This window comes from Rattus norvegicus, chromosome 13 (assembly GCF_036323735.1).
Source record: "Rattus norvegicus strain BN/NHsdMcwi chromosome 13, GRCr8, whole genome shotgun sequence".
In the NCBI taxonomy this organism is placed as follows: Eukaryota; Metazoa; Chordata; class Mammalia; order Rodentia; family Muridae; genus Rattus; species Rattus norvegicus.
Genome location: NC_086031.1, coordinates 38,860,643 through 38,932,731, shown reverse-complemented (window position 1 = coordinate 38,932,731; position 72,089 = coordinate 38,860,643).

Sequence of the window (72,089 nt, the reverse complement as noted above, 5' to 3'; positions counted from 1 at the left end):
ATATTCCAAATGAATTTGCAAATTACTCTTTCTAACTTTGTCAAGAATTGAGTTGGAATTTTGATGGGGATGGCATTGAGTCTGTAGATTGCTTTTGGCAAGATGGCCATTTTTACTATATTAATCCTGCCAATCCGTGAGCATAAGAGGTCTTTCCATCTTCTGAGATCTTCTTCAATTTCTTTCTTCAGATACTTGAAGTTCTTGACACACAGAACTTTCACTTGCTAGGTTAGAGTCACTCAAAGGTATTTTATATTATCTGTCACTATCGTGAAGTGTGTCATTTCCCCAATTTTTTTCTCAGCCTGTTTTTCCTTTGAGTAGAGGAAAGCTACTGATTTTTTCAGTTAATTTTATATCTAACCACTTTGCTGAAGTTGTTTATCAAGGTTAGGAGTTCTTTAGTGGAATTTTTGGGGTCACTTAACTATCATATCACCTGCAAATAGTGATATTTTGACTTCTTTTTTTCCAGTTTGTATCCCTTTGGCCTCCTTTTGTTATCTGATTGCTCTGTCTAGGACTTCGAGTACTATATTGCATAGGTAGGGAGAGAGTGGGCAGCCTTGTCTAGTTCCTGATTTTAATGGGATCGCTTCAAGTTTCTCTGCATTTCGTTTGATGTTGGCTACTGGTTTGTTGTATATTGCTTTATTTGTTTGTTGTATGTAGTTTAGGTATGGGCCTTGAATTGTTGATTTTTCCAAGACTTTTAACATGAAGGGGTGTTGAATTTTGTCAAATGCTTTCTCAGCATCTACTGAAATGATCATGTGTTTTTTTTTTGTTTGTTTTTTGAGTTTGTTTATATATTGGATTACATTGATAGATTTTTTTCCCTACCAAACCATCCCGGCATCCCTGGGATAAAGTCTACTAGATCATGATAGATGATCATTTTGATATGTTCTTGGATTTGATTTATGAGAATTTTATTGAGTATTTTTGTATCAATATTCATAAGGAACATTGGTCTGAAGTTCTCTTTCTTTGTAGGGTCTTTGTGTGGGTTAGGTAAGAGCATCATTGTGGCTTCATAGAATGAATTGGGAAGTGTTCCTTCTGTTTCTATTTTGTGGAATAGTTTGTAGAGTATTGTTATTAGGTCTTCAATAATGATCTGATAGAATTCTGCACTAAGCCCATCATATCCTGGGCATTTTTTGGTTGGGAGACTTTTTAATATGCCTTTCTATATTTTAGGTGTTATGTGACTTTTTAGATAGTTTATCTGATTCTGATTTAACTTTGGTACCTGGTATCTGTCTAGAAAATTGTCCATTTCTTCCAGATTTTCTAGTTTTGTTGAATATAGCCATTTGTAGTAGGATCTGATGATATTTTGAATATTCTCCATTTCTGTTGTTATGTTTCCCTTTTCGTTTCTGATTTTATTAATTTGGATACTGTCTCTGTACCCTCTGGTTAGTCTGGCTAAGGGTTTATCTATGTTGTTGATTTTTTTCACAGAACAAGTTCTTGGTTTTGTTGATTTTTTGTATAGTTCTTTTAGTTTCTACTTGGTTGATTTCAGCCCCGAGTTTGATTTTTCCCCACCCTCTACTCCTCTTGGATGTATTTGCTTCTTTTTGTTCTGGAGCTTTCAGGTGTGCTGTTTAAGCTGCTAGTGTATGCTCTCTCCAGTTTCTTTTTGGAGGTACTCAGAGATATGAGTTTTCCTCTTAGCACTGCTTTTGTTGTCCTATAAATCTGGGTATGTTGTGCCTTTATTTTCATTAAATTCTAAAAAGTCTTTAATTTCTTTCTTTATTTCTTTCTTGATCAAGTTATTGAGTAGAGCATTGTTCAGCTTTCATGTATATATGTACTTTCTGTCGTTTTTGTTCTTATTGAAGATCAGCCTTAGTCTGTGGTGATCTGATAGGATGCATTGGATTATTTCTATTTTCTTTTGTCTGTTGAGGAGGCCTGTTTTGTGACTGATTATATGGTCAGTTTTGAAGAAGGTACCATGAGGTGCTGAGGAGAGGGTATATTCTTTTGATTTAGAATGAAATATTCTATAGACATCTGTTAAATCCTTTAGTGTCAAAACTTCTGTTAGTTTCACTCTGTATCTGTTTAATTTCTGTTACCATGATCAGTCTATTGAGGAGATTGCCTTATTGAAGTCTCCCACTATTATTGTGTAGGTGGCAATGTGTGCTTTGAGCATTAGTAAGGTTTCTTTTATGAATGTAAGTGCCCTTGCATTTGGAGCATAGATATTTAGGATTGAGAGTTCATCTTGGTAGATTTTTCCTTTGGTGAATATGAAGTGTCCTTCCTTATCTTTTTTGATTACTTTTGGTTGAAAGTCGATTTTATTCAATATTAGAATGACTAATCCAGCTTGTTTCTTTGGACCATTTCCTTGGAAAGTTGTTTCCCAAACTTTTACTCTGAGGTAGTGTCTGTCTTTGTCTCTGAGTTGTGTTTCCTCTATGCAGCAAAACGCTGGGTCCTGTTTACTTATCCAGTCTGTTAGTTTATGTCTTTTTACTGGGGAATTGAGTCTATTAATGTTGAGAGATATTAGGGATCAGTGATTGTTCTTTCCTATTACTTTTGTTGTTAAAGGTGGGATTATGCTTGTGCCTATTTTTCGGGGGGGGGGTAGTTGAAAAATTACTTTCCTGCCTTTCCTAGGATGTGGTTTCCAGCCTTTTGTTGGAGTTTTTCATTGTTTGTCTGGAATTGTATAAATATATTTGTGTAATATACTGTTTAAATTTTATTTTGTCATGGAATATTTTGGTTGCTCCATCTGTGGTAATTGATAGTTTTGCCAGATATAGTAGCCTGGGCTGGCATTTGTAGGGTCTGTATGACATCTGTCCAGGATCTTCTAGCTTTCCTAATCTCTGTTGCAAAGTCTGGTGTAATTTTCATTGGTCTGCCTTTGTATGTTACTTGACCTTTTTCCCTTACTGGTTTTAATATTTTTTCTTTGTTTTGTGCATTTGGTGTTTTGACTATTATGTGACAGGAGGAATTTCTTATGTTTGTAGACATCTCTTTCTTTAGGTTAGAGAAGTTTTCTTCTATAATTTTGTTGCAGATATTTACTGGCCCTTTAAGATGGGAATATTTGCTCCTTTTATACCTATTATCCTGAGGTTTGAACTTCTAATTGTGTACTGGATTTCCTGGATGTTTTTGGCTAAGAGCTTTTTGCGTTTTTACATTATCTTTGATGGTTTTCTCAAGGTTTTCTATGGTATCTTCTGCCTGAAAGATTCTCTTTTCTATCTCTTGTATTCTGTTAGTGATGCTTGAATTTATAACTGCTGATCTCTTCCCTAGGTTTTCTATCTCCAGAGTTGTCTCCATTTGTGATTTCTTTATTGTTTCTATTTCCATTTTAATACCCCAAATGGTTTTGTTCAATTCTTTCACCTGTTTGGTTGTGTTTTCCTGTATTTCATTAAGGGATTTTTGTGTTTTCTCTTTAAGAGATTCTACCGGTTTACCTGTGTTGTCCTGTATTTCTTTAAGGGACTTATTTAAATCCTTCTTAAAGTCTTCTATCATCATCATGAGATACGATTTTAAATCTGATTCTTGCTTTTCCGATGTGTTGGTGTATCTAGGACTTGCTGTGGTGGGAGAACTGGGTTCTGATGATGCCAAGTGGACTTGGTTTCTGTTGCTTAGGTTCTTGCACTTGCCTCTTGGCATCTGGTTATCTCAGGTGTTAGCTGGTCTTGCTGTCTCTGACCAGTGGTCAAACCAAACAGTGGTTTAACCCTCCTGTAAGCCTCTTTGTCAGCACTCCTTGGAGATCAGCTCTCTCCCGGTGGAATCTGAGTTCAGAGAGCTGTGGCACAGGGTCAGTTCCAGGCACACAGAGAAACTGAAAGGATCCTGCCCAGACTGTTCCTCAGTTGCTGTGTCCTGAGTGCTCTGAGCAGTTCTCTCTGAGCAGAAGTGGTGTTCTTACCTGTGCTCTCAGGTGTGTCAGCACTCCTGGGAGACCATCTCTCTCTGGGTGGGATCTGGGTACAGAGAAATATGGCACAGGGTCAGCTCTGGCCTCAGACCATGATTACTATTATTATTCGCCATATCCATCCAGACTCTCTGGCCCCAGTCATCATCATCTGCAGAGAGAATTCCCCACCTCAATCTCTGATGACCATCTCTTTCCTAACATTGATGTTCTTTGTTTAGGAGCCAGTGTGAGCTTTAATATATATGTAAGTATTACTAAATGGCTTTCCATGCCAGTCAAAAAAATTTTACCACAGAAAATCTTTCATCTTCCATAACCATGACCAATTTTACCTAATTTCTCTGCTCTTAGATTTTTGTGTTTGTAATGTGGCTGGAGGAATGGTGACCACACTTGAGGACTTCACTATATTAAGCTTACATATTTTAAGTGAGTCTCTGGATTAAAGTCTCCTAGCAATAAAAGGCATTTGTATAGTATCTGTTAGATTTCTCATCACAGTGTGAAAATATATGCCTTAATGCACTTCAGAGACAAAGGATTTATTTTGGTTTATGAGTTTAGAAATTCAGTCTGTAGTTGGTCTCGTATGCTTTGGATGAGCATCATTGAAATCAACATGTGTGGACAAGAAGAGCTTATCTCCTCATAAGGAAAAGAAGCATATGCACAAACAAACCAAGCACCTAACTCCTGGGACCTACACCCTTTATCTAGATCCCAGCTCCTGCAGTTTCATAATTTTCTCAAAATAGAATCATTTGCTTGGAGCCCAGGTTAGAATAGTCATACAAACCAACTATTGTTTAAAAATGTATAGCTTGTTTACTTATCCATTTTCCTATAGCCAAAGAGGGCAAGAGTTCAGGTAGTCACAGTCCCTATTTTCCCTCAATACTAAAACATTGGTGTTGTTTGTCCAGGACATGTCTGGGTTAATTTGCTCATCCTCTCATCCATTCATTGCACATGTGCAGGGTGAATGTCTGTGGTGGGTCAGTCATTGCACTTGCTCCTAGGACTACAAACCTAGATGAATCTCCATCTTTGATCTAGTGGGGCTAAATCTCTCACAGAAAGACAATTACCAAAGGTGTTATTATGGTACAAGGAGATAAATTCTGGATTAGGAGGATTCCCTAAGAATTCATAGTCAGATGTTAGAGAACCTTTGAACGGGAATCTTCTACACAATGTCGACTTGTGGGACAGGTCCAATATTTTGGCTTCTAAAAGTGACCTTGGGTAGGTGAGAATGAGAAGTAGGAACTTGGTCATTTGCTTTCAAAGATACTCTTTAAAAGTACATGTGTGTGTCTGTGTGTATTTATACATAAAACATATTGAATACAGTAAGCCTTTACCAGCATTATTAATTGTTACTCTCATTGTGCAACAAACAGGCCAAATGAATATGTAAATTGCATGCAAAAGCATCGTTTGATGCACTTGCTCCCCCCCCCAGTCTGCCTTGCTCTATTCTTCCCTTCCTCTGTCCTCCCTCCCTCCTTTTCTCCTTCCCTCCTTCCCTCTTTCCTTATTTCTCTATCTCCATCTAGTCCACTTCTTTTTCCTTGCCATCCCTTCCTATCTTCTCTCTTTGTTTCCTCCTGTTGTTCTTTCTGACATTGTCTCATTCTACAGCTCATTCTGACTCAAATACTAACTGCACAGTAGACTGGCTTCACACTTGAGATCCCTCTGTCTTGGCTTCTGTTGATATTAGAACTACACGCTGGCTGCGTCTGACCTGGTTTTCCTTACTGTTGTTTCTAGTGCTGAGAATGTGTGCTTCAGGTAATTGGAACTCTGGTTTTCTTTTTCTCTCAGCAGCTAAGGTATGCTCAACTGTCTACTTTGCCTTAATTATGTTGGTTTAGTACTTTGCTGCCTATGTGAGTCTCTGTGATTGGATTTCACAGTGTTGTCCATAACAGCAAATCCTAATCTGGCTTCTGACACACTTTAACAAGGACATGGGTTACTATATCTTTACTCAGCCTATCAGTAGTAAGGCTTAGATACTAGATCCTTCCTGTGGCTCTTCGTCAGCTTTGTTCCCTTTTCCACATTCTGCCATCTCCCTGCACATCTCCCAGGCAAGATGGACCTCTTTTCTCTCCCACACTGGTTATCTTTACAATAACTTTTGGAAAGAAAATGCTATTTATTGTAAGATTCATGCAGGTATTATATATGTTAGAATTAGGGCAGAGGAAAACCATCAAATTGTTAAAATTCCAAGTAAGTCACATGGTATTTGAAGTATTCAGAGAACCTTGCAAAACTGCAGATGACTGGACACACCTAACCATCTTGAGACTTTTTACTGTGCCAGGTGTAGATTTCTGGCATTGGAAGGTGCTAGAAACCTCATGAGGACATTTGATTTGATGTGGTTCCCGTCTACTGGGAAAGAAGGGAAGAGAACACTCAACAAGGAAGGGAGAAAGTCAGCATGGAAGGGAAATGTCACCAATTGCACCCTTAATTTGAACCTCTGTGACCAAGTGCAACATTCACAGCTTTTACCTTGCAGCATCTCTATGAAATATGATTACTTTTATACCACAACTTGTTGGGATCTTATACATATAAAAATGTGGTTTTAAATGGAGGAACACCAATACACTTAAGAACCAATGCAAGAAAACACAGGATAATACCAACAAATTCATTTTGTAAATACATGCTTAGTGAGAGTTATAAGTAATTATAAAGTAATTATGCAAATTGCCAAGTGACAGTGAGTTAATATAGCAGATATTTAAGGAGCAAATTATTGTTCAGCTTTTTGCAATACTAATGCTAATTACCAAAGGCTGTGCTACAGCTTGGCAAGAAACTGAGTACTCACGGATGCCTGAGGATAGCAGGGGCAAGAGAGAGACAGCAGCCTACCTGAAAATTGTATTAAATACCTGGGCCTTTTGATTTTTAACAATTTAAGTTTATTCTTTGATGATTTGTGTTTTGATCATATTCACCCCTGTTATTTTTTATTCACCTCTCACTTCCCATGAACCCTTTCTTTTTTCCAAGCCTCTCTCCTAGTTTCAGGTCTCTTAAAATATTTTGTTTTTATGTTTTGTACTTATTTATGTTTACATGCATGCCTGGGTATGCAGGCGACTGCAGGGAAGAAGTGGACATTGGATCCCTTGGAGTTAGAGTTACAGGCCATTGTGATCCAACTGCTCTAGGATCTTGGAGCCCGGACTCCAGTCTTCTCCCAAAGTAGCAAGTGCTCTTAACCCTTAAACAGGCTCTATTTGGTGAGTCACCGAGTTTAATTAGAGTTACTTCCACGGCGACAGGTGTAGAAGCCATTTACTAGACATACCAGTTGCTATAATTCTGAAGAATAAAAGACACCTTGTCTCCAACAGCCATGAATTTTCAATTTTCTTGATGTATGAACCTTAAAAACCAAGTTAGTTCAGTGTTCATAAGCTGGTGCTGGTAGGCAGTGATAACATTTCTTCTGGAAGACATCAATCAAGACAAAATTCACTGAGGAGCAAAGAGCATTCTGGGTAAGTTTGGAAAAAATCAATGTACTACTTAATGTAACAATAAAGGGAAGAAACCACAGGAATAACACCAAGCATAGTGTGTCCCATAAACAGTTCTGTTTGTGTAATATTTTAATTTTATCATTGATCTTAGGGCTTCCATTGCTGGGAGAAAGAACATGACCAAAATGACTTGGGGAGGAAAGTTGAGTTCAACTTTCAGTCTATAAGTCCATCACTGAGGAAACCCAAGGCAAAAAACTCAGGGCAGTAGCCTGGAGCCAGAAACTGACATAGAGGCCATGGATGAGAGCTGCTCTCTGGCTGGTTCCTAAGGGCTTGTTCAGCCTGCTTTCTTACAGCATTCAGGACTACCAATTCATGGGTAGCACTGCTCTCAGTGACCTGTGTCCTCCCACATCAATCATCAATCAAGAAAATGAACCATAGGCTTGTCCACAGGACTACCTCCTTGCTGCATTTCTCAATTGAAGTTTCCTCTTCCAAAAGGAAGCTTGTGACAAATTGACACACCACCTACTATAATACCAGAAAACATACCATCCACAGTGTAGGCTATCTGAGTTCTTATTCGTATGTTGGACGTTCACAGTGTATATATGGAAAACAGAGAGCAATGGTGAGTTCTGTTAATTAGGCACCTTCTGTCTTTTGTCTGGGAAAAGGTCTCTTATTACCTTAGAATGTCACCAGGATAGCCGACTCACAAGCTTCCAGGGATCTGGTGGTAACCCCCTCCCATCTTATAGCCCTGTGATTACAAGTGTTCTGTAGCTATTGTACGTGGATTTTTACAAGAGTTCGGGAGTCCAAACTCACGTTCTGTTGCTTGAGAGGCACTTAGCGCTTTACCAGTTATATCCTGCACATTTACCTTGAGGGTGATGTCTAGCTTGCACTGCGGCTTCACGTTCAAGGAGAGAGCTCTTTAGGATATACTTATACTACTGAAAAGTACTTTTATAATCACTGGAGAAATAAAATGAGACCCAATGACAATGCACAGGTAAGTAAGCTCAGAAACCACCTAGCAATAAATCAGTTGACTCTCAGATCACTGCATAAGGGATTTCTGTGTTGGGCTCTACTGAAGTAGAGAGTACTGTTAAGTGGCTAAAGCAGTGAGACTATTAGAAGACAGAATTCGGTCTTTGATGACTGGTCTACTTATTCTTCACAAAGGGAGGTCAGTGCCTTTTCAGTTAGAAGAGAACCCTTCTTTTAATATTTTGATGTGAAGACAGATTTAACTGTTGATCTTCATGTGACATCTCTTCCCACCCCCCTCTTTTTGTGGTAGTGTCTCTCACTGTACTGGAACTTGCTGATGACACCAGACTGGCTGGCAGTGAGTGTGAGGCATCTTGTATCTGCCTCCCTACCTCAGAGATAACTAGCCTATGCCATGTGGCTCAGCTTTTTACAGGGGTTCTATGGTGGAAGTAAAATTCTCATGCTTACAAAGCAAGAGCTATACTGAATGAACCATATCCCCAGTACTGAGAGATCCCACAACCTGGCGCATCAAGTGTCCATGAGGTTAGGTGCATACTCCCTCACTGAGGCCAGACAAGGAAGCCCAGCTTTCCTGTACATATCCCCTGTACAGACAACAGTTTTTGGGATAGTACACCCTGCTCCAGTTGTTCAGGAACCACATAAAGACTAAATTGCACATTTGCTACATATGTGCTCCAAGGCCTAGGCCCAGCCTGTGTATGCTTTTAGGTTGGTGGATCATCCCCTGAGAGCCCCAAAGATCCAGGTTAGTTGACTCTGTTGGTTTTCCTGTGGAGTTCCTATCCCCTTAGGGGCTCCAATCCTTCCTCCTATTCTTTCGTAAGAGTCGCTACGCTCCATCCACTGTTTGGCTGTGGGCATCTGTATCTGTCTGAGTCAGCTGCTGGGTGGAGCCTCTCCGAGAACAGCCTTGCTAGACTCTTGTCTGCAAGCATAACAGTATCATTAATAGTGTCAGGGATCGGTGCTTGCTGATGTGTTGGCTTTTCCTTCAGTCTCTGCTCCATCCACAATCCCTGCATTTCTTGTAGCCAGAATACATTTTGGGTCAAAAGTTTTGTGGGTGGGTTGTTATCCCTATCACTCCACAGGAGGCTGCCCTCCAGGCTCCATATACCTAATGCTGTGAGTCTCAGCTAGGACACTCTGAATTGATTCTTGGGCACCTCCCCTATCCAGGTCTCCATGTCTTCCTGGAGATGCCTCCTACCTCCTCTTCTCCATCAGTTGCAGCGTTCCACTCATTCTCATGGCCATCCATCCAGCCATCCCCCATCCCTCCTACTACTCACACCTGACTTCAACTCCCGTCCCACTCTTCTCCATAACCCCTCTCCTACCCATCTACACCGCTCCTGGGCATATACACAATAGATGCTCGACCATCCCACAAAGGCACTTGCTCAACTATGTTCCTAGCAGCTTTATTCGTAATAGCCAGAAACTGGAAATAACCTAGATGTCCATCAATTGAAGAATGGATAAAGAAAACATGGTACATTTACACAATGAAATACTATTCAGCTATGAAAAACAAAGATATCATGTAGTTTATAGGCAAATGGCAATATCATCCTGAATGAGGTAACCCAGTCTGAAAAGGCTTAGCATGGTATGTATTCACTTATAAGTGGATATTAGCCATTAAATACAGGATACCTATGCTATCCCAAGGAGGCTGGACAGGAAGGAGGGTAGAAGTAAGGATGCTGGAGTCTCATTTGGAATAGGGAATGGAATAGTCATGGAAGAGAAATTCTTTTTTTTTTTTATTAACTTGAGTATTTCTTATATACATTTTGAGTGTTATTCCCTTTCCCGGTTTCCGGGCAAACATCCCCCCTAATCCCTCCCCCTCCCCTTCTTTATGGGTGTTCCCCTCCCCACCCTCCCCCCTTTGCCGCCCTCCCCTCATGTCTCATTAACGAAGAGCCAAAACAGTACATTTGCTTGGGAACAAATGAATCAAAACTAGGATAGCAACTCAGAAGCCATATAGTCTTGAAGAAAAATACTCAGTCATCAGAGACAAGGAGCTTTGTAGTGACCATAAACAAGTCAAATCTACTTTTAAAAACTCATTTATTCACAAAATATAAACAGTTCAAACTCTTTATATGATCATTTTAATTTTACCAATTAAGTGTGTGTGTGTGTGTGTGTGTGTGTGTGTGTGTGTGTGTTCACATGTGCGTGCAAGCATGCATGATAAGGCTATATGAAGACAACTCTCCCCTTCTACCATCTTGGCTGTGGGCATTGGATTCAGCTCTTCAGATGTATCAATAAGTTCCTTTACCTATTGAGCCATCTTGGTGACCCTTAGATTATCTTTATCATTTATGTATGTTTGAAGTTTGCTACATTTTCCTATCTTTTTTGTTGTAAATAAATTTTCTTTTTCTTTCACCTTTATTAACTTGGGTATTTCTTATTTACATTTCAGTTGTTTTTTTTTTACCATTTGCATCTTTTTTTTCTTTATTTTATTTCATTTTTTATTAACTTGAGTATTTCTTATTTACATTTCGAATGTTATTCCCTTTCCCGGTTTCTGGGCAAACATACCTCTAATCCCTCCCCCTCCCCTTCTTTATGGGTGTTCCCCTCCCCACCCTCCCCCCATTTCCGCCCTCCCCCCAAAAGTCTAGTTCACTGGGGGTTCAGTCTTAGCAGGACCCAGGGCTTCCCCTTCCACTGGTGCTCTTACTAGGATATTCATTGCTACCTATGAGGTCAGAGTCCAGGGTCAGTCCATGTATAGTCTTTGGGTAGTGGCTTAGTCCCTGGAAGCTCTGGTTGCTTGGCATTGTTGTTCATATGGAGTCTCAAGCCCCTTCAAGCTCTTCCAGTTCTTTCTCTGATTCCTTCAACGGGGGTCCTATTCTCAGTTCAGTGGTTTGCTGCTGGCATTCGCCTCTGTATTTGCTGTATTCTGGCTGTGTCTCTCAGGAGCTATTTACATCCGGCTCCTGTCGGCCTGCACTTCTTTGCTTCATCCATCTTGTCTAATTGGGTAGCTGTATATGTATGGGCCACATGTGGGGCAGTCTCTGAATGGGTGTTCCTTCTGTGTCTGTTTTAATCTTTGCCTCTCTACCTGCCAAGGGTATACTTGTTCCCCTTTTAAAGAAGGAGTGAAGCATTCGAATTTTGATCATCCGTCTTGAGTTTGATTTGTTCTAGGCATCTAGGGTAATTCAAGCATTTGGGCTAATAGCCACTTATCAATGAGTGCATACCATGTGTGTTTTTCTGTGATTGGGTTACCTCACTCAGGATGATATTTTCCAGTTCCAACCATTTGTCTATGAATTTCATAAAGTCATTGTTTTTGATAGCTGAGTAATATTCCATTGTGTAGATGTACCACATTTTCTGTATCCATTCCTCTGTTGAAGGCATCTGGGTTCTTTCCAGCTTCTGGCTATTATAAATAAGGCTGCGATGAACATAGTGGAGCACGTGTCTCTTTTATATGTTGGGGCATCTTGTGGGTATATGCCCAAGTGAGGTATAGCTGGATCCTCAGGCAGTTCAATGTCCAATTTTCTGAGGATCCTCCAGACTGATTTCCAGAATGGTTGTACCAGTATGCAATCCCACCAACAATGGAGGAGTGTTCCTCTTTCTCCGCATCCTCACCAGCATCTGCTGTCATCTGAGTTTTTGATCTTAGCCATTCTCACTGGTGTGAGGTGAAATCTCAGGGTTGTTTTGATTTGCATTTCCCTTATGACTAAAGATGTTGAACATTTCTTTAGGTGTTTCTCAGCCATTCGGCATTCCTCAGCTGTGAATTCTTTGTTTAGCTCTGAACCCCATTTGTTAATAGGGTTATTTGTCTCTCTGCGGTCTAACTTCTTGAGTTCTTTGTATATTTTGGATATAAGGCCTCTATCTGTTGTAGGATTGGTAAAGATCTTTTCCCAATCTGTTGGTTACTGTTTTGTCCTAACCACAGTGTCCTTTGCCTTACAGAAGCTTTGCAGTTTTATGAGATCCCATTTGTTGATTCTTGATCTTAGAGCATAAGCCATTGGTGTTTTGTTCAGGAAATTTTTTCCAGTGCCCATGTGTTCCAGATGCTTCCCTAGTTTTTCTTCTATTAGTTTGAGTGTATCTGGTTTGATGTGGAGGTCCTTGATCCACTTGGACTTAAGCTTTGTATAGGGTGATAAGCATGGATCGATCTGCATTCATCTACATCTTGACCTCCAGTTGAACCAGCACCATTTGCTGAAAATGCTATGTTTTTTCCATTGGATGGTTTTGGCTCCTTTGTCAAAAATCAAGTGACCATAGGTGTGTGGGTTCATTTCTGGGTCTTCAATTCTGTTCCATTGGTCTATCTGTCTGTCTCTGTACTAATACCATGCAGTTTTATCACTATTGCTCTGTAATACTGCTTGAGTTCAGGGATAGTGATTCCCCCTGAAGTCCTTTTATTGTTGAGGATAGTTTTAGCTATCCTGGGTTTTTTGTTATTCCAGATGAATTTGCAAATTGTTCTGTCTAACTCTTTGAAGAATTGGATTGGTATTTTGATGGGGATTGCATTGAATCTGTAGATCGCTTTTGGTAGAATGGCCATTTTTACTATGTTAATCCTGCCAATCCATGAGCATGGGAGATCTTTCCATCTTCTGAGGTCTTCTTCAATTTCTTTCTTCAGAGTCTTGAAGTTCTTATTGTACAGATCTTTTACTTGCTTGGTGAAAGTCACGCCGAGGTACTTTATATTATTTGGGTCTATTATGAAGGGTGTCATTTCCCTAATTTCTTTCTCGGCTTGTTTCTCTTTTGTGTAGAGGAAGGCTACTGATTTATTTGAGTTAATTTTATACCCAGCCACTTTGCTGAAGTTGTTTATCAGCTTTAGTAGTTCTCTGGTGGAACTTTTGGGATCACTTAAATATACTATCATATCATGTGCAAATAGTGATATTTTGACTTCTTCTTTTCCAATCTGTATCCCCTTGATCTCCTTTTGTTGTCTGATTGCTCTGGCTAGAACTTCAAGAACTATATCGAATAAGTAGGGAGAGAGTGGGCAGCCTTGTCTAGTCCCTGATTTTAGTGGGATTGCTTCAAGTTTCTCTCCATTTAGTTTAATGTTAGCAACTGGTTTGCTGTATATGGCTTTTACTATGTTTAGGTATGGGCCTTGAATTCCTATTGTTTCCAGGACTTTTATCATGAAGGGGTGTTGAATTTTGTCAAATGCTTTCTCAGCATCTAATGAAATGATCATTTGTTCTTTCAGTTTGTTTATATAATGGATCACGTTGATGGTTTTCCGAATATTAAACCATCCCTGCATGCCTGGGATGAAGCCTATTTGATCATGGTGGATGATTGTTTTGATGTGCTCTTGGATTCGGTTTGCCAGAATTTTATTGAGTATTTTTGCGTCGATATTCATAAGGGAAATTGGTCTGAAGTTCTCTTTCTTTGTTGGGTCTCTGTGTGGTTTAGGTATAAGAGTAATTGTGGCTTCATAGAAGGAGTTCGGTAGTGCTCAATCTGTTTCAATTTTGTGGAATAGTTTGGATAGTATTGGTATGAGGTCTTCTATGAAGGTCTGATACAATTCTACACTAAACCCATCTGGACCTGGGCTCTTTTTGTTTGGGAGACCTTTAATGACTGCTTCTATTTCCTTAGGAGTTATGGGGTTGTTTAACTGGTTTATCTGTTCCTGATTTAACTTTGGTACCTGGTATCTGTCTAGGAACTTGTCTATTTCCTGCAGATTTTCAAGTTTTGTTGAATATAGGCTTTTATAGTACGATCTGATGATTTTTTGAATTTCCTCTGAATCTGTAGTTATTTCTCCATTTTCGTTTCTGATTTTGTTAATTTGGAAACACTCTCTGTGTCCTCACCTTAGTCTGGCCAAGGGTTTATCTATCTTGTTGATTTTCTCAAAGAACCAACCTTTGGTTCTGTTGATTCTTTCTATGGTCCTTTTTGTTTCTACCTGGCTGATTTCAGCTCTGAGTTTGATTATTTCCTGCCTTCTACTCCTCCTGGGTGTGTTTGCTTCTTTTTGTTCTAGAGCTTTTAGGTGTGCTGTCAAGCTGTTCTCTCCTGTTTCTTTCTGCAGGCACTCAGCGCTATGAGTTTTCCTCTTAGCACAGCTTTCATTGTGTCCCATAAGTTTGGGTATGTTGTACCTTCATTTTCATTAAATTCTAAGAAGTCTTTAGTTTCTTTATTTCTTCCTTGACCAGGTTATGGTTGAGTAGAGCTTTATTCAACTCCCATGTGTATGTGGGTGTTCTTCCTTTATTGTTATGGAAGACCAGCTTTAGGCCGTGGTGGTCTGATAGCACGCATGGGATTATTTCTATCTTTCTGTACCTGTTGAGGCCCGTTTTTTGACCAATTATATGGTCAGTTTTGGAGAAAGTACTATGAGGAGCTGAGAAGAATGTATATCCTTTTGCTTTAGGATAGAATGTTCTATAAATATCTGTTAAGTCCATTTGGTTTATGACTTCTCTTAGTCTGTCTACGTCTCTGTTTAATTTCTGTTTCCATGATCTGTCCATTGATGAGAGTGGGGTGTTGAAATCTCCTACTATTATTGTGTGAGGTGCAATGTGTGTTTTGAGCTTTAGTAAGGTTTCTTTTACGTATGTAGGTGCCCTTGTATTTGGGGTATAGATATTTAGCATTGAGAGTTCATCTTGGTGGATTTTTCCTTTGATGAATATGAAGTGTTCTTCCTTATCTTTTTTGATGAATTTTAGTGGAAAATTGATTTTATTTGATATTAGAATGGCTACTCCAGCTTGCTTCTTCCAACCATTTGCTTGGAAAGTTGTTTTCCAGCCTTTCACCCTGAGGTAGTGTCTGTCTTTGTCTCTGACGTGTGTTTCCTGTAGGCAGCAGAATGCAGGTTCCTCGTTGCATATCCAGTTTGTTAATCTATGTCTTTTTATTGGGGAGTTGAGGCCATTGATGTTGAGAGATATTAAGGAATAGTGATTATTGCTTCCTGTTATATTCATATTTGGATGTGAGGTTATGTTTGTGTGCTTTTCTTCTCTTTGTTTTGTTGCCAAGATGATTAGTTTCTTGCTTTTTCTAGGGTGTAGCTTGCCTCCTTATGTTGGGCTTTACCATTTATTATCCTTTGTAGTGCTGGATTTGTAGAAAGATATTGTGTAAATTTGGTTTTGTCATGGAATATCTTGGTTTTTCCCGTTATGTTAATTGAGAGTTTTGCAGGATACAGTAACCTGGGCTGGCATTTGTGTTCCTTTAGGGTCTGTATGACATCTGTCCAGGATCTTCTGGTTTTCATAGTCTCTGGCAAAAAGTCTGGTGTGATTCTGATAGGTCTGCCTTTATATGTTACTTGACCTTTTTCCCTTACTGCTTTTAATATTCTTTCTTTATTTTGTGCATTTGGTGTTTTGACTATTATGTGTCGGGAGGTGTTTCTTTTCTGGTCCAATCTATTTGGAGTTCTGTAGGCTTCTTGTATGCCTATGGGTATCTCTTTTTTTTAGGTTAGGGAAGTTTTCTTCTATGATTTTGTTGAAGATATTTACTGGTCCTTTGAGCTGGGAGTCTTAACTCTCTTCTATACCTATTATCCTTAGGTTTGATCTTCTCATTGAGTCCTGGATTTCCTGTATGTTTTGGACCAGTAGCGTTTTCTGCTTTCCATTATCTTTGACTGTTGAGTCGATGATTTCTATGGAATCTTCTGCTCCTGAGATTCTCTCTTCTATCTCTTGTATTCTGTTGGTGATACTTGTATCTACGACTCCTTGTCTCTTCCTTTGGTTTTCTATATCCAGTTGTTTCCATGTGTTCCTTCTTGATTGCTTCTATTTCTATTTTTAATTCCTTCAATTGTTTTATTGTGTTTTCCTGTTATACTTTCAGGGATTTTTGTGATTCCTCTCTATAGGCTTCTACTTGTTTATTTATGTTTTCCTGGAATTCTTTCAGGGATTTTTGTGATTCCTCTCTGAAGGCTTCTACTTGTTTATTTATGTTTTCCTGTGTTTCTCTAAGGGAGTTCTTCATGTCTTTCTTGAAGTCCTCCAGCATCATGATCAAATATGATTTTGAAACTAGATCTTGCTTTTCTGGTGTGTTTGCATATTCTGTGTTTGCTTTGGTAGGAGAATTGGGATCTGATGATGCCATGTAGTCTTGGTTTCTGTTGCTTGGGTTCCTACACTTGCTTCTCGCCATCAGATTATCTCTAGTGTTACTTTGTTCTGCTATTTCTGACAGTGGCTAGACTGTCCTATAAGCCTGTGTGTCAGGAGTGCTGTAGACCTGTTTTCCTGTTTTCTTTCAGCCAGTTATGGGGACAGAGTGTTCTTCTTTGGGGCCTGTACTTTTTCCTATCTACAGGTCTTCAGCTGTTCCTGTGTGCCTGTGTCTTGAGTTCACCAGGCAGGTCGCTTGGAGCTGGAAGGTTTGTCTTATCTGTGGACCCAAGGCTCAAGTTTGCTCCTGGGGTGTTGCCTATGAGCTCTCCGTGGTGGCAGCAACCAGGAAGATCTGCACCACCCTTTCCGGGAGCTTCCGTGCACCAGGGTTCCAGATGGCATTTGGTGTTTTCCTCAGAGATGTGGGCCGAGTGTAGACTCTTCTGGTTTCCCAGGCGTGTCTGCCTCTCTGAAGTTTTAGCTCTCCCTCCCACGGGATTTGGGTGCAGAGAACTGTTTATCTGGTCGGTCCTTTCAGGTTCTGGCAGTGTCTCAGATGCAGCGGGTTTCCTGCTCCTGTGCCCTTATCCAAGGGAACCCAGAGGCTGTATACAGTTTCCTCTTGGGCCAGGGATATGGGCAGGGGTGGGCAGTGTTGGTGGTCTCTTCCGCTCTGCAGTCTCAGGAGTGCCCACCTGTCTCGGTGGTGAGCTCTCTCTCCCACGGGGTTTGGGAGCAGTGAGCTGGAGGCAGGGAGCTCAAGATTGGGACTCCCGCTAGAAACCGGAAGTGTCCGGTCCTAGAGGAATTTTGCCTCTGTGTGTCCCAAGGCTAACAGTCAGGTCCCTTGCAGCAGGAAAGTTGATCTTACCTGCTGTCCTGAGGGTCAAGTTTGTTCGTGAGGTGTTGCTTATGAGCTCTCTGTGGTGGCAGCAACGAGGAAGATCTGCACCGCCCTTTCTGGGAGCTTCTGTTCACCAGGGTTCCAGATGGCATTTGGTGTTTTCCACTGGAGTCAGAGATGTGGGCTGAGTGTAGACTCTTCTGGTTTCCCAGGCGTGTCTGCCTCTCTGAAGGTTTAGCTCTCCCTCCCACAGGATTTGGGTGCAGAGAACTGTTTATCCCTACATTTCAATTGTTATTCACTTTCCTGGTTTCCAGGCCAACATACCCCAAACCCCTCCTCCCTCTATGGGGGTTCCCTTCCCCATCCTCCCTCCATTACCGCCCTCCCCCCACAATCACATTCACTGGGGTTTCAGTCTTGGCAGGACCAAGGGCTTCCCCTTCCACTGGTGCTCTTACTAGGCTATTCATTGCTACCTAGAGGTTGGAGCCCAGGGTCAGTCGATGTATAGTCTTTGGGTAGTGCCTTAGTCCCTGGAAGCTCTGGTTGGTTGGCACTGTTGTTCATATGGAGTCTCAAGCCCCTTCAAGCTCTTTCAGTCCTTTTTCTGATTCCTTCAACGGGGATCCCGTTCTCAGTTCAGTGGTTTGCTGCCGGCATTCACCTCTGTATTTGCTGTATTCTGGCTGTGTCTCTCAGGAGAGATCTACACCCGGCTACTGTCGGCCTGCACTTCTTTGCTTCATCCATCTTGTCTAATTGGGTGGCTGTATATGTATGGGCCACATGTGGGGCAGGCTCTGAATGGGTGTTCCTTCTGTGTTGGTTTTAATCTTTGCCTCTCTATTCCCTGCCAAGGTTATTCTTGTTCCCCCTTTTAAAGAAGGAGTGAAGCATTCAAATTTTGATCATCCATCTTGAGTTTCATGTGTTCTGTGCATCTAGGATAATTCAAGCATTTGGGCTAATAGCCACTAATCAATGAGTGCATACCATGTGTGTTTTTCTGTGATTGGGTTACCTCACTCAGGAGGATATTTTCCAGTTCCCTCCATTTGCCTATGAATTTCATAAAGTCATTGTTTTTGATAGCTGAGTAATATTCCATTATATAGATTTACCACATTTTCTGTATCCATTCCTCTGTTGAAGGGCATCTAGGTACTTTCCAGCTTCTGGCTATTATAAATAAGTCTGCTATGAACATAGTGGAGCATGTGTCTTTGTTATATGTTTGGGCATCTTTTGGATATATGCCCAAGAGAGGTATAGCTGGGTCCTCAGGTAGTTCAATGTCCAATTTTCTGAGGAACCTCAAGACTGATTTCTAGAGTGGTTGTACCAGTCTGCAATCCCACCAACAATGGAGGAGTGTTCCTCTTTCTCCACATCCTCACCAGCATCTGCTGTCACCTGAGTTTTTCTTAACCTTTATCTTTCTTCTTATGCTATAAGAAGTTATATGGTTTCACTCACACTTATATGCACACACAGAAATTCAGAGCCCAGCATAAAATACACTTGTGCTTTGATTGAAACAAAAAGTTGCAATTGCTTACAGGAAATGCAAGAAGCAAGGGTCAGTGACATTGCTGGATGATAAATGCACTCATTGACAAGCCTGAGGTTCTGAGACACAATGAAAGAGAACCAACTTCTGCAAGTTGTCTTCTGACATTCACACCTGTCCTTAGCAAGTGCACATGTACACACACACACACACACACACACACACACACACAAACACACACACACACACCATGACCTAGAAAGGAGGTTATTAATATGATGGTGGTGTCCAGAGTTTCTTTTTTAATTGAGTATGGGTATATGGAGAGAGGTGAATCTGCATTTGAATGATAAAAGACCTATGCAGACAGTCAGAAAGTGCGGGAGTAAAACATCATGATCTGTTTTACTTATGTCTTTTGAACTACCTGAAGAAGGGAAGTGTGTGTGTGTGTGTGTGTGTGTGTGTGTGTGTGTGTGTGTATAATGAGGGCACAGAGGATGGCATAGGATGGTAAGAGTTAAACTTTACTTTGAATATTTTTCTCCTTCAGTTGTGGGTCTTCACAATTCCATTCTTCTAATCCCTTGGAATGTGGAGAAGGAGGTAATAAGAATCTCATCCTGGTGGATCTCAATATTACTAAAATGGTATGACTCATGGATTTCTATGCTAGTACTGTAGTTACTGCTATGTCAAAATATCTGACAAAAGAAACTTAGGGGAGAAAGGGCTCCTGTTGGCTTACAGTCTGAGGGTACAGTCCATCATTGTGTATAAGGCATGGCTGTAGGAGTGTGAGGCAATGCTCACATTGCATTCATAGAGAGGAATCGGAGAGATGAATGCTGGCATCTATCTTGCTCTTTCCTTTGTACTCAGTCTGGCACAGCAGCTCGGGGGGATTGGTTTAGGGGGTGATGTTTAGGTGGGTCTTTCCATCTTACTTAGCCAAATCTGAAAAATCTCACAGACATTCTCAACTCCTAGATGATTCTAAATCCTGTCAGTTTGACATCAGTGCTAACCATCCCACTTTCCTTAGGAAATAATCAAAATGGTACCTCCCTTCCACATTCCTAATGCAAACATTTATCAAGTATCAGAAAAGAAACCTTGCTAAAGCCATACAGATGGAACACAGTTCAAAAACCACAAATTAGCATAATTTACCTTGCATGTGGAGGCCACAGAATTCTTGGGGGAAGGATGCCTTTTAAGTCTTCTCAGGCAAAGAAACCCAATAGCTTGCCCTCATCCCTTCTGAAGCTATTAAATAGCTCATGGGGGTTAAGTTAGATTTTTCAAAGTACTATTTGAATAATATTAACTTGGAATATTTTGTTAGAGCCCCCAAAGATTTAATTTTTAAAAAATGCTCCTTGATCATTAGCACAATTGGTGTCCTCATTAATAACCTGAGCTGCCAACCTCCACGTTCTGGTTACCTCTGCGTCTCTCTGTTTGCAAGCTGGTCACAAGGAGCGCTCTCAAATCATTGCATAATAATCAATTTGCTTTGCTTCTGGATTCATTAAATTGTCTTCAAGGATGCCCATTACGCATGCATTTCTCATCAACTAAGTGGTTCAAAATAAGAGCCTTTGAACACTTCTAATTAGCTGGGTAAAGTTTAGAACAAAGTTATCAAAGACCCCAAAAGACAGGTGTTTGCAGTTTTAGCCTACACAATGCTAGTGGCTTGGTAATGTGAAATTATAAATGCACTTTTATTTATGTTTTACCCTTGAAGATCTCTTTGAAAGACTAAGATAAAAGAGAGTTCACTTATGTACAGGCCTTGCCACATTTGTGAATAATAATTGTTATTTAGGTTAATTCGCTTGTGTAAGAAACAAGTAACTTTTTATGGAGAGTGATGGATAGGTTTTGCAAGCCCTCCAGGGTTTGGGGAACCCTCGAGACTCCAGAAGTGTAACATCTAAGAAAGAGTATTTTGGTTCTTTGGGAGTGAGAAACAACTTTGTTCCTGGGAAGAAAGCAACTCTAGTCTAATGCAGCTATAGAAATGGAAGAAATTTTGCAAGACCTCCAGTGGTACTGAGGGGTTGTAATTAAAAAAAAGTAATATCTGCAAAGTGTCCTCATTCATAGTTGGCAACTTGATAGGATCTGGAATCATGTGCGAAACATTCCTCTTGAGTCTTTGAGGCATTTCTGGGATATTCTGGAAACAAGGTAGGAAGTAGCAGGATGCTTACTTGCCTGACTTTTCTTTTTCTTGGCTAGTGCATGTATTCCTTTGGTGTTTGTGCAGACATCATCAATCCTTCCTGTCGTCAGAAAGCAGCTTATTCTGCCTTGTAGTGTGGACTGAAGACAACCACATAGGAATTTCTCAGGCTTTCTGGGCCACACTGGAATTGCTGAGTCACCCAGCTTCATGGACTGAGCAACTACTGGGTTCTCAGACTCTCGAGCATACAGATGGCCATTGTTGGACTATTCAGTCCCTGGTAGCTGTAGTCCAATCTACTAAAGCCCTTTAGTAACACACACACACACACACACACACACACACACACACACACACACACACACACACGTACTTCATTGCTCTTGAGATTCCTTACTAATGCAGTCATTTCAGGAAATCATTTATCAGTTATCAATTCTAGTTGTAACTAAAATTATTGGTAAGATTTGAACAAATATTTATGACTGATCCTCAACCTAAGTCAATCGAAGTTTCTGCTCGTGATATACCCATATCACAATGTGGTATACCCATAACATAATACTTTTTTAAAAGGTGCTCCGATTATTGAGATGGCAGCCAAGTGGAAAATAATTGTCTTAGCATAAACAAGCCATCAGTTTATAGATCCTGAAGTAGAACTATTGGAGTTTACCTTGAATACAGGCATGAACCATCCTTCTTACAGGTAAGATGCAAGATACTTCTAAGTGGTAACTATTTCCACAGCGTACATTTTTAGAACAATATCATTGAGACCATTCAAAAGTTTTTCAGTTTTTTATTTTTTGTTGTTGTTGTTATATTTTCCTTTTTTGCCTTACTAAATCTTTAAAACATTATCTGGTTGAACTTTACATTAGTGGATATTAAAATGACTTTGCATTTGAACCAGTTGTATCAGCATCTAATGATCAAGTCTGTTAGGTACTTACAGCCAAGACCATGTTTATTATAGCTCACTGTTTCAGAAAGTAGCAGATTATCATAGCAGGAAAATAATGGTAGACTATCCAAGTTTTGGTACTGAGAACATGGAAGCAAGGGATTGCCCATTATGGTGGATAAGGAAGCAGAGATAACAGGCCAGAACCATAGACAGGATCACCATTCAAAGCCCTGGCCTTAAGGATGCTACTTCTTTGAGTCATCCACAACCTTCAAGATACTGTTAGAATTTGGGGTCCAGACATTCATAGCACAATCCTCTGGAGAAATATTTCAGCTTTAAGTTATAACACTAAGCAAACAGGTGAGTCTGTTAGAGGACCTAGATTTCTAAAATAGAGAGAGAAAGCACAGAGCTGACAGGCAATGGAGAGCAAAGTCTAATAAAGCTATAAATACTTAGAACTGAAGAATGCATGCATATTAGGAAAGGGATATACAGGAATCACCTATAGCTGATAAAGATTGATAGTCAAACAATGGCCATAGTGGAGAGAGCAAGGGTATTGTAACTCCTCAGTCCACAAAGCTGGTTGCTCCTGTGTTCTTACTCTATCTTTGAGTGCCACAGATTTTTCCCTAGTAGGTTTGGGTTCTAGAGAGCAAATGTAGGAGATCTGAGGTGAGCAAATGAATTAGACAAAGGCCCAAGCATGACAATCAAGGTTCTAGGTATATCTCAATTGTGGCTCAATCTAATGAGTCAATTAGAATCTTCAAACTTCATAAAATTCAGTTTCCTTGGTGAACATGAAAAGAAAAACAATACAATCTTTATTATTTCTTCACATAACTATGTTTAAATGTGTTCATACTTGAAGCTACAATTTTGTTTGGCCAGGTCAGTGTTATGGACCCTTAAGTCACTGGTGTTCTCTATATTTGAGAATGATAGATCATGAACCAAAAGGATTAGTTTTGTGCTCTTCTGATTTTTTTTCAAGTTAAAATGAACATGGGGCTGGAAAGTGTTCATATTGGTCTTTCAGATAACCATAGCATTTAGCACCCGTGTAGCACCCATGTGAGCCATATTACAACCACTGAAACTACATCTTGAGGAGCTTTGGTACTGTCTTCTGACCTCCATGAGCACCTGCATTCACATGCACATAAACCCTCTACACAAAACTAAAATAAAACTGAATCATAAAAGAAAGACTTTTTACAAGTGTCACATACGCCCTGATGATGTTGTCAAGGGCAGAAACAATGCCAGTTTAAACAACTAACGTAGATACACAACTCGGCATGTTCTAAGTGGGTCAGATGTCCGAACTTTATGTCCTGGCTGCCAGATGGGAGATGAGTGCTTAGAACTAACATCTGCCAATGGCTATTAAATAAAGAATGAATACAAGAGTTATTAAAAACATTTCTCCCTGCCTTGCTTTAGGCTTTGGTTCAAACTAATTTTCTTGTGTCCTCTATTGCTTCTTATAAATGTAGAATTTTATTTTCTGGGGAATCATAGACTCTCTAGAAGAGCATATTAAACGATTATTATTATCACTGAAGGCTGTTCTTTGACAGGTACACTCTGAGACTAAAGAGAAACACCTTCCCCTAGAGGCAATGGAGACCGAGGATAAAGAATACATGGCATAATTCTAATGTGGTACAGTCCAGTCATGCTGGGGAAATGTGATGAATAATTCAGGAAGATATAAAGTAGGAATTTGGAAGCTTTTGTGAGCACACTAGCAATCTTAGGGGGAAAAAAGCTAAGAAGACTTACTGGGGAATTTAGCAGGATCATTGAATGCTGCCTTGAAATTCAGTGTTATTTTTATCTGAGTAGTTGGCCCAGATCCAGAGTGTCCTGAGCATGGCTGACAAGTATAGAATGGAGAAAGTAAGCTCAGGGGACTAGTTGGTGAGTGACCCTAGTGGTACATATTAAAGACCTTGCTTTTTGCCATGATAGGGACTTCTGCTTCATGTCTATTTCAGTCATGGGGGTATATAAATATATATGCCTTGTATCTCAGACATTCTTTGGCAAGATCTTACCCTGAACTCTCTGAGTTTCCTTAAGCTGATAAATAAGTTTAAAGTAGAAAGTGTACAGACTGTAGAGCATCAGCCTTGGAGTTTAACTGTCCAAGCTGAGTATGTTGGCCTTCTGAGTACCAGTCCCTGGGCGGCATCCAACGTTGGCAGAACGGGTATGATTCTTTGTGTCTTCAAACAATGCCTACCGGAGACAAATAATGACCAAATTTCTCCCAGTCATTTCAAACATATTTCATTTCCTTTTATCCTTTACTAGACAGAATAATCACATTTCTGCCATTGGCTGACATTTCTTTTTTCCTCTCATTTCTTCTTGTGTGTGTGTGCGTGCGCGCGCGTGCGTGTTTATATTCATGAATGCACATGAGGAAGCTAGAGGTTAACAGTAGATGTCTTCCTTTATCCTTCCCGACCTTGTGTTTTGAGACAGCTTCCCTCACTGACTCTACAGTTCGCCATTTAGTCTAGATTGAGTATCTATCAAGTTCTATAAATATATGTCTCTGTTTCCCCATCCCATGTGCTATGGTCATAGGTGCTCAGACACAGACAATCCTGGCTTTTCCATGTGTGTTTGGGATCTCAGCACAGATCCTCAGGCTTGCACAGCAAGCACTCCACTTCCCACCCCGTTTTTCAGACCCTAACATTTCTCTCTTCCTTTTCTATAGACTGAGCATGTCTCAGGCTACTTTAAAGCTGTCCAAGAACTCAAAAGTCAAGAAGACAGAAGGTCCAGGAGCCTTGTGAATGCTGGTTTCTATTAGTAAGTTGGAAAAGTCACTCCAGATACCTGGCTTGACAGGCACTCAGAAATCACTCTACTCAAATTTGGGTTTCATTAGCATAAAGGAGACAGCTTGGGCAGGATGTTCTCCCAGAATACTGCTGTCATGAAATTATACCCCCAAATGAAGTGCTTGAAATGCAAAGTTAAGGCAAGCCAGTCAGTCTGTAGCCTTCTAATGACACATTTCTTAGAATTCTTTAATGTTCAGGAGTCAGAGTTTTCGACACAAGGACTGGTTGTACATTAATTTCATTTGAAAAAATAAAATAAGATAAAATAAAAATGAAAATGAATGCATCAGAATAGTACAAAATGCACATGAGGAAAAGAGTCCAAGAGAAGGCACAAGAAATAGAAGCTCATTCTTTTTTATATTCAGGAATCCTATGAAACATTGAACTGGAAGTCCTAATGTACACACACAGGACCTGTAAGGTAAAACTAAAGAAGAAAAATATAAAGATAATAAAATAAATTTTAGAAAAGGGAAAATCTCTGATATGGCATTATAAGGAAAGAGACCTCCAAACTTGCTGTTGGCTTTTTTCCCCTTGTTGGCCATTTTCTGCTATAGATGCAGCCTACCTGTTTATTTCCACAGTGAGACTCTCTTGAAGTAAACTAAATTTTCCTTTGCAAGTGGTTATCAATTGGAGATTATTTATGGGTTAGGGATGGACGGGGATACATGTTCACTTCTCCTGTCAACTCTGGGATTTGATCTCATGTAGACCTGTGCAGGCCCTGAGCAAGCTCCCTCATTCTTGTGAGTGCATATGTAATTTGATCTTGTCAATTTTGAAGGCCTTGTTTTCTTGGTGTTCTCCAGTCTCTCTGGCTCTCACACTTTTTCCATTTCCTCTTCCCTGGGATACCCTGAACCATGAGGAGACACATTTAGTAGACATTGTTTAGTGCTAGGTGTTCAAAGGTCTTTCATTCTCTGCATATTATCCTGCTGTGGGTTTCTGTATTTTTTCCCATCTGTTGAGGTAGGAAGCTTCTCTAATCATGACTGAGAAAGCCATTGATCTATGAGTATAGCAGAATATCATCAGGAATCATTTTATTTACTATGTGTTCTTGTTTGTTTGTTGTGAATAGTACTAGTATTTTGTTTTATCCTAGGTCTCTGGGCTATCTAGTCTTAGGTTCTTGGTCACCTAAATAGCGTTGAGTATAGATTCCATCTCAAAGAGTGGCTATAAGTGAAATTATATATTGGTTACTCGAACAAGCTTTGTGACACTATTACACTAGCATATCTCTCAAGCAAGGCATCATTGTAGATCAAAGGGCTTGTGGCTGGGTTAGTGTTTACATTTTTTGGTTGCATGCAGAGTAACTTACTTTACCAAAGATACTAGCATGTAGTTAGGAATGTTCTATATAGACTCAGAAATGGAGTATTGCCTTCAGTTTGTAGAAGTCTACTAATATCCTTGGGAACAGCATGGGTTAGTTACTGGCTCCCATGGAACTCCTTTGGCCAACATCTCAGTTAGATGTAACCCAATCCTGGCCTTTGAAGTGTTATTTGGTGACAGAAGATGTATAATTGGGTCTCTGTCTCACTCATTATTTGACCATTTCAAATATATAACCTTCATATATCTATATATTTTAGGAAGTTTCTATTAGGTTTGCATATTACTCCTCAAGTGACCCTTATTTTTAGATGTATATCCCTGTATTTCCTCTCTTGTCTTCCTCTCTCTCTCCTCAATCACCCTTCCACTAGATGCTCTTGTTCAAGTCAGGTGTCAATCTGATCATAGCTATCTCTTTTATTTCCCATTCATGGGGAGATCTATCTGTCCTCTTACTCCAGTCTCTTACTCTATACCTAAGATTTGTGGGTTTTTGAATTCTTTATATATTTTGGATGTTAGCTCTCTATTGAATGTAGAATAGTAAAACCTTTTTTTTTCTATTCTATAGGCTGCTTCTTAGTCTGAATGATATTGTCCTGTGCCTTGTAGAAGCTTTTCAGTTTCATTAGGCTACACTTATAAATTATAGTTTTTAATTCCTTTGTTAGTGGACTTCTCTTCAGAAAGTCCTTTTCCTGTATCAATGTATTTAAGGCTATTCTCCATTTTCCCTTCTATCAAATTCAGTGTACCTCACCTTATGCTGAGGTCTTTGATTTATTTGTCATTCATTTTTGTATGGTTCAATTTGGATTCTTCTTCCTGCAGCCAACTAGTTTGACTAGCAGAATTATTTGAAAATGTCTTTTTTTACAGTGTATAATTTTTCTTTTCTTCTTTCTTTTTGTTTATTTATTTATTATAAAAAATCAGATATCTATAGGTAAATGAATTTATATCTGTGTCTTCAATATAATTCCATCAAACAATGTGTCTGTTTTACACCAATACTATACTGTTTTTAGTACAACTTGAAATTAGTAATAGTAAGACCTCCAGTAGTCATTTTATTGTTCTAGACTTTTAAAGCTATCTTTAGTTGACTTTTTAAATGTTTTTATATGAATTGGAAGATTGTCATTTCAAGATCCATAAGAATTGTGTTCCAATTTTGATGGGGTATTGCATTCAATCTCTAAATTGCTTTGGCAGAATGGCCATTTTTACTATATTAATCTTACCTATCCATGAGCATGGGAGATCTTCTTCAACATCTGTATCCAATGACTTTGAAGTTTTAACATACAAGCTTTTACTTTCTTGGTCAGAGTTACTGCAAGATATTTTATGTTATTTGATGCTATTCTGAAAGACACGATGTCCCTGATTTCTATCTCAGTCCATTTGTCATTTGTCTATAGGAGGGCTACTAATTTTTCTGTGTTAATTTTGTACCCTTCTAAGTTGCTAAAAGTGATTATTAACTGTAGAATTTCACTGGTGAAATTATTTGGTCAGTTATTTATCGTATCACCTTCAAATAAAGGCACTTTGACTTCTTTGGTTTCTTTAAATTGCCTTATTCCTTTAACTAAGGTTTCAAGTACTATATTGAATAGGCATGAGAGAGTGGAAAACCTTGTCTTCTTTCTGATTTTAGTGGTTTGAGATTCTTTCTATTTAAATTAATGTTGATCATGAGCTTGCTGTAAACTGTCGTTATTATGTTGAGATAAGTTCTGCCATGGCTGGGGGTGTTCTTTCTTCTTGGGTCCTTTTGAGGTAGTGAAATGGGAAGAGCATTGGCAGGGTGTGGGGAAGACTTGGTATGCAAAATAGTACAGTTGCTGTTTCATAATAAATTTTTACCTGTCTTAAATCTAAGTTACTTACTGCAGTAGGGTAGCAGACCTACAGCCAGTCTTCTTTTGAGGCCAGAAATTGCAATATCTGGTGTTTAGTATCTCATAATAAAACAGCAGGGTTTAAGTGAGGTAGCCTTTGTTCTATCTCCACAGGAACTGCTATGCTCTTTGAAGCTGCTAGTTGAAGTCAAGGGAAGAAAGCTGGTACACTTTCTTTCCTTTCTCTCTTTCTTTCTTTCTTTCTTTCTTTCTTTCTTTCTTTCTTTCTTTCTTTCTCTCTCTCTCTCTCTCTCTCTCTCTTTCTTTCTTTCTTTTTTTTTGATTTTGTTTTTGCTTTTTTTAATTGGATTTTTAAATTTACATTTCAAATGTTATTCCCTTTCTCGGTTTCCTGTCCATAAGCTCCCTATCCCCTCCTCCTCCCTTTCTTCTATAAGGGTATTCCCCTCCCCATCCACTCCCCGTTCCAGCCCCCCCTGACATTCCCTCTACACTGGGGGTCCAACCTTGGCAGGACCAAGGGCTTCTTCCATTGGTGCCCAACAAGGCCATCCTCTGCTACATAGAGAGTTGGAGTCATGGGTCAGCCATGGGTCTTTGGGTACTGGTTTAGTCCCTGGGAACTCTGGTTGGTTGGCATTGTTGGTCTTATGGGGTTGCAAGCCCCTTCAGCTCTTTCAATCCTTTCTCTAATTCCTCCAACAGGGGTCCCATTCTCAGCTAAATGGCTTGCTGCTAGCATTCACCTCTTTATTTGACATGCTCTGGCTGTGCCTCTCAGGAGACATCTGTAGCCAGTTCCTGTCAGCATGCACTTCTTAGCTTCATCAATCTTATCTAGTTTTGGTGGTTGTGTATATATATGTGATACATGTGGGACAGGCTCGGAATGACAGTTCCTTCAGTCTCTTTCAGTCTCTGCTCCAAACCTTGCCTCCATATCCACTCCTATGAATATTTCTATTCCCCCTCTTAAGAAGGAGTGAAGCATCTGCACTCTGGTCATCCTTCTTCTTGAGCTTCGTGTGATCTGTGGATTGCATCTTGGGTAATTAGAGCTTTTGAGCTAATATCCACTTATCAGTGAGCGTATACCATGTGTGTTTTTCTGTGATTGGGTTACCTCACTCAGGATGATATTTTCTAGTTCAGTCCATTTGCCTATGGATGTAGTGAGCCATATTGGATTTGGGCCTGGCCACTTTGTGACTGAATAGCTCAAGGTGGCTACGTGACTCTGGGCTGCATGGCCACAGAGGTTCAACCTTGAAATGACTGCCATACAGACATGAGATTGTTGAACAAAAGCCTCTCCCAGGAAGACCCTGGGAGCAATGACAGGATGTTTCAGCCTGAGCAAAACACCGGATGTCCCTGAGCAGATTCCTGAGAAGGGTTCAACCTTTTCAAAGAACATGTCCCTGGAAGACTGTTACCTCTTTGTTATAGGAGGATATCTTGCAGTGTAGTGATTCACCTTATATTCGTGGGCACTTCCCAAACTCCCCCACCCTAAGCTTCAGTTCCCGCTTCTATTCCTGCCTCAGAGCTTTAAATACTGTACATTTCTCTCAATAAACGAGACCTTGACAACAGAATCTTGCTTGGTCTCCTCTCACCCTCCATTTAGGCCCAAGGGTAGCGCCCCTTTGGGACCCTGAATAACTGGGTCCCCGCTGGCGGGGACATATGAATTTCATGCAGTCATTGTTTTTGATAGCTGAGTAGTATTCCATTGTGTAGATGTACCACATTTTCTGTATCCATTCCTCTGTAAAAGGGCATCTCGGTTCTTTCCAGCTTCTGGCTATTATAAATAAGGCTGCTATGAACATAGTGGAGCATGTGTCTTTGTTGTACGTTGGAGCATCTTTTGGTTATATGCCCAGGAGAGATATAGATGAGTCCTCAGGTAGTGCAATTTCTCTCTAAAAAGCTTTCCATAGAGATTTCCATGGAATTTATTTTAAAAGGTTCTTCTCTCTAAATCATTCTTCTTTGGTACTGCTTAAAAAGTTCTCTCTGCTCTCTTCTCATCTTCCTCTTTTCTTGTACTCTGATGCAACAATGCCCTTTCCCTTAATATTATATCCCTAATGCTTTTTCTCCCAGTGCTTATTCTCCCAATGCCTTTACTTCTCAATTCTTCTTGAGTTCAGGTCTCTCTCTTTGTCCTCAGCACGTATATATCTTTCAGAATATATGATCACATGGTAAAAAGTTCACCACAAATTTACACATAAATTCAAATCATAAATCGAATACGAAGTTTACAACAGAGAATGTTTAATGCATATCCATTAAGAATAATGTTTTGTCCAAATTCATTATCTGTCAATAGTTCTACAGGCTTATGGAGTGTTAAAAACCATAATTTTGGTGACTAAGTTATTAGTGAAGTTTCTCATAAACTCAGTTAAAGTTTTATCTTTTGGCTTTGCACCTATAGTAAATCCTTAGTTGTCTTTTTATGACCTTTGGCTAATTGTTTTTATAGTTTCCTTGAATGCACTCTAAGTTGGAGATACCTGCTTGTTATGTCAGAAACTATTATCACCTAATACTTGAAGACTGGCAGAGTTCTCCCTGCAGTTTTGATTATCAGAGAAGACTTAGTAGCACTCCTATTATAAAAGAACTTAATAATTACTTATATAATTTTAGGAACTCTTATAGAATCATTATTAAGAACTAAAATATCATCAATTTGTCTGCATAGCAACACCATAAGACAGCAAAATTTCATTGTTCTGTAGAGATTTGCTAAAAAGGGTGGGCAAATACCTAACATATATATATATATATGTTATAAATATATATTTATATATTTATAAGTTGTAATTACAATTTATTGATGACTAGTTATAATTTTTTAAAGTCTTTTTTTCCATCTTTATTAAATTGTGTATTTCTTATTTACATTTCAAATCTTATTCACTTTCCCGGTTTCCAGGCCAACTTCCCCTAACCCTTCCCCCTCTCCTTCTATATGAGTGTTCCCTTCTCCATCTTCTCCCCATTACCTCCCTCCCTGCAAGAATCCCATTCACTGGGGGGGTCCAGTCTTGCCAGGACCAAGGGCTTCCCCTTCCACTGGTGCTCTTACTAGGCTATTCATTGCTACCTATGCACGGAGCCCAGGGTCAATTCATGTATAGTCTTTGGGTAGTAGCTTAGTCCCTAGGAGCTCTGGTTGGTTGGGATTGTTGTTCATATGGGGTCTCAAGCCCCTTCAGCTTTGACAGTCCTTTCTCTGATTTCATCAACGGAGGTCCCGATCTCAGTTCAGTGGTTTGATGCTGGCATTTGCCTATATTTTTGCCATATTCTGTCTGTGTCTCGCAGGGGAGATCTACATCTGGTTCCTGTCAGCCTGCACTTCTTTGTTTCATCCATCTTATCTAGTTTGGTGGCCATATATGTATGGGCCACAGGAGGGCAGGCTCTGAATGGGCATTCCTTCAGCCTCTGTTCTAAACTTTGCCTCCATATCCCCTCCCAAGGGTATTCCTGTTCCCCTTTTAAAGAAGGAGTGAAGCATTCGCATTTTGGTCATCCTTCTTGAGTTTCATGTGTTCTGTGCATCTAGGGTAATTTAAACATTTGGGCTAATATCCATTTATCAGTGAGTGCATACCATGTGTGTTTTTCTGTGATTGGGTTACCTCACTCAGGATGATATTTTCCAGTTCCATCCATTTGCCTATGAATTTCATAAAGTCATTATTTTTGATAGCTGAGTAGTATTCCATTGTGTAGATGTACCACATTTTCTGTATCCATTCCTCTGTTGAAGGGCACCTGGGTTTATTCCAGCTTCTGGCTATTATAAATAAGGCTGCTATGAACATAGTGGAGCCTGTGTCTTTGTTATATGTTGGAGCATCTTTTGGGTATATGCCCAACAGAGGTATAGCTAGGTCCTCAGGTAGTGCAATGTCCAATTTTCTGAGGAACCTCCAGACTGATTACTAGAATGGTTGTACCAGTCTGCAATCCCACCAACAATGGAGGAGTGTTCCTCTTTCTCCACTTCCTCGCCAGCATCTACTGTTGCTGGAGTTTTTGATCTTAGCCATTCTGACTGCTGTGAGGTGGAATCTCAGGGTTGTTTTGATTTGCATTTCCCTTATGACTAAAGATGTTGAACATTTCTTTAGGTGCTTCTCAGCCGTTTGACATTCCTCAACTGTGAATTTTTTGTTTATCTCTGAACTCCATTTTTTAATAGGGTAATTTGTCTCCCTGCAGTCTAACTTTGTGAATTCTTTGTATATTTTGGGTATAAGACCTCTATCAGTTGTAGGATTGGTAAAGATCTTTTCCCAATCTGTTGGCTGCCATTTTGTCATAACGACAGTGTCCTTTCCATTTCAGAAGCTTTGTGGTTTTATGAGATCTCATTTGTCAATTCTTCATCTTAGAACATAAGAAATTGGTGTTTTGTTCAGGAAATTTTCTCCAGTGCCCATGTGTTTGAGATTCTTTCCCACTTTTTCTTCTATTAGTTTGAATGTATCTGGTTTGATGTGGAAGTCCTTGATCCACTTGGACATAAGCTTTGTACAGGGTGATAAGAATGGATCAATCTGCAATCTTCTACATGCTGACCTTGAGTTGAACCAGCACCATTTGCTGAAAATGCTATCTTTTTCCATTGGATGGTTTTGGCTCCTTTGTCAAAAATCAAGTGGCCATAGTTGTGTGGGTCCAGGACTTTTATCATGAAGGGGTGTTGAATTTTGTCAAATGCTTTCTCAGCATCTAATGAAATGATCACATGGTTTTTATCTTTCAATTTGTTTATATAGTGGATTATGTTGATGGTTTTCCATATATTAAACCATCCCTGCATACCTGGGCTGAAGTCTACTTGATCATGGTGGATGATTGTTCTGATGTATGCTTGTATTTGATTTGCAAGAATTTTATTGAGTATTTTTGCATCAATATTCATAAGGGAAATTGGTATGAAGTTCTCTTTCTTTGTTGGGTCTTTGTGTGGTTGAAGTATAAGAATAATTTTGGCTTCATAGAAGGAATTCGGTAGTGCTCCATCTGTTTCAATTTTGTGGAATTGTTTGGATAATATTGGTATGAGGTCTTCTATGAAGGTCTGATAGAATTCTACACTAAACCCATCTGGACCTGGGCTCTTTTTGTTTGGGAGACTTTTAATGACTGCTTCTATTTCCTTAGGAGTTATGGGGTTGTTTAACTGGTTTATCTGTTCCTGATTTAACTTCGGTACCTTGTATCTGTCTAGGAACTTGTCCATTTCCTGCAGATTTTCAAGTTTTGTTGAATATAGGCTTTTGTAGTAGGATCTGATGATTTTTTTAATTTCCTCTGATTCTGTAGTTATGTCTCCCTTTTCATATCTGATTTTGTTAATTTGGACACACTCTCTGTGTCCTCTCGTTAGTTTGGCTAATGGTTTATCTATCTTGTTGATTTGTTCAAAGAACCAACTTTTGCTTCTGTTGATTCTTTGTATGGTCCTTTTTGTTTCTACTTGGTTGATTTCAGCTCTGAGTTTGATTATTTCCTGCCTTCTACCCCTCCTGTGTATATTTGTTTCTTTTTGTTCTAGAGCTTTTAGGTGTGCTGTCAAACTGCTGACATATGCTCTCTCCTATTTCTTTCTGCAGGCACTCAGAGCTATGAGTTTTCCTCCTAGCACAGCTTTCATTGTGTCCCATAAGTTTGGGTATATTGTACCTTCATTTTCATTAAATTCTAAGAAGTCTTTAATTTCTTTCTTTATTTCTTCCTTGACCAGGTTATCGTTGAGTAGAGCATTGTTCATCTTCCACGTATATGTGGGCATTCTTCCCTTATTGTTATTGAAGACCAGCTTTAGGCCATGGTGGTCTGATAGCACGCATGGGATTATTTCTATCTTTCTGTACCTGTTGAGGCCCGTTTTTTGACCAATTATATGGTCAATTTTGGAGAAAGTACCATGAGGTGGTGAGAAGAAGGTATATCCTTTTGTTTTAGGATAGAATATTCTATAAATATCTGCTAAGTCCATTTGATTCATAACTTCCATTAGTCTGTCTATGTCTTTGTTTAATTTCTGTTTTCATGATCTGTCCTTTGATGATAGTGGGGTATTGAAATCTCCTACTATTATTGTGTGAGGTTCAACATGTGCTTTGAGCTTTAGTAAGGTTTCTTTTATTTATGTAGGTGCCCTTGTATTTGGAGCATAGATATTTAGGATTTAGAGTTCATCTTGGTGGATTTTTCCTTTCATGAATATGAAGTGTCCTTCCTTATCTTTTTTGATGACTTTTAGTTGAAAATCGATTTTATTCGATATTAGAATGGCTACTCCAGTTTGCTTCTTCCGACCATTTGCTTGGAAAGTTGTTTTCCAGCCTTTCACTCTAAGGTAGTGTCTGTCTTTGTCTCTGACGTGTGTTTCCTGTAGGCAGCAAAATGCTGGGTTCTCATTACATATCCAGTTTGTTAATCTGTGTCTTTTTATTGGGGAATTGAGTCCATTGATGTTGAGAGATATTAAGGAACAGTGATTGTTGCTTCCTGTTATCTTCGTATGTGGATGTGAGATTATGTTTGTCTGCTTTTCTTCTCTTTGTTTTGTTGCCAAGGTGATTAGTTTCTTGCTTTTTCTAGGGTGTAGCTTGCCTCCTTATGTTGGGCATTACCATTTATTATTTTTGTAGCACTGGATTTGTAGAAAGATATTGTGTAAATTTGGTTTTTTCATGGAATATCTTGGTTTCTCCAGTTATGTTAATTGAGAGTTTTGCTGGTTACAGTAACCTGGGCTGGCATCTGTGTTCTCTTAGGGTCTCTATGACATTTGTCCAGGATCTTCTGGTTTTCATAGTCTCTGGTGAGAAGTCTGGTGTAATTCTGATAGGTCTGCCTTTGTATGTTACTTGACCTTTTTCTCTTACTGCTTTTAATATTCTTTCTTTGTTTTGTGCATTTGGTATTTTGACTATTATATGATGGGAGGATTTCCTTTTCTGGTCCAATCTATTTAGAGTTCTGTAGGCTTCATGTATGTTTATGGGCAACTCTTTCTTTTGGTTAGGGAAGTTTTCTTCTATGATTTTGTTGAAGATATTTTCTGGTCCTTTGAGTTGGGGTTCTTCACTCTCTTATATACCTATTATCATTAGGTTTGATCTTCTCATTGTGTCTTGGATTTCCTGTATGTTTTGGACCAGTAGCTTTTTCCGTTTTACATTATCTTTGACTGTTGTGTTGATGATTTCAGTGGAATCTTCTGCTCCTGTGATTCTGTCTTCTATCTCTTGTATTCTGTTGGTGATGCTTGTATCTAGAGCTCCTTGTCTCTTCCTTTGGTTTTCTATATCCAGGGTTGTTTCCCTTTATGCTTTCTTTATTGTTTTTATTTCCATTTTCAATTCCTTCACTTGTTTGATTGTGCTTTCCTGTAATTCTTTCAGGGATTTTTGTGTTTCCTGTCTAAGGGCTTCTACTTGTTTAATTGTGTTTTCCTGCATTTCTCTGAGGGAGTTCTTTATGTCTTTCTTAAAGTCCTCCATCATCATGATCTAATGTGTTTTTAAATCTAGGTCTTGCTTTTCTGGTGTGTTTGGATATTCAGTGTTTGCTTTGGTGGGAGAATTGGGCTCTGATGATACCATATAGTCTCGGTTTCTGTTGCTTGTGTTCCTGCGCCTGCCTCTCGCCATCAGGTTGTCTCTGGTATTACCTTGTTCTGCTATTTCTGACAGTACCTTGATTGTCCAATAGGCCTGTGTGTCAGGAGTGCTGTAGACTTGTTTTCCTGTTTTCTTTCAGCCAGTTATGGGAACAGAGTGTTCTGCTTTCAGGCATGTAGTCGCTCTTGTCCACTGGCTTTCATCTGGTCCTGTGGGCATGTGTCCTGAGTACACCAGGCAGGTCACTTGGAGCAGAAAAGTTGGTCTTACCTCTCTCTGGTCTTGGGTCTGAAGTTGCTCCTTGGGGCTCGGTTTCAGCTCTCCGTGAGGGCAGGAACCAGAAGGGCTTGACCCTACTTCTGGGTATCTGTGCCCAGGGGGTCCTGATGGCGCTAAGGTGTTTTCCTCTAGAGTCAGAAATGAAGGCAGAGAATAGTCTCCTCTGGTTTCCCAGGTGTGTCTGCCCCTCTGAATGTCTAGCTCCCCTTCCCATGGGATTTGGGTGCAGAGAGCTGTTTGACTGGGCCTGTTCAGATCCAGGCACAGTCTGGACCACAGGGCTCCTGCAGCTTGACTGCCCCTATCTTCCTGTGCCCAGAGGCCCTATACAGTTTCCTTTTGGGCCAGGGATGTGGGCAAAGTTGGGCAGAAGTGGCGGTCTCTACTGCCCTGCAGTCTCAGGATTGCCCACACATCTGGACAATGAGCTCTACATACATACATACATACATACATACATACATACATACATACATACATATATACATACATACATACACACATACATATTTAATTATAACAAGAAAAGTATATTAATAACAGGAATTTCCTAAAATTAAATCTCCTCGGCATTGCCTAAAGAAACAATTCTGTCATTAACTTTAATAGTCCACGACAGAACCATCTCAGGAAGATCAACTGCTAGTTTTTAGCTTCTTCTTGATATCTCCTGACAATATTTCTTGCATCCCAATCCCTAATCTCTCCAGAACTTTTATCATAAAGGTATGTTAAAAATGTCACAGGCCCTTTCTACATCTAAGAGACTGATCCTGTGGATTTCGTTTTTCATTTTGTTTAAAGATGAACTACATTTATTGATTTACATTTCTTGAACCATCTTTGTACTTGTGTGTTATGCCCTCTATGATCATGGTGAATGATCATTTTGATGTGTTTTCTATTGGTTTACAAGTATTTTTTTTCTGCATTTATGTTTATAAAGGAAATTGTCCTGTAGTTCTGTTTCTTTTCTTTTTTATATATATAATTTAGAAATCAAGGCAACTGTGGCCTTGTACTGTGAATTTGACAGTGTTCTTTCTGTTTTTGAGGACTGATTTGAGGAATGTTGGTCTAAACTCTCGTTTGAATGTCTAGTACAATTCTATGTTAAACCAATCCATCCCTGTGCATTTTTTGGTTGGAAGACTGTTAATGACTGCTTTTACTACAATAGGGATTATAGGTCTGTTTAAATTGTCTATCTATGCTTGATGTAACTTTAGTAAGTGACATATATCCATGTATTTTAGATTTTCTAATCGTTTAATTTAAATTTTCCACTTTCCAATAAATTTTCTAATTTCCAAATGAAGCAGTAACCATTTCTTTTGGATTTTCCAATTTTATGAAGTACAGGTTCTTAAAATATGTCCTTAGTGTCTTTATTTACCACTTTCATTTCTAATTTTGTTAATTTGGATATCTTTTCTATGCCTGTTAGTTAATTTGGCTAAGAGTTTGTCAATCATTGATTTTTTTGTGAAACAACCAACTTTTTATTTTATTGATTCTTCATATTTTTTAAATTTTATTTATTTCAGACTTACATTTGATCATTTTTTGCTATCTAGCCATTTTGATTGTGATTATAATTCTAGGTACTGATATTGGATGTTTTCTTTGTTGTTTTTTTTCATTTTTTCTTTTTTAATAATTTCACACATGGATACAGTGAAATATGATAATACACATGCCCCAGTTTTCCATTCTAGCTCTCCTCATATTCCCTTCTAACATTTAAAATTTATGTGTATAAGTAAGTTTCTCATTTTTATTGGATTTTTTAAATTTACATTTCAAATGTTATCTCCTTTCCCTACCCAACCACCTACCCCTTCCTGCCTCCTGGCTCTAACATTCCCCTACACTGGGGGTTTCAACCTTGGCAGTACCAACTGCTTCTCCTCCCTCTAGTGCCCAACAAGGCCATCAGCTGCTACCTATGCAGCTGGAGCCATAGGGCTGTCCATGTGTAATCTTTGGATTGTGGTTTAGTCCCTGGGAGCTCTGGTTCATTGGTATTGTTTTTCTTATGGGGTTGCAAACCCCTTCAGCTCTTTCAGTCCTTTTTCTAAGTCCTCCAATGGGAACCCCATTCTCAGTTCAATGGTTGGCTGTGAGCATCCACCTCTGTATTTGTCATGCTCTGGCAGAGCCTCTCAAGAAACAGCTATACCAGGCTCTTGTCAGCGTGCACTTCTTGGCATTAGCAATATTGTCTGGGTTTGATGGCTGTATGCATATTGTCTGGATCCCCAGGTGGGGAAGACTCTGAGTGACCATTCCTTCAGTCTCTGTTCCAAACTTTGTCTGCATATCTCCTTCTATGAATACTTTACTCCCCCTTATAAGAAGGATTGATGCATCTACACTTTTGTTGTCTTTCTTTTTGGGCTTCATGTGGTTTGTGGATTATATCTTGGGTAATCTGAGATTTTGGGTTAATATCTACTTATCAGTGAGTACATACCATACATGCACACACACACGTGTGTGTGTGTGTGTGTGTGTGTGTGTGTCTGTGTGTCTGTGTGTCTGTGTGTGTTTTGATTGGGTTACCTCACTCAGGATAATATTTTCTAGTTCCATCCATTTGTCTATGAATTTCATGAAGTCATTGTTTTTAATAGATGAGTAGTAATCCATCGTATAGATGTACCACATTTCTGTATCCATTTCTCTGTTGAAGGACATCTGGGTTCTTTCCAGCTTCTGGCTGTTATAAATAATGCTACCACGAACATAGTGGATTTCTTGTTATATGTTGGAGCATCTTTTGGGTATATGCCCAGGAGTGGTACAGCTGTGTTCTCAGGTAATACTATGTCCAATTTGTTGAGAAGCCTCCAGACTGATTTCCAGAGTAGTTGTACCAGCTTGCAATCCCACCAACAATGGTGGAGTGTTCCTCTTTCTTCACATTCTTGCCAGAATCTGTTGTCACTTGAGTGTTTGATTTTAGCTATTCTGGCAGGTGTGAGGTGGAATCTCAAGGTGATTTTGATTTGCATTTCCCTGATGACTAAGGTTGTTGAGCATTTCTTTAGGTGTTTCTTAGCCATTTGATAGTCCTCAGTTGAGAATGCTTTGTTTAGATCTGTACCCCATTTTTAAATAGAGTTATTTGATTCTCTGTAGTCTAACTTTTTGAGTTCTTTGTATACATGGGTATTAGTTCTCCATTAGATGTAGGATTGGTAAAGATCTTTTCCCAATCTGTTGGTTGCCATGTTGTGCTAATGACAGTGTCCTTTGCCTTACAGGAGCTTTACAATTTTATGAGGTCCCATTTGTTGGTTTTGATCTTAGACCATAAGCCATTGGTCTTCTGTTCAGGAAAATTTTCCCAGTACCCATGTGTTCAAGGCTCTTACCCACTTTTTCTTCTAATAGTTTGAGTGTATCTGGCTTTTTATGGAGATCCTTGATCCACTTGGACTTGTGCTTTGTACAGGCCAGTAAGAATGGATCGATTTGCATTCTTCTACATGCTGATCTCCAGTTGAATCAGTTCCATTTATTGAAAATGCTATCTTTTTTCCACTAGATGGTTTTAGCTCCTTTGTCAAAGATCAAGTGACCATATGTGTGTGGGTTCATGTCTGGTTCTTCAATTCTATTCCGTTGATCTACCTGCCTATCTCTCTACCAATACCATACAGTTTTTATTACTATTGCTTTGTAATACAGCTTGAGGTCATGGATGGCAGTTTCTCCCTGAATTTCTTTTATTGTTGAGAATAGTTTTCACTATACTGGGTTTTTTGTTATTCCAAAAGAATTTACAAAGTGCTCTTTCTAAGTCTATTCAGAATTCTGTTGGGGTTTTGATGGGGATTGCATTGAATCTGTAGATTGCTTTTGGTAAGATGTCAATTTTTACTATATTAATCCCACCAATTCATGAGTTCAGGAGATCTTTCCATTTTCTGAGATCTTCTTCAATTTCTTTCTTCAGAGATTTGTTGGGTGAGTTTTATGCTCCTTGGTTACTGTTGCCCTTTGTGATTTCAGGGGAGCATGTTCCTTGTGTGATGTCTGGTAGGGAATTCTTCTGTAATCTAGATAGTTGTGGCCACTGGGGATTCAGGGTAAAATGTGTTTCCATATACTGGAAGGTGAAATTTAAGAATAGGGGTGGGTTGTGAGGTGAAGGCTGAGAACACTCACAGGAGGGCAGAAAGCCAGGTATGCCACTAAGATCTGCTTAGTCCCTTGGAAATTGGGCAGAGTAAGAAGAGGCCACAACATGTAGTTTGTTGCAGGTCTGGAGATGTGACTAGGGTTTTAGATAGGAAGAATATGGAGGGTGAAGATCTACAGATTGCATACCTCCTGGGCAAACTTCTAGAAGGCTTGGCTGATAGGTTCCCAGAGAGTGTCTGCTATAGATGGGGGGCAGGGCAAGGTAATTGGTTGAATGAGGAGGAAGATTGGAGGGGAAAATCTGAATGATCTACTAGAAATTTGGGCAGAGAAAAGGGAGAAGGCACAACCTATTGTAAGGATGGAGGTGAGACTTGTTGATTAAATTTGGAGGAAAGAAGGGGAAATAAATACATATAGGAAGGCTATCTCATTCCCTAGCTGGGGTGGCCTGGGGGCTCCCAGAAAATGCCTGCAGGATTTGGATAAAATGATTCATAAGTGTGAGAAAGGCTGGAGGAGACTATCTGTGTGATTTCCTGGAGATGCGAGCAGAAGGAGAAAGCAGGAGGCTGCAGCATGTGGTCTACAGCAAATCTAGAGATAAGACTGCAGTATTGGATTTTGAAAGGAGAAAGATGGAAGATCTGCAGTACGCCTGCCTGCTTCTTAGCTGCAGTCTGCATTCCTTTCAATAACAATGTGTAAAAGAGAAATCCAGTGTTTTGGGGGACAGAAAGGAATAGAAAACTAAAAGATAAAGAATGAATATGGTCCACTTGTGTCTTAGAGGAAATTCTTTTTTTCTTAGGACAAGTGAGATGTGATGGCTTAGTGGATCAGTCTTTTACCTGACAAATGTGAGGAACTGGCTTCAGACCCCAAGAACTCAGGTTAAGCCAGATATTGTAGCATTAATGTACAGTCCAAGTGCTTGTTCATTGGAGACTAGAAAGTACATACAGTAGAGTTCCTGAAATTTTATTGGTCAGCTACCCAGCGTATACAGATGAGATCTAAGAGATACTGTATTAAACAAGGCAAGGACCAACACCCAGAGCTGCCCTCTGATATCCACAAGAGTGTCATGCCATGTGTATGTCTATGTTCACATGATTATACACACACATGATTAAAACAGGCTTTTCTTGTTATATGGCTAGGTTTTGTTCCGTGTGCTTTCTTATTATTGTGCTATTTAGAGATATTGTCTCCTGACAGGTAATTTCCTGAAAGTTCATTTATGGCCTAGATTTTGATGATGGATATAACTGTGTTATAAATGACAGCGAAATTTCCAGGCCTGTCGACATTAACTTATTAAGTTTATAATAGTGGCTGAGATGTGGCATACTTTCAGTACTGAAAATCTTTTCAGTTACTTTTGAAGAAGAACTAATTTTGTTAGGATTGATTTGGAAAATGCACCTTTTTCAAAAGCTCTGAGTTAACTTAGAAGAGTCTTCAAGCCTGGGGAAGGTGAAGTCTCATTAAGGTCGCATACATTGTTGATTTCCCTTCAATTCAACATTTCTCTAGTAACTAATTTTTCTTTCTTTCTCTCTCTCATTCTCTCTCTCTTTCTCTTTCTTTTTTTCTCTCTCTCTTTCTTTCTTTCTTTCTTTCTTTCTTTCTTTCTTTCTTTCTTTCTTTCTTAGAGGATCTGCCACATTTTACTTAACTTTTTAATTGGATTTTTAAACTTGCATTTCAAATGTTATTTCCTTTCCTGTTTCCCATACATAAGCTCTGTAGCCCATGCCCCCTCCCCCATCTTCTATGAGGGTGTTCCCCTATCCACCCATCTACCTACCCACCCACCCACCACTTCCTGCTTCCCCACCCTGACATTCCCCTACACTGGGGCATCGAGCCTTGGCAAGGACCAAGGGCTTCTCCTCCCACAGATGCTCAACAAGGCCATCCTCTACTACATATGCAGTTGGAGCCATGGGTCTGTTCATGTGTACTCTTTTGATGGTGGTTTAGTCCCTGGGAGCTCTGGTTGGTAGATGTTGTTGTTCTAATGGAGTTGCAAACCCCTTCTGCTCCTTCAATACTTTCTCTAACTCCTCTATTGGGGACCTTGTTCTCAGTTCAATGGTTGGGTGTGAGCATCTGTCTCTGTATTTGTCATGCTCTGGCAGAGCCTCTCAGGAGACTGCTATATCAGGTTCCTATCAGCTTGCACTTCTTTATCAGATAAGATTAAAACAAGTTCTTGTTGGTTTTGGTTCATCAACGGAACCCAATGTATGGGAAGAAGAAGATGGAATGGAACTATGGAGAACAACTTTTTTGGCATTGAAAACAATTCATAATTTTTGGAAAGGTTTTCAATCTGTAGCTCTGTCTGGCCTTGAATTCACAAAGACCCACCTGCCTCAGACTCTAGAAGGCTCATTTTCAAGGTGTGCACCACTATGTCCCTGCCCCAAACAGAATTTAAAGTAATTATAATACATAGGTGGGGAAAAGGAAAGGAAGGGCAACAAGAACTGGTAGCCTGTCCTGGCATCACTTTGGAATTCTTACTGTTTGCTGAGACCATATTTGTAGATGATAAAATGACCCAACTAGAAAGCACAGGCCACAACATACTCAGTGGGTCAGAAGAACCCTAATGCTGAGGTGGCACTCTTTGATTTTAATGATAATAGGTGTTCCTTTATTTATCCAGTCTTAGACTGAGAAAACAAACCCACAGATACTTCTAAAATAATACAAGCTATTAGAGACAACTCTCGATAGAACAGAGAGTTACTACATAGACTGTAGGCACACTGTGTTTTTGAAATTTTATACTAGACTACTGGTTTCTAAATTCTCTTAACACCCAGAGGAGCAGCCACTGGTCTAGTGTGCCTTCCCTCCCGCCCCCTTTAGTCTGATAGAATTCTATCAGGAATTTCCAGAGACACAGATGGTACAAAATATATTTTGAACGAGAGCTGCACTAAAGTTACAAAGTATCATTGGGGTCTTTGCCTAAGGGAGATACTTAATAGTGACTTTGTACAATAAGCATTTGTTTGCTTTCTTTCAAAATAATTGCCTAAACTTAAGAGCAAATTACAGCATTTCCAGTTCAGCACACTCCTAAAATCATCATTGTCCTCTGTGACTTGGTTGCTTTCAGGAGCTGTGTAAGGGAAATAATAGATGTTCATCCGCTGTAGTAGTAAGGACTGCAGATGAAGGGTCAGAGTATTGAGCTACCCCATGTAACTACTAGGAGACTTGAATACAGAGCAGAAAGCAACTTAGAGCTGACAGACAGAGATGGCTGTGATAGAAATAAGGCTAACAGCCTAGGGAGGGTGACATCCTGTGAAAACTTCCAGACTATAGGGATGCTTATCGACCGGGAGACTACAAAGGGAAAATGTTGGAAGCTCATTCAAAACTTGGAAAGGGTTATAGCAACTTATTCAGACACAAAGGGGACTTGCTTTATTTTTAAAATTACACGAATTACATAAGGTAATAAGCAAAGAACTGTTGAAATTCCTTGCTAAGTTTTTTTCTTTTTTTTAATTGCCATATTTTGGGCATGTGAGATGGCACAGCAGGTATAGGTTCTGATATTCTGAGTTCAGTTTCTGGGACAATTCATTGTGGAAGGAGAGAACCAACTCTTGCAACTTGTCGCCTGACCTCCACACATATGCTCATGTGCATCGCACCGCACTATACCCCCTACACACACACACACACACACACACAAACACATATACACACACAAACACATATACACACATACAGCCCACATACACACATGCACTCAAATATAATATAAATTTAAAAAAAGAAATACTACTTTTTTGTTTTTGATATTTTAAGTTCTAACATGCAAAATGAGTGCAGTATTGTTTTTTATTTTATTTTTTCCTCATCCTATACATTACTTAGCATTCACAATAGTGGCCTGTGGAGATGGCTCAGGAAATAAAGTGGTGACCACCCAAGCCTCAGAACCTGAGGTCAGATCCTCCAAAGTCATGTGAAGTCTAAGCAATGTATGTCTGGAACTCTAGAGCTGGACCGGAAGAGACAGAAGGATCTCTGTGACGTGCTGGGCAGTCAGCCAAGCCAGCAGATAAGCACGAGGTTTGAAAGAGACTGTCTGTCAAAACTAAGGTGGAACTCAATAGAAGAAGATAGCTGGTGTTGATCTCTGTTTGCTGCACACTTGCACACATTTATATACTACACACACACACACACGCACACACACACACACACATAGACACAGACACACACACAATCTAAAAGGTTTGTTAAGATTTTGGTTAAAACTTAAAAGTTACAGAGAACAATCACAATTTCCCTCTTGGTTATTTAAAACCCTGTGCAGTTTCAGCAGGCCCCATCACTTCTATCCCCAAAGTATTAGAGTGAGAACTAAGACTACTTCAAGTTCTATGTGCGTGTGCATATGTCCATGAATGTGTATTTTTGAGATTATAATTGCAACGACATTTCTTTCTTACGTCCCCTCCCTCCAAACCTTCTTACATATGTCTCCTTGCTCTCTTTCAACTTGGTGTCCAGCTTTTTAACATGGTCCCTGGAGATTTAATTCAGTTTTTCATGCTGGCAAAGGAGCTGTTTCACTGATCTAGGTCAGTTGCCTATATTCTTGTTAAGACAAAGCAACATAGGTCAGATTGAACTATACACATGTGAGATCATAAAATTTGCTGAAGATATCTTGGTTAATTGTGCTGAATTCTCTGGGAGTCCATGCAGACAGAATATATATAATTACTCCTGGAATTTGACTCAATGTATATAAACAGAAATAGCATAGTAATGAAACCCACTAAAGTTTGGTTTGAGACAGTATATCATATAGCCTATGCTGTTCTCAAACTTTCAATGGCTTTGAGCTTCTGATCCTGCAGTCTCTGCCCCCAGGATGTTAGGTTACAGGCATTTACCACTGTTATTACAAATTTAAACGTGATTTTTTCCTTTATCTGGGTTAGTTCCCAAATAAATGAGACAGAGACTGTAAGATTTATTTAATCAAGCTTCTATGGTACAATATCTGAGCACTTATTAATCTATTCTAATCCTCTGAGCTAATCTGGCAACTTCCCAGCCAAAAATCTCTGTTAAACTTCCATTTTACTATTGATTTTGCTATCTCTGTTTCAGAAGTACTCTCATGGTGTCTCTCCAACCATCTCTTCATCAAAGCGAACCCCTTCCTCCTCCTCCTCTTCCTTCTCTTTTCTTCCTCCTCCTCTTCCTCCTCTTTTCTTCCTCTTTCTTCCTCTTCTCTTCCTCTTCCTTCTCCTTTATCCCCCCTCTCCTCCTCCTCTTCCTCCTCTTTTCTTCCTCTTTCTTCCTCTTCTCTTCCTCTTCCTTCTCCTTTATCCCCCCCTCTCCTCCTCCTCCTCCTCCTCCTCCTCCTCCTCCTCCTCCTGCCTCCCCCTTTTCTCCTCAGACATCTAGCCCTATTCCCTCCCATGCTCAGTCATTGGCCATTCAGCTTTTATTGACAAATAAGAGAATGATATTTACAGAACACCGAGAGGAGAATTTCTTAGAATAAGCATTACAGTGCAGTGTGCTGATTGCAGTTGGATATGGGGGTAGACAAACCAGCATTTGAGTAATCCAAGGATAATCTTCATATAATGCACAATAACATTATGCCTACAGCCATCAAGCCTAGCTTTATGTGGTGATAGGGATTCATACTTGCTAACCAAACATTTAGAATATATGCTACAATTTTAGCCATCTTAAACCAAATTCACTCATACTTATGCTGTCAAAGGCTGCTGCTTGGTGGCAGTACCAGAGGATGGCACAAAGTCACCCCAGTTGTAAATGGAGTGACTCAACAGCCATGTAGTTGGTCATTGACCTTAGTAAAATGAGCTGAGTCCTCTTCCCTCCTGGATTATCATTCTCTGCACTTGAAGTACACCAGAGCATAACAAGACCACCATAGAAGGCATTTATCTTCTAGTCATACAGAAGGGCTGTACTAGGGGGCAGAGACTCCCAGTGGGTGCTGCCATCCTTATATGACTTCTGTGTGTTTTCCAATGGCCTATTAATCTCCTCAGGGGAACTTCTGAAGTCAGGTTAGATTTTTCCCAAAATTATAAAATCAAGATCTTTTCCAAGGTAATTTCTTTCCTTCTTTCTTTAATAGATAAATAACTATTTAATGGGATAAAATGCTGACAAAAGGAGACGAATAATATCACAAAATCTGTGACATTGGCATTTTCCTGAAATTCATCAGTCAAGTCAAGGGAAAGAGACCAGGACCGTTAGCATCACTTCCAGGACAAAATAACCACATGTCAATGAGTTATTTATTAAACTATTACTCTTTATTTAATGATTTGGAATATGTAGAAATGAAATATCCATACACTGAGTTCTTTCCTTATTGTTTTTCATTTTTGTTCGCTGAGACAGGTTCTCACCCTGTAGCCTGGCCTCAAATTTTCAATTCTCCGACTTCAACTTCTCAAGTACTAGCATCACAGGGATATGCTACCATGATTAGCTATGCATAGCTATTTATAATTTTAATTAATTATTTAACATCCCAAAGCTGCCTCTTTCCCAGTAGCCCTCTCACCAAGGCCCTTCCCCCAACCCCTCTTTGTTTTCCTCTCAGAGGCTGGGTCTCCCCAGAGTCTAGCAGATCAACTCTGACAGATTAGCCTCTTCCTCTCCCACTGAGACCAGAGAAGGCAGCCCTGTTGGGGAATGGATACCACAGTCAGGTCACAGATTTAGGGACAGACTCTGCTCCAGTTGTTGGAGGGGAAAATATCATCCTAAGCAAGGAAGGCCACTTCAGTTATCTCACTGTAGATACCTACTGAGGCGTATTCTGTTCCCAGTGGGATCGGGCCTTTCTCTGCTCTATTGCTTGCTTGGTACACACCATTTCATACTTGGAGGCCATCTTTTCTCAGCTTCCAGATTTTGTTTCCTTCTCATCCTAGGCTAGCACACAGACAGGGATAAATCGTGTAGGGGATTTTTCTAGCTTGAAATTGTTCTTCTTGTCATCTCTCTGAAATTTAAGTAGCAGACTTAGAGGACACTTGAAATTTGACAAAAAATATTATTTTCAGACTTTAATGTTCTGCTGTAAAACATATCATATTCACATATATTATTCTGCGTTTTAAGACTGTTATTTATAATGACAAAAAGATTTTTCTTTAATAGGATCTCAGCTCTTGTCTTATTTTTCTGGTTCATGTGGACTTGTATTAGTGCTTAGGTCAGAGTGAGGAATTCAAATGTTGACAAAATAATTAATAGTTCATAATAAAAAATCTGAGGATGACCAAAAGGTTAAAAGAGTAAGGGAACTTGCTGCCAAGTCTGATGACCTGAGTTCAATCCTTAAGAGCTGTGAAAGGTATAGCTACATGGCAGAAGGAAAGACCTGACTCCTTCAAGTTGTCCAGTAACCTAAATGAATAAATGTAAAATGAATACTGAGGAAAAAGACAGTTATGGTAATCGATGCTTATAATCTCAGCACTTATAAAACTAAGGCAGAAGGATTGTTATATCAAGATCAGACTGATAAGTCATATGGTAATCTATGCTTATAATCTCAGCACTTATAAAACTAAGGCAGAAGGATTGTGATATCAAGATCAGACTGATAAGTCATATGGTAATCGATGCTTATAATCTCAGCACTTATAAAACTAAGGCAGAAGGATTGTGATATCAAGATCAGACTGATAAGTCATACAATGAGTTCCAATCCTCCCTGGGCCCCTAACCCAGAACCTGTCAGAAATAAAACAAAATGAAATAAAATGACAGCAGGAGTAGAGGGCAGAGAAATTATAGAAAAGAGGGCTGTAAAGATAGACAGAATAACAAAAGATAACTACATATAAAATATTAAAAGGAAAAGGAAAAGAATATGGATGGTAGTAAATAGCAACGAATTATTCAGAGCCTGCACATATGGCAGCTATGGGTATAGTGGTGAGTGGAGTTCAGTTACTGAACAAAAGAATTCTTGGTCTGGATAGAAGCCATGGTTTCAGTGGCATTTGTAGCAGAGGCCTTGTCAGGCATCAATGGGAGGAGAGACCCTTGGTTCTGTGAAGTCTCGATGCCCCAGTGTAGGGAAATGCCAGGGTGGGGAGGCAGGAGTGAGTTAGGGATTAGGTGGAGGAACACCCTTCCAACAGCAGGGGAAGGGGGATTGGGATCGAGGGTTTCTGGAGGGGAAGCTGGGAAAGGGGATAACATTTGAAATGTAAATAAAGAAAATATCCTATTAAAAAAATGAAGAAGCTATGAAGAAGTCAGTGAAATAGACAGACATGTTAAAGGGGCAGAGTCTAGAGAAGAGAGTCAGTGGGCAGAAGGATTTCAAGTTAAGCTTGAGGTAGTTTTTAAAGGAAGGTAAAACATGCTAAGGAGATCCAGATAAGGGAGAGATAAAGGAATCCCCAAGATGAGAGAGAGCTAGGGTGAGAAAGAAACAAAAGAGAGTAAGACAGTCCACAGTTCTCTCATTGTCACTTGGTGCTGCTGCAGCATCAGCGAACCGGATTATGAAATGGCTGTCAGGTCATGGGAAGGAGGTTAGATGTTCGAACCACTTTTAAGGTTCTTCTCCTTGAGAAGTGTTGAGTGTACAATTACAAGGACTGTGTGTGTGTGTGTGTGTGTGTGTGTGTGTGTGTGTGTGTGTGTGTGTGTGTATGTGTGTGTATGCACTGAACACATCTGCATTGGTTTATAGGACAGAGAGCAACCCCTATGTCTCCCTTAAGATAGGCCCCATAGCCTTCCTTTGAGACAGGGTCTCTTGTTGGCCTAGAACTTTAGCTTGTAAGCAGGTTGGTGAGCTTTTGGGGTCTCTCGGCCTTCACTTTTCATCGTACCATCCCTGGCATTATAACTGTTTGCTTCTGTGAGCAGCTTTTTACTCGGGTTCTGAGAATCTGAACTCAGATCCTCGTACGTTTTAGGAAAGCATTTACTGTCTGATCCATCTGTCACTGCAACGTGAGGGTTTAAAAGAGGTTCAAGTAGATAACCTCAAAATCTACAATTGATGTTTCTTTAATGGAAATATCAGTACACATTAGAATACTGTCAATATTGAGTGCTCATATTCTCACTGATTGCCTGGTTGTTCCTCCCACTTGACTACTTTTGCTTTTCTACATTGATCATCTTTCCTCCCTCCCTCCCCCCCTCCCTCCCTCCCTCCCTCCCTCCCTCCCTCCCTCCCTCTCTCCTTCCTTCCTTCTTTCCATTCTTCCTTTCTTCCATTCTTCCGTCCTTCCATTCTTCTGTCCTTCCTTCCTTCCTTCCTTCCTTCCTTCCTTCCTTCCTTCCTTCCTTCCTTCCTTCCTTCTTTCCTTCCTTCCTTCCTCTCTCCCTTCAGGACCAGCCTTTTTCTCCTGTGCTCCCTCTTACCTCGTAGGCTAGCTGGAAACTCCCCAATCTGCTCTTTAGTGGAGCTCTCTGCTTTAATTTCTTGCTTCTTACTGTTGTTTTCCCAAAGCTGTTAGGATGAAAGTATTCCCTAGTACAGTCTGCTAGACCTGGATGTACTTTTCTAGAAAGATTACTCCACTGTCCCAGTTCTGGCAGCATAATCACAATGTGGTATATTTCTAGAATTTTGTGATCACACCTTTTTGTTGCTAATTCCTTCAAATTCCTGGAAGTTATGATGCGTCCTTGATTGTTTTGTTCCTTATAGCTAATAGACAATGGTGTTTCTAGGTCATGAAGCCACTCTTGGTAGATTTTGTAACTTCACTGCATTACTAGTCCCCTTGTCTGATGCTCTTTAGTGTTTGTGCCCAGAACCATTTTTCTTTGTTGTTATTGATGATGATTGAATTGAATAATTTTTATTGAGTTATTTATTTACTTTTTATCCTGATCTCAGCTTCTCCTCCTCCCTCTCTTCCCAGTCCGTCCCTCTCCCCTCCCTTTCCCCCACTCCCTTCCCCTTCTCCTCAGAAAAGGGGAAACATCTCATGGATATTAACAAAACTTGGCATATTAAGTTACAATAAGACCAGGCAAATCTTCTCCTATTGCAGTTATACAGGGATGCCAAGTTAGGGGAAATGGGTCTAAAGTCAGGCAATGTAGTCAGAGACAGCCCCTGTTCCCACTCTAGGAGTCCCACGTGAAGACCTAGCTGAACAACTATTATATATGGGCAGAGGGCCCAGTCCATTTTGTGCATGCTCTCTGGTTGGTGGCTCAGTTTCTTTGAGTCCCTATGGGCCCAAGTTAGTTGATTCTGTAGGTGTTCTTGTGGTGTTCTTGACCTCTCTGGCTTCTTTAATCCTTCCTCCCCATCTTCCACAAAATTCTGTAAGCTCCACTTACTGTTTGGCTCTCGGTCTCTGCCTCAGTGTCTATCAGTTTCTGTATGAAGCCTCTCTGATGAGAGTTATGTTTGGCTCCTGTCTACAACTACAGCAGAATACCATTAATAGTGTCAAGGGTGGGCTCTCTCATCGCATGGATCTCAAGCTAAGCCAGTCATTAGTTCGTCCTTTTCTCAAATTCTGCTCCAGTTTTAACCTATGCACAACTTCTAGGCAGGAGAAATTGTGGGTCTAAGGTTTTGTGGCAGGGATGGTGTCCCAATTCCTATACTGGAAACCTGCCTGGTAATAGATGTCCCATTCAAGCTCCAAATCTCCTATTGCTCGGAGTCTTAGCTAAAGTTACCCTCATAGATTCTTGGGAAGTTGCATTTTTCCTATATTTCTGAACACATTGGCTCAGGCGACAACTTCCTTAACAGAACACAAACAGCTCAGGCACTAAGAACAACAATTAATAAATGGGACCGTATAAAACTGAAAAACTTCTGTAAACTGAAGGACACTATCAACAGGACAAAATGGCAGCCTACAGAATAGGAAAATACTTTCACTAACTCTTTATCTGGTATTGGGCTGATATCCAAAACACATGAAGAACTCAAGAAACTAGAATCAACAAATAAATAAACAAACAACTCAATTAAATAATGGGGTACATATCTATACAAAGGAGTCCCAACAGAGCAATTTTTAATGGCCGAGAAGCACTTTGAGAAATGTCCAACATCTTTAGTCATCAGGGAAATGCAAATCAAAACAACTCTGAAATTTCATCTTACATCTGTCAGAATAGATAAGTCATAAACTCAAGTGACAGCTCATGATAATGAGGAGGTAGAGCAAGGGAAGCACTTCTTTATTGCTGGTGGAGTGAAAAACTTCTGACGGTATTTTAGGAATCAACTTGGTGGGTTCTTGGACAATTGGGAATAGATATAACTCACGACCCAGCTATAGTACTCCTTGGCATATATCCAAATGAAGATCTACCATACCATAAAGACTCTTGTTCCGGTAGGCTCATAGCAGCTTTACTCATAATAGACAGAAACTAAACACAACCTAGATGTCCCTCAACTGAAGAATGGATAAATACAATGTGATATATCTATACTTAGCCATTAAATACTCAGTATTACTTAGCCATTAAAACCAGTGACATGATGAAATTTGCAGGCAAATGGATGGAACTGGAAAGGATCATCCTGAGTGAGGTAACTCAGACCCAGAAAGACAAATATGGTTATGTACTCACTTATAAGTAGATATTAGTCAGAAAGTACAGGATAACCATACTAAAACCATAGACTCAAAGAAGCTAAGTAACAAGGAGGGCCAGAGGGTGGATGCTTGAATATCATTGAGAAGTGGACATAGATTAGACATGGGTTTGGGAGATGGAGGATGGGGGATGGGATGGGAACAAGAGGAATGAGGTAAGGGGAGAAGAGAAGGAGAGTATACTAGAAGAAACAACTGGAATAGGCCGGGCTTCTAGAAACTGTTGAAGATCCTCTGGAGAGACACTCTGTCAGGATGTGACCCTCTTTATGTATGTTCATGAATAGTGGCTTAGATAAAAGTGGCATTGGAAAGTTTACTCTTTATTAGACATTCAACTTGTTTAATACTGAATCAATTAAATGGTAAAACCAGCAAAGTGGTACACCAACACTTAGAAGAATACACTCACCAATGACAGTAACTCTCATTAGCTGGGAGTGGAGACAGAGACTTTCCCTGTTTTTCATTGTTTTCCAATTATCCATCTTTTTCCCCCTCCCTAATTTGCTAAGGAACATACCTCAATATCCAAGATAGACATCATCTAAGGATGAAAGGTTGGAAAAGGATATTCTCATCAAATGGACATAAGAAACAAGTTTGTGTATCCATTTTAATATCTGACAAAGTAGTCTTCAAACCAAAATAATCAGAAGATATACGAAACAACACTTTATACTCATGAAAGGAAAAATCCACCCAGAGGGTATTGTGGTTCTCAATATCTATGCTACAAACACTTGGATGCTCACAATCATAACGTAAACACTACTTCAGTTTAAATCACATAGTAACCTTCACGAAGTGATGGTAGGAGATTACAATATTGAACACTCATTAATAGGCAGGTCATTCAGATAAAAATAAACAGAGACATGTTGAAGTTAACCAAAAATAGGTAAAGACAGAAGTTAGGAAAGAAATTAAAGACTTCTTAGAATTGAATGAAAATGCATACACAATATATCTGAACTTCTGGAATACAATGAAAAGAGTTCTAAGAGGCAACTTCACAGCACTAAATGCCTAAGTAAAAATGTAGAGAACTGATGTACTAGTAACTTAAGAGCCCATCTGAAAGCTCTAGCACAAAAAGAAGAATCAAAATCAAAAGGAGAAAGTGGGAAGAACTAACCGAATGCAAGGAGGAATGAAATCAATAAAATAGAAACAAGCAAACAATACAATACAAGGAACACATGCAACAAAGTGTTGGTTCTTTCAGAAAATCAGTAAAATTAATGGACACTTGCCAAATTAACTAAAGGAGAGAAGATACAAATTACAAAATTGGAGATTAAAAAGGGGGAATAACATCATACATTGAAGAAATGCAGAAAATCATAAAAATATATTTTAAAACCTGTATTCCAGTAAATTGAAAAAAATCTCAATGATATAACTTTCTTGATGTATACTAACAGCCAAGTAAAGTCAAGATTGAATAAGCCACATAGACCTGTCATGCCTTGAAAAATGGAGCAATTTTAGAAAAATAAAAGAAAAAGAAGTAAATAGTAATTGGCAGTCTCATAAGAAAGTTCCAGAGTCAGGTGCTTTTAAGTGAAGAATTCTGCCAGACTTTCAAAGAGTTAAATCCAAAACTTCTCAAATTAGGTCATGAAACAAAAGAAAACAAAATAAAACAAAACATCAGAATGAACATTGCCCAATTAATTTTCCAAGGTCATAGTTATAATCACACCTAAACCAAAATTATAGGTCTTATATTTTCTTATGAACATAGATTCAAAACTCAATAAAATACTTGAAATACTTGACTAGAAAAAAAAATCGGGTAAACAACCCTTTCACAATAGCCTCAATAATACAAAATACCTTGTGGTAACTCTAACCTAGCAAATAAAAACATATACAATAAAAGCTTTATGACATTAAAGAAAAAAATTGAATAATATATTAGAAGATAGAAAGATCTCCCATGCTCATGGATAGGGAATATTACTATAGTAAAAATATCCATCCTACCCAAAGCAATCTATAGATTCAATGCAATCATCATCATCATCATCATCATCAACTTTCAACACAATTTTTTCACAGATCTTGAAAGGACAATCTTCAGTTTCATATGCAAACACCAAAGCCACAGGTTAAAACAATCCCAAAAAAGGGATATTGTAAGATCTCTGATTTCAAGCAATACTCCAGAGTTATAGTAATAAAAACAGCAAGGTGTTGGCACAAAAATAGTGTTCAATGAAACTGGAATCCTAGACATAAGTCCACACACCTATGAACAATTGATTCTTGACAAGAAAAAAATCAGAAAACAAATCCTATGAAAAAATAAAAGAGAGCATTTTCAACAAATGACACTATTAAAGTAGATGGTTGTTGTGTAGAGTAATCCAAATAGATCCTTATTAATCACCCTACACAAAACTCAACTCCAAAGGGAACGATCTATGACCTCAACATAGAACCAGGTATACTGAACCTGATAGACAAGAAAACATTAGCATAGGAAAAGACTTTCTGAACAGAACACCAACAAGACACACAGTAAGAACAATTAATAAATAGGATCTCAAAAATCTGAAAGGCTTCTATATAGCAAAGGAACCCTCATTCAGAAAAAAACACCAGCCTACAGTATGGGAAAATACAGCATATATTTACCAATTACACATCCAATAGTGGGCTAATATGCAAAATATATAAAGTACTCAAAAACATAAACATCAATAAAACAAATGATTAAATTAAAAATGGGGTACAGATCTAAACAGAATTCTGAAAAAAAGAAAACTGAAATGGCTGAGAAACACTTAAAATTTTATCATGTTTAGTCATCAGGAAAGTATAAATTAAAACTACTTTGAAATTTAGTTTTGTACCAATCAGGATGACCTACATGAATAAAACAATGGAGTCATGGCTGGTAAGGATGTTGAGTAAGGGAACACTCATCCACTGATGGTATGAGTGCAAACTTGTACAACTACCATGAGAATCAGTAAGGCAATTCCTCAGAAAGATGGGAATCAATCTACCTCAGTATCTGGTGAAACCACTCTTGGGCATATATGAAAAGTGTACTTCACCCTATTCAAGAGATATTTGCTCAACCAGGTTAATTGCTACTCTATTCATCATAGCCAAAAATTGAAAACAATGTGTCTATCAATGGACGAATAGATATAGAAAATGCATCACATGTACACAAGGGACCATTATGTATTGATTAAAGAAATGAAATTATGAAATTCACCAGTAAGTGGATAGAATTAGTACAAATCATCATTAATGAGTTAACTCAGGCCAAGAAAGGAAAATACAATATGTATTTGCTTATATGTGGGTGTTAGTTGTTAATTCATTGACCAGCAAGTTGCAATCCACATAACCACAGAGATTAGGTACAGAGTAAGGGACTGGAGTGAGGAGTGGATAGCCCTTGGAAGGGAAGATAGAGTAGTTATGGGTGAACAAAGTGAGGGAGTCGAATGAGAAGATGAAGCAGGGAGGGGAGGGATAAGGATGTAGATGGAGTAAATATGGGTAATAGCAGCTAAAAGTCCATTCTTTTATGGGAGTATGGAAAATTATATAGTAGAAGCTTTTTAAAACATATTCTTATATGAACGTGATGATCCGAATGAAATCATCGAATAACTCGGCAGACAGAGCCCAACTTAATATATTTGTTATCAAGTTAAGCTTTCAGTACAGACATTGGGTTACATCTAATCAAATTTTTGGCCAAATGGGTCCCATGGAAATGCCAAACAGCCTAGGCCTCTGGTGGTTCTCCACAAACTGACCGTAAGGCCCTACTACTGTAAACAACACCTACACAACACACTGGTCATGGAGAAATTGAGGTGGTACCTACATTAAGCCTTCATCCCTATTGGGTACAGGAAGGCACCATGCCCAAGGAGAAACAAATACCAACCCAACCACAAACACTTTAATGTCCTGCCTTGCCAGTGTAATGTGGTACAAAGCTTGTGGGAGTAACCATCAATATCTGACTTGACTTAAATCCACTCCATGAAATGGAACCAATATTTAATGCTGCTTGAGTGGTTAAGAACTTGAGAATAGACAGGCTGGGAAAACCAGATACTACTATTCTGATAAAGGAATATGTAGCAATTAAATGATCCCTATCTATATTGTGCTATATTCATAGATCCATTCCTTTCTAATCCATTATCATAGAAGTTTCTCTCTCCAGCAGAGTGGAAGAACCACAAAGATCCACAGTCAGACAATATGCAGAAAGTAGGAGACCTTGGACCCCTTAGTCCCAATAAAGATGTAATTCCTTCCATCAGGGATTAGGGAATTCTGCAAAAGAGGCAGAAAGAGTGTAAAAGCCAGAAGGGAGACCAAGTAATCAAAGCCTTGTAGACACAATAGGGTTGGTGCACAAATGAATTCCTAGAGAGTGCAGCAGCATGTCTTATGTGCACACTTGAGCGTGCATGCGTGTGTGTGTGTGTGTGTGTGTGTGTGTGTGTGTATTAGTTTCCAGATTATGTTTTTATGGGATTCCTGTGTTCCAAAATGTGTGTTCCTACATCTATATGTGTTTCTTGTGCTTTTTCTTTAATTCTTTTTCTTGCTTTTTATTATTCTATTTCATTTGGTTTTGTTTTATTATTTTATTTTATTGTTGTTTTTTAGATGCATGTTTGTTTTCTAACAAGAAACAGAAAGATGGAGAGCTAGATGGGAGTGGAGATGGGGAAGAACATGGAAAGTTAGGAAAGAAAAATAATCGGAAATGTATTTTGTGAAAAAAATCCATTTTCAATGAAAAACTGTTCTACATTCACTGGAGAACAATTTAAATTCAAATTTTAGTTTTACTTTGGCATCTAAAATCTCAAATTTTATTTCTTAATGTGCCAGGATATCCTTATATATAGTATAATGAATGCTTAATGAGGTTATACATTTCTTTGCTCTCAAATATGTCTCATTTCCTTACTGAGAAAATACCACTATCCTTTCTTGCATACAGCCATAGTGAATCTTGTGTGAAATGCTACCCCAAAGCTTCCTACTCCTAGATAATCATAATCAAGGATCATTCCCAATATCAACCATGGTCTCTCCATGGAATCGTATGTAGAGTTTGGAAAGTGGAAATTGAACTTGACTGCCCATCTATGTCTGTTTTCCCTAACTCAATGTGATATTCTGACATTGTCCATTGTTCAATTTGTCTTTGTTCAAAGAGACACCAGAGGCGTACTTCTTAGCCTACATAAACCAACCATGGAAAGGACCATGTGGAAAATGTAGTATCTTGGGCTCTATGGGGTATATTCATGTGGTCTGTAATTTTTATTTTGAGGGATAATGTTAAAATGCATCTTTCAGGGTGGAATCTTCTTAAGAGTTCTACAATTTTTCTTTACCTATATTCGATACAGAAGAAAGAGAAGTAGATGGGTTGACTCACAAAATGAGCTTGAAAGGTCCCCCAGGAGAAACCACAGCGCTAAGGTGCAGGCGAAGGCTGTGGAGTTGGACTTACAGCAATCTGTGCATTGATCCGACCCCAAAATACCAGCAAATAATCAGAAAAGACACCTCACAAACCCAGAACAAAATCTCTCTGTGAGGCTAAACTCTACAAGACAGGCAGCACAACACTCTTTCAGGTAAAGAAACCACCACAGAGAGCCTAAAGAGATGGTGGCTCAGTGGTCAGAGCATTCGCTGCATTCCGAAGACCCAGGTTCCATTCCCAGCTCCCATGTGTCGGTGCACAACTGTTTGTAACTCCAGTCCCAGGGGATCCAGCAAAAAAAAATGAGCTTGAAAACTTGGTCATTCAGTGTGCATTAAGGTTGAATGAATGTTTGTTCCTGTCTTTTCTGGAAAAGGTTCCATAACAGAAGCTGGCAAGTGCTAAAGACCAGCTAGGGATAGTAAGGTAGTAAGGGACACTGATATTAATAATACATTATCACTTAAATTGCTAAGTGTGTGTGTGTGTGTGTGTGTGTGTGTGTGTGTGTGTGTGTGTGTGAATTTTTGGTGTTTATGAGTAATTAAAAACCTTTCCCTAGAACATTGAGGCAGACTTTTGTCTAAGTAATTGCAATACAACTTTTATGAATCTTCTATCTGCAAAAAGAATGACTGACATTATCTTCAAGAAGTCACATTCTGGTAAGAAAAAAGCTATTTCTTACTAAATGTAACCGAATTTTCTGTCTAGGGCCCAGCATATGGAGGTCAGTAGTGTTTGCATGTATCTGTATTTCTCTTGACAGAAATTGAATGCTGGCCTTGGGGAGTGCTGATAAATCTGGTGTCATCTGTTTATAGCATTTCTTCTGCTGGAACACTTGGACTTGAGCTGTTTGATTCTGTAATGAGTTGCAGGTGTTGAGAGGAATGGGCATGCCTTTTAATTGCTTGATACATAGTGAATCTGCAGAGGGGGTACCAGTGCCAGGAAGATGTGCCTCAAGCATCCAGCAACTTGCAATTTTTTCACCCACAAATTGAAGCCAGATTCTTGTGTTCAGATGTTTGCAAGAGACTGGGGAAATGGCTCAGTGATTAAAGAACTTGCTACAGAAGTGCGAAGAACAAAGTTCAGATCCCTAGCATCCATGTAAATGCCACGTGGGTAGGATGACTAGAGCCTGGGAGTCCAGACTTGGAGGGCAGAGACAGGACAAGAACATCCCAGAACAATCAGGGTAGGAAGATTAGTGATTGGAAAGCTGTGGTTTCTTTGAGAGACCCCACCTCAACCAAGAAAGTAGAATAATTTCCAATGACAATCCTGCATCCTCTGAATGCACTTGTGCATTCCTCCATGCTCACACATATGCATAGGCATACACATACACATACACACATGAAAGTGGGGGATGGTACAAAATGATAAGAATAGGGATTTCTCTCTACTATAAATAGTTCTAAGAATATTACCTGTTCCTATTAGAATTATTTGTTGGAATATTACTTGACTTAATTTTGTGAATACAATTATACAACAAGAGAGTTCAAAGAACAAGAATCTTGGTTTAAGAGGGTCCCAGGTTAGAATCCTAGTACATCTCCAATAGTTGTGTACCTTCAGACATGCTACTAAACTTTGTGTCCCAATTTGAACATCTAATTTTTAGGGTTTCTGGTTATTTGTTACTAATACAAGCCCATTTCATAAGTACTCCAGAGATGGAGGAAGGAGTTTAAGGAGTTCAGTGCCAAACTTTGCCACATACCTACTTTGAAACCAGGCTGGAAAATAACTAAAACAAAAACAAAAACAAAAACAAAAATACCCAAGTTTCGGAGATGTCTCAGTAAACTGCTTACTGTGGAAGCATGAGAACTCGAATTTGAGCTTTAGAAGCCATATGAAAATCTTGGATGCTGTGGTCCACACATCTTTTTTCTTTAATTTTTTATTATATATTTCTTTACTTACATTTCAAAGGTTACTCCCCTTCCTGTTTTCTATCCATAAACCCCCATTCCCTCTTCTCCCCCTCCCCCTACTGGTATTCTCCCTATACATCCCTCTTATTGCTCTCCCCCTCATCCCCCTGCACTGGGGGTCCAACCTTGGCATGACTAGGGGCTTTCCCTTCCACTGGTGCCCCCACAAGGCTATTCTCTGCTACATATGCAGTTGGAGCCCTGGGTCAGTCCATGTATAGTCTTTAGGTAGTGGTTTAGTCCCTGGAAGCTCTGGTTGGTTGACATTGTTGTTTTTATGGGGTTGCAAGCTCCTTCAACTCTTTCAATACTTCTTCTAATTCCTCCAAAGGGGGTCCTGTTCTCAGTTCAGTGGTTTGCTGCTAGCATTGTCCTCTGTATTGGACATGCTCTGGATGTGTCTCTCAGGAAAGATCTATGTCCAGTCCCTTTCCGCATGCATTTTTTAGCTTCCTCAATCTTATCTAGTTTTGGTGGCTGTATAGATATGGGCCACAGGTGTGTCAGGCTCTGAATGGCCATTCCTTGAGTCACTGCTCTAAACTTTGCTTCCATATCCCCTCCTATGAATATTTTCCCCCTTTAAAGAAGGATAAAGGGCTAATATCCAAAATATAAAAAGAACTCAAGAAGTTAGACTACAGAGAGCCAAATCACCCTATTAAAAAAATGGAGTACCCAGCTCCGAAAAAAAAAAAAAAAAAAAAGAAAGAAAAAATGGAGTACAGAGCTAAACAAAACATTCTCAGCTGAGGATTATTGAATGGCCAAAAAGCACCTAAAGAAATGTTCAACATCCTTAGTCATCAGGGAAATGCAAATAAAAACAACCCTGAGATTCCACCTCACACCAGTCAGAATGGCTAAGATCAAAAACTCAGATGACAGCAGATGCTGGCAAGGATGTGGAGAAAGAGGAACACTCCTCCATTGTTGGTGGGATTGAAGACTGGTACAACCATTCTGGAAATCAGTCTGGAGGTTCCTCAGAAAATTGGACATTACACTACCTGAGGACCCAGCTATAACTCTCTTGGGCAGATACCCAAAAGAGGCTCCGACATACAACAAAGACACATGCTTCACTATGTTCAAAGCAGCCTTATTTATAATAACCAGAGCTGGAAAGAACCCAGATGCCCTTCAACAGAGGAATGGATTCAAAAAATGTGGTACATCTGCACAATAGAGTACTACTCAGCTATCAAAAACAATGACTTCATGAAATTCATAGGCAAATGGAATGAACTAGAAAATATCCTGGGTGAGGTTACTCAATCACAGAAAAACACACTTGGTATGCACTCATTGATTAGTGGATATTAGCCAACAACTCAAATTGCCCAAGATACAATCTGCAGACCACAGGAAGCTCCAGAAGAAGGATATCCAAAATGCAAATAGTCCCACGTTTACAATTCTTGATCTGGACATGTGGGGTCTGTCTAGGCTGCTTGACAAGTTCTAGGCCAGTGTGAAAACATATCTGAAAGAATGAGGTAGACTGTGTCTGAGAAACAATACCTGAACATAACCTGTGGCCTCCACAGGATCTAAAATCAAATTATCAAGTAAAGGCAGTAAGTTAGAAGTCAATGTGGATGCCCCAGGAGGAAAAAAATAAAGGAATTGGAGAGCAGAAAAGACTAGGGAACTCTTACACTAAGGATCACTGTGAAATTTTGAGAAGTGAGCTGAATATATCTGATAGGAACTGGTAATGAACTTGGGAACACCATCCCCATTTTGGCTCCTCAGGGAAGTAGCTCACTTCTACTCTTATCTCATTACTAATCAAATCTACTGAGGGCATTGGAAACTCAATCCCTACCACCCCCAAATAAATGACACTTGGATTTAATTTGAAAATTCAAGATAAGGTCTCATGTGTCCTAAGTGTCTTTGTCAGTGTTCTATTGCTGTGAAGAGACACCATGAACATAACAACTCTTATAAAGGGGAAGATTAAATTGGGGTTGAATTATAGTTTCAGAGGTTTAGTTCATTATATTCATGGTAGGAAGCATGCCTGTACACAGTCAGACATGGACTGGAGTGGTAGCTGAAAATTCTACATCTGAATCTCCAGGAAGAAGGGAGTAAGGAAAGGAGAGAAGAGTAAGAGAGGGAGGGAGGGATGGAGAGGGAGGGAGGGAGGGAGGGAGGGAGAGAGAGAGAGAGAGAGGGAGGGAGGGAGGGAGGGAGGGAGGGAGAGAGAGAGAGAGAGAGAGAGAGAGAGAGAGAGAGAGAGAGAGAGAGAGAAGACGGGTACTGGCTTGAGCTTCTGAAAACTCAAAGACCAGTCCCCAGTGACATTCTCCCTCCACACCTATTCCAACAATACCACACTTCCCAGTGCCACTCCCCGATGACTAGGAATTAAAAATATGAGCCTATGGGGACCAATTTTATTCATACCACCACATTAGGCTTTCAACATCCCAGCTTATGGAGTATTGGTGATCAGGGCTTTGTATAGAGTAGGCAAGCAGTGTACCTGCTGAACAATAGTCCTATACCTGAAGTATTTCAAACAAACATAAACTTTACCATGGTTTAAATGTGTATATAGTTCTATCTTCAATAATTCTTGGTCTTTTAGAATGTGAGAGAATTATTATTTATTATCCCTGAAGGAAAATTGTTATTATGACATAATTCTTTAGAGCATATTTAATCAGGTTTTCATCTGTCTCAGAAAAAAATCTGAATATTATATATGTGAGACTTTATAATGTGGCAATCTTTTTTCAAAACAAAAAGTAATTAGCTTTAGACAGCTTGTTACAGGTTATAATATATTTCTATCATATTTGAATTTATTACTAATATATTTATTATCTATTACTATAATCTATCTATCCTTCTATCTAAATATCTATTGTCTAGCCTTTATTTATCTCCTGTCTATATCTGTCTGTCAGTCTGAATGTATTGTCCCTATGATGCCTATTCTCTATAGATCAAGAAACTGCTATGAGTGAAACATTTCCCAATGTCTTTGAGGATATGACTTAATTGTTAAAGTTAGGATCATTGAGATTTATATCTCAGGAAACTGTGAGGGTGTGTGATATTGCAAACAAGGTTCTCTGGCTCTGGTGAAGATGATGATGACACACACATCTTATCCAGGTTCAGCCTGAGAAAATGGTTTCTATAGCCAGCCTGGGTGCCATGCACACCTCCTGGAAATGCTCCAATCCTGTAATTATATTCTGTCTCTCAACATCAGGCTTCGTCTTTCTAATTGAATAATCCTCCATTTCATCAAGCTCATTTTGGAGAGTCTTGCCTTTCATTTCAAAAGCTTAAATAACACCCATTCATCACAACTCTGAGAGAAGGAGGTGGTATGTGAGACACAGCAGCTCCCCAGAATGAAGTCTCAGCTCAGGAGACAACTTCCAGGATCAGGGTAAGAACCCTCACAAGAGGTCTCTTCCACTATTTACCCTGTGCCCAGAGGTACCAGTTCCTTCAAACTAAGTGAGGGAGCATTGATTACCCCAAAGGGGAGCATATCCTGGGGGACTGCGTGATGGATAAGAAAGGAGAAAATGCAATGTCATATTTTTCTTTTAAATTTCATTTCAGAAAACTTATTTAGTCCCTCCCTCCACCCTCTTTCTCTCTCTCACTCTGTGTGTGTGTGTGTGTGTGTGTGTGTGTGTACCTCTATAATAAAGGATGTTGTCAAATGTATTGCTCTATGACTTTTCATTTTTTTCTCTTGAGATAGGGTCTATTATTTAACTTTGAGCTAGGCTGGCAGTCAGAAAGACCCACTGATCCTCCTGTCTCCGCCCTCCTCCACAATGCTAGGGTTACAGGTACATCTTTTTAGGTGGGTCCCGAACTCAGGTGCTCAAGCTTATGCAGACAGTGCTCCTGCCCACTGAACCATCTCATATCCCCCTTCAGCTTTATTATTATTATTATTATTATTATTATTATTATTATTATTATTATTATTAATCTTTGTTTTTTACACTCTAGTCTTTATAGCCCACCAGATCTGCCCTCTGACTGTTCCACATACCATATTATCTCCTCCCATGTCTTCAAAAGGATGTCCCCACCCCCATCCCCATCTCCCAGACCTCCCAAGTTCCTGGGGCCTTAAGTTTCTGGAAGGTTAGGTGCATCTTCTCTGACTGAGTCAAGATCCATCAGTCTTCTGCTGTATTTGTGTTGGCCTCCTCATATCAGCTGGTATATTCTGCCTGGTTTGTAACTCAGTGTCTGAGCAATCTCGGGGGTTCAGGTTAATTGAGACTGATGATCTCCCTATAGGGTCACACTCCTGTTCAGTTTCTTCCAGCTTTTTCCTCTTCTAAGCAATAGGTGAGAAAGAAGAAAATGTATTCTTTAAGTCCTTCTTAAACAGGGGAACAAAATACTCAAGGGAGGAAATACCGAGACAAAGTGTGGAGCAGGGATTGAATGAAAGGCCGTCCAGAGACTGCCCCACCTGGGAATCCATCCGATATACAGACACCAAACCCAGACAATATTGCAGATGCTAAGAAGTGCTTGCTGACAGGAACCTGATATAGCTGTCTCCTCAGAGGCTCTGCCAGAGTCTGACAAATACAGAGGCAGATGCTCACAGCCAACCACTGGATTGAGCACAGGGTCTGCAATGGAGGAGTTAGAGAAAGGACTGAAGGAACGAGCTGAGCTGAAGGGGTTTGCAACCCATAGGAAGAACAACAATATCAACCAACCAGAGCCCCCAGCGCTCCCAGGGAATAAACCACCAACCAAAAAGTACATGTGGAAGAACCCACGGCTCCAGCCATGTGCATAAGTAGCAATGGATGGCCTTGTCAGACATTAGTGGGAGGAGAGGCCCTTGGTCCTGTGAAGGGTTGATGCCCTAGTGTAGGGAAATGCCAGGGTGGGGAGGCAGGAGTGGGTGGGGGAGCACCCTCATAGAAGCAGGTCGAAGGAGAATGGGAGAGGGGGTTTCAAGAGGGGAAACCAGAAAAGGGATAACATTTGAAATGTAAATAAAATATCCAACAAAAAAGAAAGTTATTAGTGCATGCTCAGAAGGTGCCTTTGGGTTTCTCATCTCATAGCTGCTGCAGGAAAGTGTCAAGCCTCTCAGCTCACTTTGTTAATTTTTCTCTACCATTCACTTTGTAGACAATATTAGAGAATCTGAAACTATAGGTCATATATGGACCTAGAATGTAAAGAACATATGGTAGGCTAACAGGCTTTATCTTTTGCTCAGATAACCAAACTTCCCTAAAGCCACATGCTGCATGATGTAAAATCAATACAGAGGTCAAGATTCTCAAGAGGTTTAAGAGTTAGACAGAAAGCTATAATGATAAATTTGCCTTGACAGCTGCAGAACTGGCTTTTAAAAACATCTTTCAACCCAAATGCATTGTCATAAAGAGAAAAGAACCCAAATTTTAAAGGTACATCAATTTTAAGTGTGGGACAACAGTACAGGAGAGAGTTAATGCATGACCCAGGTATAGTCATTCATAAACTTGGTAATATTTTGTGCCATGCACAACCTGCATGTGTTTGTATGAGATTAATGAGAATAGAAAATATAGACACTCTTCAGCAAGATTATTATATCCCCTAGTATTCCTTTCCATGTTTGGGCATTTGCTTGTAGCATAACTAGATCCCTATTTTGCATTTGTTTGTTTGTTTGCATTTCCCTTTTTGGTTTTATTGTCACTTTATCTTTGTTCTTATTATAAAGACAAATAGTTTTTACTCTCAAGTATTTAAATAATATTTTTATTTTTACTTTGAAACATGTATACATTTAGATGATGAATTTCAATAGTAGCTATCCATAACTGCTTCCCTTCAACCCTATCAACTGCCTACACCTCATTTCTCTCCCAATTTCTTTGCACTCCATTTTGTTATAAACAACCCCCTTCTTTGAATTCTATTAGTACTATCTTTGTGCGCATGATTTTGTGGCCATCTACTGGGATATGGAGAACCCACCAGCAGTCACATCCACAAATGAGAGTGACTTCTTCCTTCTCCAACTGTCAACTGTTTGGCAAGAACTCTTCTGCCCAAAATAAGGCCTTGGGATCACTCCTGGGTCTTTGTTAAAATGTTGGCTGAGCTGATCTTGGGCAGGTTGTGCAGGTTACCAGAGTCACTGTGAACTGATGTAGCCAATAGTCATGTGACATTCAGGTGTCATAATTTCCCACCCTGAGTGCTCATAGTTCCTTATTCTTGGCACTTTTAGTGAATATGAGTTTCTGTTTTAATCATTATGAATCTGTAAAAACCATAAAAAACAACAACAAAAGCTAACTGTCTTTGACCAAAGTTGAGATGAACATAAATATGTGGGCCTAAGTATTCAGAAAGTAATTTGTCATCATGGACATTAAACAGCAGTTTTCCTACCCAGAGCCTATGACCTCCTAAGTCATGATCTTTTGAGACCAGGTTTACAGTACCAGGCATTAAACGACTCTCTACTTCCTAACGGCTCTCTAGTCTTAACTCGTTACTAACAACCTTAGATCCAACACTTTCGTTGAGATTCCTATTCTGGAGAAAATCTAAACTTTTGTTTATTTAAAAGTTAAATATAATTAATGACTTAATTCTTTTACAAGCTAAACACTGCTCCAATCCCCCTCACAGACTTCCTCCTCCATACTCCCTTTCCTTCTCCTCTGAGAGGGTACCCCCTTCCCATCTCCCAACCCTGGTGCATCAATACTCTGCAGGATTAGGCCCACCCCTCTCTTGTGCCGCTGAAACCAGACAAGGCAGTCCTGTTGGGGAACAGATTCTACAGTCAGGTAATAGCTTTAGGGACAGCCCCCTCTCCAGTTTTCCAAGTGACTACTGCTTATGTTCTTTACTCTCTTGTCACTGTGACAGTCCCTGACAAGTCATTTGCCATGAGGAGAGATTCATTTGGCTCATGGTAGTTTGTCTCTTTTTCAGAGAGTTTAGCCTGTTTCAGAGAGTTTCAGAGAGTTTGCTTTGGAGAGAACATTGTGGAGGAACCTTGTAGCAAAGCTTTTTAAATTATGGTGGACAGGAAACTAGAAATATATAGCCTAGAGAGAAGATAGCACCCATAGCCAAGCTCCTGTGATCTTCCCTCAACTAGACCATAATTCTTAGCTTTCTCCTCTCCCATTCCCTGAATCTTTGTAACTAATCCACCAGTGGATTCAACCAGAGCTTAGGACAGTACCTTCATAGTGGAATCCTCTCTGGACTTAAACTCCAAACTTACCTGGAAATTTGTTTTGCCCCTGCCCCTAGGTATCTTTTACTTTAGTAAAGCTATTGATCAATATTAAGTATTAGGATAATTTATATTTGGAGCTGGGGGATGATTCAATTTTTAAAGTGTTTACCTACCCTGCAAGCATGACTTGAGTTCAATCTCCAGAATCTGTGTGAAAACATCCAGGAACGGTTATGCATGCACTTCCATGGTTGGGTCAGTCAGCTTAGCCAACTGGGCAGGTCTCAGACCACATCTCAAAATACAAGATGCATGCTGTTTGAGAAATGGCAGTCAAGGTGTCCCTTGGTGGATACACACACACACATGGAAACACACACACACACAAATGCAGACACACATGGAAAAAGAGGGAGAGAGACAGAGACAGGGGTAAAGATAGAGACATACACAGAGACACAAGTGAGAGACAGCCAGACAGAGACAAAGACACTTTTTAAACATTTGTTTTTTAACTTTAGTTTTCTCTTCTTTCTTTGATATCTAGAAACTAGTTCCCATGATACAATGGAAACATCAGAGGGTTTCATCGAGCAGTGCGCATGCCTTGATATATCACTCCCATCCTCAGGCTGGAAATTTTGGCAAAATCAATATTCTTTCATGAGTTCTGTCTTCTGAGCCTCCATTTTTCTGTATTTAAACCTTATTTTCTGTACTCTTCAGGGTTTCAGTCTCCCTAATTTCCATGGGGGCTTCCTGGTTATATACATCCACATTTAAATAATTCTCAAATTTAGTTGTCTAAGGAATAGGCTGAATGGAGACATACGTTTGTAGAAAGAGGCTCTTTGAAGACATCTGGGTTGTTTCAGAACTTAATCTCCTTGAAAATGACATGCTCTAAGCCAAGTGGTGGGGAGTGACATAGATGATAACCACCCTGGAATGTATGGTTTGTAATTTAATTTATTTATTTTTCCTTTCTTTCCCCCCTTCCCCTTACTTATTACCCCAAGTAATATCCCAAATAATCCCTTATTATTCCTACCCTCTACCTCCCATGAGTATTTTATTGCCCCTTAAAAGGACTGAATCATCCACAGTTTGGTCTTCCTTTTCTTGAGCTTTATATGATCTGTGAATTGTATCTTGGGTATTCCAAGCTTTTGGGCTAATATCCACTTATCAGTATGTTCATACCATGTGTGTTCTTTAGTGATTGGGTTAACTCACTCAGAATGAAATTTTCTAGTTCCATTCATTTGTCTATGAATCTCATGAAGTCATTGTTTTTAATAGCTGAGCAGCACTCCATTGTGCAAATATACCACTTTTTCTGTATCCATTCTGTATCCTCTGTTGAAGGACAGAGGGTTCTTTCCAGCTTCTGCCTATTATAAATAACACTGCCACGAATATGGTGGAGCATGTGTCCTTGTTATATGTTGGAGCATCCTTGGGTATATGCCCAGGAGTGGTACAGTTGGGTCCGCAGGTAGTGCTATGCCCAATTTTCTGAGGAACCTCTAGACTGATTTCCAGAGTGGTTGTACCAGTTTGTAATTCCACCAACAGTGGAGGAGTGTTTCTCTTCTCCACATCCTCACCAGCATCTGCTGTCATCTGAGTTTTTGATATTAGCAATTCTGACTGGTGTGAGGAGAAATATCAGGGTTGTTTTTATTTGCATTTCCTTGATGACTAAGGGTTTTGAACATTTCTTCAGGTGCTTCTCAGCCATTTGATTTTTCCTCAGGTAAGAATTCTTTGTTTAGCTCTGTACCCTGTTTTAGTAGGGTTATTTGTTTGTGATTTGATCTGATAGGATGCATGGGATTACTTCAGTATTCTTGTGTTGTTGAGGCCTGTTTTATGACTGATTATATGGTCAATTTTGGAGAAGGTACCATGAGGTGCTAAGAAGAAGGTATATTCTTTTGTTTTATGATGAAATGTTCTATAGATATGTGTTTAATGCATTTGGTTTCAAAACTTCTGTTAGTTTCACTCTGTCTCTGTTCAGTTTCTGTTTCCATAATCTGTCCATTGATGAAAGTGAGGTGTTGATGTCTCCCAATATTATTGTGTGAGCTGCAATGCATGCTTTGAACTTTAGTAAAGTTTCTTTTATAAATGTGGGTACCCTTGCATTTGGGGCATAGATGCTCAGAATTGAGGATTAATCTTGGTAGATTTTTCTTTGATGAGTATGGTGTCCTTCCTTATCTTTTTTGATAACTTTTGGTTGAAAGTCTATTTTATTCAATATTAGAATGGCTACTCCAGCTTGTTTCTTGGGACCATTTTCTTTGAAAAATTTTTCAAGCATTTTACTCTGATAGAATATCTATTTCTGTTACTAAGGTGTGTTTCCTATATGCAGCAAAATGCTGACTCCTGTTTATATATCCAGTCTATTAGTTAGTTTATATCTTTTCATTTGGGAATTGAGTCTTTTGATGTTAAGAGATATTAAGAAAAAGTGATTGTTGCTTCCTGATATTTTTGTTATTAGAGGTGGAGTTATGTGTGTGTGTGTCTCTTCTTTTGGGTTAGTTGAAAGAAGATGACTTTATTGTTTTTTCTAGAGTACAGTTTCCCTCATGTTGGAATTTTCCATCTATTATCCTTTGTAGGGCTGGATTTGTGGAAAGATATTGTGTAAATTAGTTTTTGTCATGGAATATCTGAGAGTTTTGCTTGGATATAGTAGCCTGGGCTGGCATTGGTGTTCTCTTAGTGTCTGTAGGACATCTGTCCAGGATCTTCTGGCTTTAAAATCTTTGGTGAGAAGTCTGTTGTAGTTCTTATAGGTTTGCCTTTATATGTTACTTGACATTTTCCCTTACTTTCTTTAATATTCTCTGCTTTTTGCAATTGGTGTTTTGATTATTATGTGACAGAAGGAGTTTCATTTTTGGCCTAGTCTATTTGGAGTTCTGTAGGTTTCTTTTATATTCATGGACATTTCTTTCTTTAGGTTAGGAAAGTTTTCTTCTATAATTTTGTTGAAGATATTTACTGGCCCTTTGCATTGGGAATCTGTGCTCTCTTCTATACCTGTTATCCTTAAGTTTTGTAGTTTCATTGTGTCCTGGATTTTCTGGATGTTTTGAGGTAGGAGCTTTTTGCATTTTGTATTTTCTTTGATTTCTGTGTCAATCATTGTTTTCTATGATATCTTCTGCACCTGAGATTCTCTCTTCTATCTCTTATATTCTGTTGGTGAGGCCTGCATCTATGGTCCTGATCTCTTTCCTAGGTTTTCTATCTCCAGTGTTGTCTCCCTTTGTGATTTCTTTATTATTTCTATTTCTATTTTTACATCCTGGATGGTTTTGTTCAACTCCTTCACCTGTTTGGTTGTGTTTTCCTGTAATTCTTTAAGGTATTTTTTTCTGTTTCTTCTCTAAGGACTTCTACCTATTTACTTGTGTTGTCCTGTATTTCTTTAAGGGAGTTATTTATTTCCTTCTTAAAGTTGTCTAATATTAGTCATCAGGACATGTGATTTTAAGTCTGAATCTTGCTTTTCTGGTGTGTTGAGGTATCCAGGACTTGCTGTGGTGGAAGAACTGGGTTCTGATGATGCCAAGTAGCCATGGTTTCTATTGCTTAGGCTCTTGTGCGTGCTCGCTTCTCACCATCTGGTTATCTCTGGTGTTAGTTGGTCTTGCTGTCTCTGACTGGAGGTTGTCCCTCCTATGAGCCTGTGAGCCTGTGAGTTTGTGAGTCTGTGATTTTAGGTGTGCCATCACTCCTGGGAGACTAGCTCTCTCAGGGTGGGATTTGGTTATAGAGAGCTATGTCATAGAGTTAGCTCTAGGGCACTGATGGAAATTGGAAGAATCGTGTCCCTGGTTGCTTTGTGGTTCCTGTGCCCTGTGGGCTCCTGGTGGATCCTTCTTTGGCCAGTTATCAGAGCAAAAGTGGTGGTCTTTTCTGTGAACTTAGGAGGTACATCTCTCATGGGAAACCACCTTTCTCTAGGTGGGATTTGGGTAAGGAGAGCTGTGGCTCAGCCTTAGCTCCAGGGCACAGATGGAGACAAGAAGGATCCTGTCCCAGGATTGTCCTTTTAGGACTCAAAGTCAAAATGCAGCTCTTTTCTTAAACTACTGAATGTTTATATGCTGTTAATTTTCATAAATGCTCATTTCCCAATGAGCTATGTGAAATTATTTTACTATACTTCTAAAAAGGAAGATCAATTATTTTCTGAATGACCTGTAACTTTCAAACCCTTTAAGATTTGGAGTTTGATCCTATTATGTGGGAAATATTTCCTTTCCTACTAGACAGAAATTTCCTCGAAGGAGGAGTTTTATTCTCTAAATATGTGTATATATGTATGTGTTCAAATGGGTTCATGCATACATACGTATGGAAGCCAGGACTAATTGTTAGAGGCTGTCCACCTTGGTCATTGAGTGAAGACCAGGTCTGTCAGTAGCAATGAACTCACCATGAAGTCATGGTTGGCTCAATAAGTCTCAAGGATCTATTTGTGTTAGCTTGTCTCTTTTTCTGTAATCCTAAATGTTATAAGCATAGACCATGGCACCTTGGAGCTAGCGCTCTCTCTCTCTCTCTCTCTCTCTCTCTCTCTCTCTCTCTCTCTCTATCTATCTATCTATCTCCCTCTCTCTGTCTGTCTGTCTCTCTTATATACTCCCAGAGGGCCATAGAGAGATGTCCTCTGAGAGGAGAGAGAGAAAGTGATCTCCAATATGTTTCTCATAGAGGCAACAAACAGATGTTTCTAAATATGTAAGGACTGGGAAGATATAATTCCTAAAAGCCATTTTAATACTAAAATCCAGCCAAGTGAGAAATAATAAAAACAAGGAATTCACAAGAAGAGGCATTGCAAAATGACAGGTTGCAGCCCTGAATTCAATTAAATAGAAATGAAGTTACAAACCTGTGAAAATCATGGTTAGTGTTTCTAACCGTAGGGAAAACAATAGAAAAACCAAAAGTGGAAAGAGACAGAAAGAAAATGGTAATACTGATTTCTCTTTCCTCCACAGTAGATAGGCTATTGGTGTAGTGTCAATGATTTAACATGAGAGAATGCAAGCATAGCAAATCCTCACTTCAGTCTATGTCATCTATTTTAACATGAATCTTCATTGGGGCACAAAAGTGCAGGCTGCGGGCAGTGAGAATCATGAGTTCCAGGGCAGCCCAGATTGAAACAAAAAGGAAGGTAGTGGGAAGAAGAGAGAGAGGAAAGGAGTGAGGCAGCATAAAAGGGAAGAGAAAGTAAGAAAGATGGACGAAATGCTCTTAGTAATCTAAAATAATTTCTTCATGGTTGAAAATACTGATTTCAATTCATTAGTATTTCTAATAGCTTTTCATTTTTTTAAAACTCATTT